The sequence below is a fragment of the Lolium perenne genome, chromosome 4 (assembly GCF_019359855.2).
Source record: "Lolium perenne isolate Kyuss_39 chromosome 4, Kyuss_2.0, whole genome shotgun sequence".
Classification (NCBI taxonomy): Eukaryota; Viridiplantae; Streptophyta; class Magnoliopsida; order Poales; family Poaceae; genus Lolium; species Lolium perenne.
In genome coordinates, this window is record NC_067247.2 from 129,416,306 (window position 1) to 129,488,394 (window position 72,089).

General features: G+C 43.0%; 1 protein-coding gene across 2 annotated transcripts; it reads left to right on the forward strand.

The window, feature by feature from the left end:
- Window positions 1-20,981: 20,981 nt before the first annotated feature.
- Window positions 20,982-25,037, forward strand: LOC127293886 (putative F-box/kelch-repeat protein At1g15680). Of its 2 annotated transcripts, none has more exons than XM_051323596.2 (4): window positions 20,982-21,240; window positions 21,332-22,222; window positions 22,738-22,804; window positions 24,245-25,037. In XM_051323596.2, the coding sequence occupies exons 2-4, from the start codon at window positions 21,344-21,346 to the stop codon at window positions 24,382-24,384; spliced, it is 1,086 nt and encodes a 361-aa protein (XP_051179556.1). In that variant the 5' UTR covers window positions 20,982-21,240; window positions 21,332-21,343; the 3' UTR covers window positions 24,385-25,037. The 2 variants fall into 2 exon arrangements, with proteins under 2 accessions (XP_051179556.1, XP_051179555.1); XM_051323595.2 differs by having other exon boundaries at window positions 21,332-22,523; window positions 24,245-24,382.
- The last annotated feature ends 47,052 nt before the right edge of the window (window positions 25,038-72,089 follow it).

A 72,089-nucleotide genomic window follows, 5' to 3' on the forward strand; every position in this document is an offset into this window, starting at 1 on the left:
TAAGGTTCCACCAGAAGACCAAACATATTTAAATGCCGACTCATTTGGAAATGAGTGATGCGTTGAGACGCAAATGAATTACAAAATACATACGTTTCTGAGCGTGTCAGATCCATTGACTAAAACCTCTCCCGGGAGCAATACATGATAAAGCACCAGAAGGCCAAGGTGTTATATCTTCACAAATGTAAACTAGATTATTGACTCTAGTGCAAGTGGGAGACTGAAGGAGATATGCCCTAGAGGCAATAATAAAGTGGTTATTATTTATATCTTTATGTTTATGATAAATGTTTATATATCATGCTATAATTGTATTAACCGAAACATTAGTACATGTGTGATATGTAGACAAACAAGAAGTCTCTAGTATGCCTCTTAAACTAGCTTGTTGATTAATGGATGATTAGTTTCATAATCATGAACATTGGATGTTATTAATAACAAGGTTATGTCATTGTATGAATGATATAATGGACACACCCAATTAAGCGTAGCATAAGATCTCGTCATTAAGTTATTTGCTATAAGCTTTCGATACATAGTTACCTAGTCCTTATGACCATGAGATCATGTAAATCACTTATACCGGAAAGGTACTTTGATTACACCAAACACCACTGCGTAAATGGGTGGCTATAAAGGTGGGATTAAGTATCCGGAAAGTATGAGTTGAGGCATATGGATCAACAGTGGGATTTGTCCATCCCGATGACGGATAGATATACTCTGGGCCCTCTCGGTGGAATGTCGTCTAAATGTCTTGCAAGCATATGAATGAGTTCATAAGAGACCACGTATCACTAAGATGAGTAAAGAGTACTTGTCAGGAGACGAGGTTGAACAAGGTATAGAGTGATACCGAAGATCAAACCTCGGACAAGTAAAATATCGCGAGACAAAGGGAATTGGTAATGTATGTGAATGGTTCATTCGATCACTAATGTCATCGTTGAATATGTGGGAGCCATTATGGATCTCCAGATCCCGCTATTGGTTATTGGTCGGAGTGAGTACTCAACCATGTCCGCATAGTTCACGAACCGTAGGGTGACACACTTAAAGTTGGATGTTGAAATGGTAGTACTTGAATATGGAATGGAGTTCGAATATTTGTTCGGAGTCCCGGATGAGATCCCGGACATCACGAGGAGTTAGGAATGGTCCGGAGAATAAGATTCATATATAGGATGTCATTTTATGTGAATTAAAATGTCGCGGAAGGTTCTATGGAAGGTTCTAGAAGGTTCTAGAAAAGTCCGGAAGAAACCACCAAGGAAGGAGGAGTCCACATGGGACTCCACCTCCATGGCCGGCCAACCCTAGTGGGGGAGGAGTCCCAAGTGGACTCCCCCTTAGGGGGCCGGCCACCCCCCCATATGGGAGGTGGAAACCCCACTTTTGGTGGGAGTCCTAGATGGGCTAGGTTTCCCCCTCTTATGGAAGGTTTTTGGTTCGGGTCTTATTCGAAGACTTGGACACCAACCCTTGGGGATCCACCTATATAATGAGGGGCCAAGGGAGGGGGCCGGCCAACCCCAAGACCACAGGCCGGCCACCCCCTCCCAAACCCTAGCCGCCCCCTCTCCTCCATATCTCCCGCGTAGCTTAGCGAAGCTCCGCCGGACTTCTTCACCGCCACCGACACCACGCCGTCGTGCTGTCGGATTCAAGAGGAGCTACTACTTCCGCTGCCCGCTGGAACGGGGAGGTGGACGTCGTCTTCATCAACAACCGAACGTGTGACCGAGTACGGAGGTGCTGCCCGTTCGTGGCGCCGGAACCGATCGTGATCAAGATATTCTACGCGCTTTTGCAAGCGGCAAGTGATCGTCTACCGCAGCAACAAGAGCCTCCTCTTGTAGGCTTTGGAATCTCTTCAAGGGTGAGACTCGATACCTCCTCGTTGCTACCGTCTTCTAGATTGCATCTTGGCTTGGATTGCGTGTTCGCGGTAGGAAAATTTTTGTTTTCTATGCAACGTTATCCTACACAAAAGATGTTGTGCAAGTTTCTCATTGCGAGCACGTACGACTATATACGGAAAACATGCCTACATAATTAATAAGCTTGATGTTCTTTCTTAATGCTTTGATTCCTATCAATTGCCCAACTGTAATTTGTTCACCCAACACTTGTCACTTATTGGAGAGTTACCACTAGTGTAGATCTGGAACCCGGTCCATCTCTAATCATAATATACTTGTTCTACATGTCATTGGAAGTAGTATCAACTATTTTCTGGTGCCATTGCTCTCATATTGCTATTCTGCATGTGTTATTCTTGTTACTCGCTCTCATATTACTGCTACTTTCACATCACCCCTGTTACTAGTGCTTTTCTCTGTGTGCGAAATTTGAATTGACAACTCAGTTGTTAAGGCTTATAAGTATTCTTTACCTCCCCTTGTGTCAAATCAATAAATTTGGGTTATACTACCCTCGAAGACTATCGCGATCCCCTATACTTGTGGGTCATCAAGACTTTTTTCTGGCGCCGTTGCCGGGGAGGCATAGCTCTACTCATAAGTTCACCTGGGGAGTACACTCTACCTCTCTCTCTGTTTTATTTTATTTTGTTTTGCTTAGTTTACTTTTGTCTAGTTTATTTGTGCTTAGTTTATTTCTGTCTAGTATTAGTTTGCGTAGTTTACTTTTGCTTAGTTTATTTTTGTCTTGTTTTATTTGTCTCATATACCCAAAAATCCATAAAAATTTGAAAAACCAAAAAATTAAAAACTGCTGTTATGGGAGAACCTACAACCTACTTGGAGCTTATAGAATGTTATAATAATTATAGAGAATCAAGAACTGGTAAAATAATGAGTGCTATGATAGAAAAATTAAATACAATGGCTAAAATCTTGCTTAGACGCCATGATATAAACTGTTGCTCTCAACAGGATAAACATCTTAAATTTCAATGTGGCTTTAGTGAGGAATTTTTAATTAAGAACTATATTCGGAATTGCTATATTCATTATGGGTTCGAAGAGGAAGAACAATTTGTCTTATTTATGGGAGCCTCCGAGATAGAATCCTTCATGGTTGAGAATTATGAAACTTGTGCTATTTGTAAGGACCTTAAAGATTATGTCTCTACTATCCTTAATTCTTGCATAGAATGCTACAGTAGGAATCCTTATATCCTTGATTATAAAGAGAGACACATTAATGCACAAGAATGCACTCACAATTTGCAGGGACCGGTGGAAGAAGAAATTGATGAACCTGAAAGCTCATTGGATGAAAAAGAGGAGGAAATTGATGAAATTGAAAGCTCATTGGATGAAAAGGAAGAGGAGAGCGACGAACAAAAGGAGGAAGAATGGATTAGCTACCCATGCCAACCTTCTAATGAGAGTAACTCTTTATCTCTTACACTATTTGATTGTCCTCCATGCTTACCGGAAGAAGTTGAATGTTATGTTCCTGTGGATTCTCTTGAAATAGTACCTATGAGTAATACTTGTGAGAATGATTATGCTACTGTTATTTATGATAATCCATGCTACTTTGATAAATCTTATGATAATGCTTTGTTTGTGCCTGATGTCGAAATGCATGGTACTAAAGAATTTTGCTTAGCAAATGTTTATGATAAAGCTCTAGATGATGGTCCTATGTTACTTGATACTATTAATTGTACTACTAATGAAAATGGGATTGGAGAGTCCTTGACTTTATCTATGTGTCCCATATCTCTTGAGATTGATCAACTACCTTGTTATATTATTAATAAAAGTAAGTTTGAAAGTTTTAATTCCACTATTCTTGAACTTGATAAAAATTATATGTTTGGAAATCATGAAAAGTATGCTGCATGTGATAGTTATATTGTTGAGTTTATTCATGAAGCTACTGAAAATTATTATGAGAGAGGAAAATATGGTAGTAGAAATTTTCATGGTACTAATACACCTCTCTATATGCTGAAATTGTTGAAGTTACACTTGTTCTATCTTCTTATACTTGTCACTTTGTTCTTCATGAATTTATTTGTGTACAAGATTCCTTTTCATAGGAAGCATGTTAGATTTAAATGTGTTTTGGATTTGCCTCTTGATGCTCTCTTTTGCTTCAAATACTATTTCTTGCGAGTGCATCATTAAAACTGCTGAGCCCATCTTAATGGCTATAAAGAAAGCAACTTCTTGGGAGATAACCCATGTGTTATTTTGCTACAGTACTTTATTTTATATTTGTGTCTTGGAAGTTGTTTACTACTGTAGCAACCTCTCCTTATCTTAGTTTTGTGTTTTGTTGTGCCAAGTGAAGCCTCTAATCGAAGGTTGATACTAGATTTGGATTTCTGCGCAGAAACAAATTTCTATCTGTCACGAATCTGGGCTGTTTTCTCTGTAGGAAAATCAGAAAAATATGCCAATTTACGTGAGTGTTCCTCAGATATGTACGCAACTTTCATTTATTTTGAGTTTTATGATTTGAGCAACGGAAGTATTTTATTAAAATTCGTCTTTACTGGCTGTTCTGTTTTGGCAGATTCTGTCTCTGTTTTTTGCATTGTCTCTTGTGGACTTTAAGCGAGCTTTTCTAGACATAGAGAGCTGTAGCTAATGTTTTATTGAGTTCTTGCAATGTGCCACTACAGGACCAAGGTGGATTCAAATTTTTTGAGTACTAACCCCTCTAATGAAGTTTATGAGAAGTTTGTTGTGAAGGAAGTTTTCAAGGGTCAAGAGAGGAGGATGATATATGATCAAGAAGAGTGAAAAGTCTAAGCTTGGAGATGCCCCCGTGGTTCATCCCTGCATATTTTAAGAAGATTCAAGCGTCTAAGCTTGGGGATGCCCAAGGCATCCCCTTCTTCATCAACTTATCAGGTTCCTCCCCTGAAACTATATTTTTATTCGGTCACATCATATGTGCTTTACTTGGAGCGTCTGTATGTTTTATTTTTGTTTGTGTTTGAATAAATTCGGATTCTAGCAATCCTTGTTTGGGAGAGAGACACGCTCCGCTTTTTCATATGAACACTCGTGTTCTTCGTTTTACTTTTAATGTTCAATGATAAAAGTTGGAAGCTACAATACTTATCTTTATTTGGTTGGAAAAGGAAAATGCCTCATATGTCTTGAATAATTTGATACTTGGCAATTGTTTTGAGCTCTCAAGTAGATCATAAGTTTTTGCATGTAGTTTAAACCTATTAGTGGAGAACTACTGTAGAGCTTGTTAAAATTGGTTTGCATAATTGATCTCTCTTAAGGTCTAGATATTTTCTGGTAAAAGTGTTTGAGCAACAAGGAAGACAGTGTAGAGTATTATAATGCTTGCAATATGTTTTTATGTAAGTTTTGCTGTACCGGTTCATACTTGTGTTTGCTTCAAACAACCTTGCTAGCCTAAGCCTTGTATGGAGAGGGAATACTTCTCATGCATCCAAAATCCTTGAGCCAACCACTATACCAATTGTGTCCACCATACCTACCTACTATGTGGTATTTCCTGCCATTCCAAAGTAAATTGCTTGAGTGCTACCTTTAAACAATTCAAAATGCTTCTCAATTTGTGTTTATGTTTCATAGCTCATGAGGAAGTATGTGGTGTTTAGCTTTCAACCTTGTCATTTACTTTTGACGGACTCTCACATGGACTAGTGGCACATCCGCTTATCCAATAATTTTGCAAAAAGAGCTGGCAATGGGATTCCCAGTCCCAAATTAATTAACTTAAATAGACACTCCTCCATGGTTTGTGATTGATGGACGGCACCCGAAGGATTCGGTTAGCCATGGCTTGTGTAAGCAAAGGTTGGGGGGAGTGTCATCATCATAATAAAAGTAAAATAAAAAATCACTCCTTCATGGTATGAGATTGTTGGCAGGCACCCGAGGATTCGGTTAGCCATGGTTTGTGTAAGAAAGGTTGGAAGGAGTGCCACATAAATATGCAAATAATTCATGGGAGCCGCTCTTGAAAGTCCGGTTGGCGAGGTAGTTGGTGTACCCATTACCATTCGTTGACAACAACAAACACCTCTCAATTTTTTTTTTATGCTCTCTATATGTTTTCAAAACCAAAGCTCTAGCACAAATATAGCAATCAATGCTTCCCTCTGCGAAGGGCCATTCTTTTACTTTATGTTGAGTCAGTTTACCTACTTCCTTCCATCTTAGAAGCAAACACTTGTGTCAACTGTGCATTGATTCTTACATACTTGCATATTTGCATTCATCATATTACTCTATGTTGACAATATCCATGAGATATACATGTTGAAAGTTGAAAGCAACCGCTGAAACTTAAATCTTCCTTTGTGTTGCTTCGATGCTTTTACTTTGAATTTATTGCTTTATGAGTTAACTCTTGTGCAAGACTTTTGATGCTTGTCTTGAAAGTACTATTCATGAAAAGTTTTGCTATATGTTATCTACTTGTTAGCAACTATAGATCATTGCCTTGAGTCACTTCATTCATTTCATATGCTTTGTAATAGAATGATCAAGGTTATGTAAGTAGCATGTCACTACAGAAATTATTCTTTTTATCGTTTACCTGCTCGGGACGAGCAGGAACTAAGCTTGGGGATGCTGATACGTCCCCGACGTATCCATAATTTCTGTCGTTCCATGCTTGTTTTAAGACAATACTTACATGTTTTGCTTGCACTTTATGATGATTTCATGCATTTTCCGGAACTAACCTATTAACGAGATGCCACAGTGCCAGTTCCTGTTTTCTGCTGTTTTTGGTTCCAGAAAGGCTGTTCGGGCAATATTCTCGGAATTGGACGAAATCAACGCCAAACCTCCTATTTTTCCCGGAAGGCTCCAGAACACCGAAGAAGAGTCGGAGAGGGGCCAGGGGGCCACCACACCACAAGGCGGCGCGGGCTAGACCCTGGCCGCGCCGGCCTAGGGTGTGGCGCCCCCAGGTACCCCCCCTGCGCCGCCTCTTCGCCTATATAATCCCTTTCGACCTAAAAACACCGTACCAATTGACGAAACTCCAGAAAGACTCCAGGGGCGCCACCGCCATCGCGAAACTCCAATTCGGGGGACAGAACTCTGTTCCGGCACCCTGCCGGAACGGGGAAGTGCCCCCGGAAGCCATCTCCATCAACGCCACCGCCTCCATCATGCTCCGTGAGTAGTTCCCCCATGGACTACGGGTTCTAGCAGTAGCTATGTCGGTATTCTCTCCTCCATGTACTTCAATACAATGGTCTCATGAGTTGCCTTACATGATTGAGATTCATCTGATGTAATTGGTGTTGTGTTTGTTGGGATCCGATGGATGATACATTATGATTAGTCTATCTATAAAGTTTGTGAAGTTATTGTTGCTGCAATCTTGTTATGCTTAATGCTTGTCACTAGGGCCCGAGTGGCATGATCTTAGATTTGAGCTCTATATTATTGCTTAGATTGTATCTACAAGTTGTATGCACATGTCGCTGTCCGGAACCAAAGGCCCCGAAGTGACAAGAATCGGGACAACCGGAGGGGATGGCGGTGATGTGAGGATCACATGTTTTCACGGTGTGTTAATGCTTTGCTCCGGTACTCTATTAAAAGGAGTACCTTAATATCCAGTAGTTTCCCTTGAGGCCCGGCTGCCACCGGCTGGTAGGATAAAAGATGTTGTGCAAGTTTCTCATTGCGAGCACGTACGACTATATACGGAAAACATGCCTACATAATTAATAAGCTTGATGTTCTTTCTTAATGCTTTGATTCCTATCAATTGCCCAACTGTAATTTGTTCACCCAACACTTGTCACTTATTGGAGAGTTACCACTAGTGTAGATCGCTGGGAACCCCGGTCCATCTCTAATCATAATATACTTGTTCTACATGTCATTGGAAGTAGTATCAACTATTTTCTGGTGCCATTGCTCTCATATTGCTATTATCACGCTGTGTTATCACATTACTACTGCTCTCATATTACTGCTACTTTCACATCACCCCTGTTACTAGTGCTTTTCCAGGTGCAGCTGAATTGACAACTCAGTTGTTAAGGCTTATAAGTATTCTTTACCTCCCCTTGTGTCGAATCAATAAAATTGGGTTATACTACCCTCGAAGACTATCGCGATCCCCTATACTTGTGGGTCATCACTCGCATCCATCAAACAGTTTCTCCAGCTCATTGTACATCTCTTTGTACGCCACCATGCTATCATTGACCGCGTCGCATTGGTTCATGACTTTCTGAGCTACCAATTGTGAGTCGCCGAATATCTTTAGTCGAGTTGCGCCGCAGGCTTTCGCCATCTTCATCCCATGTATAAGGGCTTCATATTCTGCTTCATTATTAGATGCGTTTGGGAACGTCATCCGCAGGACGTATTTCAATTTGTCGCCTTCAGGTGATATGAGTATTACCCCTGCTCCAGCTCCTTCTAACCTTTTGGACCCGTCGAAGTTCATAGTCCAGGTTCTCGATAAATCCGGAGGTCCTGTGTTTTGCAACTCCATCCACTCTGCGATGAAGTCTGGTAGAATTTGTGACTTTATTGCCTTTCTTTTTTCATACGTGATGTCCCGAGGAGAAAGTTCTATTCCCCAAAGGGAGACACGGCCTGTAGCTTCTGGATTATTGAGTATGTTGGATAAAGGCGCCTCATTCACCACTATTATCGGATGCGCCGAAAAATAGTGACGCAATTTTCTTGCGGTTGTGAATACTCCATATGCTAGCTTTTGGTACTGCGGGTACCTCTGTTTTGAAGGCGATAATACTTCGCTGATAAAATATACTGGCCTCTGCACTCCATGGAGTTTTCCTTCTTCTTCTCTTTCGACAACTAGTGCCGTGCTGACCACCTGAGGTGTAGCCGCAATATATAACAGGAGCGGTTCTTTCTCTTTTGGTGCTACTAGAATTGGTGGTGTCGAAATTTTCCGCTTGAGGTCCTCGAAGGCCCTATCTGCATCTTCGTTCCATTGGAACTTCTCTCCTTGTTTGATTAAGGCGTAGAATGGTAGCGCCTTTTCTCCCAGCCTGGCGACGAATCTGCTTAAAGCTGCGACTCGCCCAGTTAGCTGCTGTATTTCCTTCAACTTTGTTGGCCTCCTCATTGTTACGATAGCTTGGATTTTTTCAGGATTTGCTTCAATCCCCCTCGCTGAAACTAGGAACCTGAGAAGTTCTCCTGCAGGGACGCCGAAAGAACATTTCGTCGGGTTCAACTTGAGACAAAATTTGTCGAGGTTGTCGAAAGTTTCCTTCAAGTCCTCGATTAATGTTGCCCCCTTTTTTGATGTGATGACGACGTCGTCGATGTATACTTGTACATTTTTCCCAATCTGTGTTGCTAGGCACTTCTGCATCATCCGTTGATATGTTGCTCCCGCGTTTTTCAACCCGAAGGGCATTGTTTTGTAACAAAATACACCGTACGGTGTGATGAACGCTGTTTTAGCTTCGTCGTCTTCTTTTAATCTGATCTGATTGTAACCAGAATATGCGTCCAAGAAGGAAAGACGTTCACATCCTGCCGTGGAGTCGATAATCTGATCGATCCTTGGGAGGGGAAAGTGATCCTTTGGACATTGTTTATTGAGGCACGTAAAGTCAACACACATGCGAAGGACTTTCGTGTTTTTCTTCGGCACCATCACTGGGTTAGCTACCCAAGTGGCCTCAGTAGATATCTCTTTGATGAAACCAGCTTCTCTAAGTCGATCAATTTCTGACAGCATGGCTTTGCGGTTTGGTTCCGAAAAACGCCGCAAAGGTTGCTTGATTGGTCTCGCGATAGGATCCAAGTTTAGGTGGTGCTCGGCAAGTTCCACAGGTACTCGACATGTCAGCTGGACACCATGCGAAGATTTTCCAGTGCTCACGGAGGAACTCGACGAGCGCGCTTTCCTATGCGAGGTCCATGTTTGTTGCGATGGATGTTGTTTTCTTTGGATCTGTCGGGTGAATCTGCACTTCCTTAGAATCTTTTGCTGTATTAAAAGTTGATTCCTTGTTGGGCCTCCCTACGTCTGGCAGCACATCATAATCAGTCATGAGCCTTGACGCTTCGTACTCTGCCTGCATCCCGAAAGTTTCTGCTAGTCGATGAAAATCTTTGTCGCATTTATCGGCTAGCGCGAAGCTTCCTTTGACTGTGATCGGTCCCTTGGGTCCAGGTAACCTCCAAAGCAAGTACGTGTAATGTGGTACCGCCATAAACCTGGCATATGCTGGTCGCCCCAACAGAGCGTGATACTGCGACGGGAAATCCACAACTTCGAATTCCAGCCTCTCTATCCTGTAGTTTTCTCGGGTCCCAAACTGAACGTCGAGATTGATCTTCCCCAGTGGGTAACTTGGCTTCTCTGGTGTGATGCCGTGGAAATGTGTGTCGGTTGGTTTCAAATTTGCGAGGGAAATATTCATCTTCCTTAGCGTATCTGCGTACATAAGGTTTAGACTGCTGCCGCCATCTATGAATACTCGAGATACATCGAATCCCGCAATTACTGCTGGTAAGATCAGTCTTGATCGCCCTGGTCGAGGAACTTGCTTGTGGATGATCAGCTATTGTGAAGCCAATATCTTGCCACGACCAGTTAAGGTACTCGATCGTTGGTGGTGGCATCTTTTACGCCATAAACACCTGTCGCGAGATTACTTTCTGAGCTCTATTGGATGGCCTGCCTTTCTGAATCATCGAGACCGCTCCGTTAGAGTTAGGATCGACGTAGGGCGGTGGAGCAGGTGCTGCCGCTATTCTGAGATGATGTCGATTTTCGTCTGTAACCGCGGGAGGAGGTGGCAAGTGAATCTCACTCCTAGGTCCTTGAGGATTTCTGTGAGCTGCCTGAGCATTTGCGTGTCCTGCCCACCTTAACATTGCCTGGAAATTTCGGCAGTCCTTTTTCAAGTGTCCTGACTGTCTTTTTCCATTGCTATCGAGAAAGAAATGCATCTGACATGGCCCGTTCATCATCTCTTCGGGAGACACAAAAGGTCTCTGGAACCTTGGCCCGCTATTTTGCCTGTTATCTCTATTGTCGCCTTGCTGTGTATTACTTCTCTGGTAGTCATCTCTACTGTTTCCTCCATTGTTTCCCCGAAAGCCAGCCGATATTTGGCCAGGTGCATCGTAACTTGAAAATTGACGGGGGAATCGACGTCTATTTTGAAAATTTCGACTGCGATCTTCCTCTGGGGACCTATGTCGTTTGTTATGTACCGCATCTTTGCCATCTGCCCATCTGTTTGCTATCTCCATTAAAGCTGATACTGTTCTTGGGTTTATTCTCCCCAAGTCCTCCACGAAATCTCCTCGTCGAACTCCTGCAACAAATGCATCTATCGCTCTTTCGTCAGATATATTTTCTGCCGAGTTTTTGATGATGTTCCACCTTTGAATGTACTTCCTCATTGATTCATCATGCTTTTGTCGACATGACCTCAACTCCTCTAGTGTCGCAGGTTTTTTGCAGGTTGACCGGAAATTCTTGATAAACACGTCCTCGAAACTTTCCCAGCTGTCGATGGAACCTGGGGGAAGCTTTTTTATCCATGATCTGGCGGCTCCGCTCAGATGTATCTGGATTCTCTGCATGGCTGTTGCTCTGGTCCCGCCTATCAATTTTACTGTCTCGAGGTAATCTACAAGCCAATCCTCGGGGTCTTGCAAGCCATCGAATTTCTTGAAACTATCGGGTAGCTTGAATCCTGATGGAACTCGAGTTTTTCGGACCCGTCGTGTGAAACATGGAAGTCCACACATGTCCTCTTCAGCAAGGTCTGGTGAATGCCGATGTTCCCTTCTTTCTTGTCGCGCTCTATCGACTCTGGCCTGAGTTGCTGTATCCCTGGCTCCACTTGCTCTTGGTGGATCTTGCACTGCTACGGTAGGTCTCGGACTATTTTGCCTTGCAGTTCCTTCGGAAGGTGTGGCTGTGAACACTGCTCCCATGGCTCCACATCCTGCCATGGCCATGTTGTACAACGCTTCTCTTGGATCTCCGGGAGGTGGTCTGGATGCTAAGATGAAAGCTTGTGTCGCCATATACCCTGCTTCCGGTGTTTTTGGGATAATATTCCCCCTCGTGTCGATTGACATAAAATACATGTCGAGGTTTTGGATTAGAGTCTCTCTTTCAGCTTCCGGTATATTTTGCAGTCGAGATCTTGCTCTCCTTCGAGCTTCTCTGTGACTATCTCCCGAAGTTTCTGAGTGTCGACTTAATTCCGCTCGTCGCCTGCTTGATGCGGAAGCTGCCTCCCTTCTTCTGTTCAAAGCAGCTGTCTGTTTTTCCAACTCTCTTCCAGCTCGGGCAAGTCTATATTGATAAGCTTGCAGTTCTTCGACTGTAGCAGTTGTCTCCATTGGTTCAGAGCCATCCAAAGCTTTCGCAGCTCTATCCCAGGCTGCTTGTGGAAGTTGAACTCTAGCACGCGGTGTGGGCCTGACATATTTAGTGCCCAAACCTCTCCTTAGATCTGAGGGATCGACATAGGGGTTTCCCAAATCGTCGAAAGCCTCTGATGTTTCCTCTTGATCGCGACTTGCTTCTCCAATGGCGTAGACTTGGTGGTATTTTGGAGTTTTCACTTTGCTTGGTTTGGTGACACCATCATAGAGATTGGTGAAGACCTTTCCAATAGAGATGGATTTGTCGATGAAGTCGAAGCTATCGGTGTCGCTCGAATCATCGCTTATATAGGAGTCCGCCGATGACTCGAAGGACGTGTCGCTGAAGATTTTGGCGAGTCTTTCACTTGCCCTGCTGCCGATGAAGTGTGGCGACGAAATCTCCTTGTCGCTTGACTCGACGGATGATATTGAGTTTGAGAAATCAAGACCATCCGCCGATAATCCCGACGAGATCAGAACTTCGAGACGATACGATCCTTCTTTCTCGACGTGGAAGTGGAATTTTCCAAACGTCATCTTCATGGGCTCCTCCAGATACGCATATGCATCCAAACGGGAGGGCGGGTGAGGAATAAAATCAACGAGACCAGTTTCGATCTGTTTACCTCTGTCCATGATGTTGCTTGCTACTGATGAAGTCGACGGTTTTGAACGTGCCATCGAGATCAGCTCCTTGTCGCCTCTAGATCCCACAGACGGCGCCAATTGACAAGGTATTAACTTATCAATGCCTACGGATTGTAGACTAGGGTTTAGTTGGATGTAGAGGGCAAGTAGATCTCGAAGGTTTCAGCCGAAAAGTACTCGACGAATATGAAAACTAGGGTTTGAGAAAACAATGACTCGATCCTTTCTGTGTCCCTCGACTCCCCCTTATATAGGAGGCGGAGCCGAGGGATTCGTATTGTACAAGTTACAGAGTCCGGGAAGGTTTCTAACTCCTCCCGCAAGATTACAAATAATGCTTCCTATTACAACTCTAGCTTTCCTTAACAATATCTTGGGCTTCCGAATCTTCTTATTCTTCGGGTAATGGGCTTTCAGTAAACCCCGGGTACCATCATCGGCAGGCCCATTGGGGATGCCTATGTCACTGGGTGATAATTGATTAACTTTCCTTTTATTACAAGTTTTAGAGTGGTTGGCATTTTTAATAACCGTTCCCACCCCGATCTGACGGCTGTAAATAGACGGAACCAAACTGAAGGAACAAAAAATGTGGGACCGGAACCAAAATCCGTGAGACTGGAACTTCTAATATATTTTATGAAAAATATAAAAAACGAACGTCCTTTTGTATGGCCGAATCATCCGATAAAACTGCACAGATCTTAAATTCATTGCACGAACCTTAACGTCACCCCATAAGAGCACCTACTATTCTTTTCTACTAGTAGCTCACTGTACGGGCGGCCGGCCAGCACTAGGCGAGGGAGCTTTGGCGGCGGATCTCGTGCTAGCCGATGAAGGAGTGGCGTCCGGGATTGGGGGATCGGCCGCGGGGAATCTGCGTCTCTTCGTAGCACTTTCCAATCCTTCTAGTTTTGTAGCCACCGAAGCCAGATGTTCAGGAAACCAGGTCATCTACCACGCTTTTGTGTCCGGTTCACGTTGTTTGATGTCACCTGTAAATTAGATCGAAGATCGATCGATCTGTGTCGCCGCTGCCAGAGTGCTCAGAGACCTTAGGGATCAATCTATGACCTTTGACCGCTTGTACACCAAACCGACGCAGCCAGGCAGGCCAAGCCGGCACGCACCGGTGCTGGTGCTGTACGGAGGTTGAAAGCTAGTACTCAAGAACACATGCATGCACATGGGTCAGTGTTAACGATGGATATATGCATGTAGCTGATCGGCGTGGTGCTCAAAAAATAGCTAGCTCACTTGCAGTTACTGTTAATTTCAGTACTTCTGAACATTATGTTTCAGCCTATTTTATCATGTTTTTGGCCTGCATATGTTGATCTTAATACCCTTCTATGCTTTTCGCCCGGATCTGTCCAAACCATACAAAGATTCATGAAATGCTGTTACACCCCTTTGGTCCGCCTCAATGTTGGCTAGAGGGTGTTGGACGAAGATGTTCTAGAGGGTGTTGGACAAAGATAGGTCATCACCACGAACGAATCCGCATGTGTCTTTGCTCGAGTCAGGAAGAACTGTGTTCTTAGTGACATTTACTTCAGTTTTTAGTTATCAAAAGGATTGAACGGTTTAAAGTCTTTTTTTATCTTGCTAAATTTAATATCTTCTCATTTATAATTTGTGAGATGCAATGCAATGCAGCTTTTCTAGTTTCTCAGACAATAAAATGCAATGCATAACCTCAATTCCATTGCTTTGTTTCATCATTGAATTTAGGCAATACTAGGAATCGGAAGGTATACATTCTAGCAAGAAAAGGAAAGACGGATGCAATGCAACTTTCCCATTTCCAAACAATGAAATAAAATGCAATGCGAAATCTCACTTACACTGTGATGTTTCCTCATACGACATTCACACAACAAAATGATACATTCAACTAGCAGGAAACGGAAAGACAAATGAGTGAAGCACAAACGGAATATCTGTCACAACCCCTTGTTGGTCAGAGTATTCAGAGTACAAGCAAAACGTATTCAGAGTACTACTAGATCAGAGTACTATTAGATCAGTTATATGGCAGCAGCCACGAGCCACAACCCCTTTCACTTCTGAAAAGATGTCAATTGTCGGTTCCCTAATCTTTCATTCTTTCCCTGGAGGAGCTTGTCCAGTTCACCTCTTAATATCTGTCAAGTAAAAAAAAAAGACACATTTGGTTACATTTTTTTTGGGTTTAATGCAACAACACTATTTAAAATTTACATAATTATTTGGTATTTGCTCATCATTAGCCTACGCAAACCAGAGCATAAAACCTTTGTGTTGAATATGATAACCAGAAAATTTATATAATAGCCTACACAGGAGTCGATCCAACTTATATGATAAGCACAGTTCAGCTTACTGCTGTATGAACTGAGGCTCGTATGAACTGAGGCTCGTATGATAAGCAGAAAAGATTGAGGAGAATATTATACGTGAATCATTAACGATTTAAAAAAGATTGTATGTACAACTAGTCCTTACCTGATTATATACTACGATATAGAATGGTTAAGTTCATAGCTATAATGGTACAAGTCAAACAAAGCATCCGAGGCCAAGTATTTGGGAATGGTTCTCCCTTCGTATAAATCCTCTTTAGTTATTGGTTTCTAATTTTCTTTTTTGCCCAGATCTTAAGGTATATCTCGAGGAATCGGACAGAGAAATTTATGTTTTTAGGTTTTACAATAAAATATGTTGTTATTTCGTTCAAACCAATTATAAAACAAGTATATACTACCAGTTGTTTGGATTGTTCATTCTTTCTGGACAGACATAGGTGGAGTCACCGGTCAGGCAGTGCATCCAACTGAATTCCTACATTTGGCCCAAATTTCTTGATATGGCAGCATTGAAAAGTACTCTTCATTAGTAATCTACTAATCTTGAATTCCTAAGTCTGATACCTACTTTGCATCCTTCCTGCAGGCATGTGAGTTTATTGAAGAAAATATGCATGTTTTGTCCTTGAGAAAAAAAAAGGATTGAATTACTACTTCTATCCTCATTGTGTACCTAACCGTAGTGATCTTCCTGTTGCAAAATTAAAAGGAAACAAGTTCAAAAGTCCATCTACAAGAACAACACATGTACTTGACCGAACAAAGTGCAAACTCTGAATAAGATCGTCACTGAATAATGTATGTATTCAGGTTCTCTCATGATTACCATAGATAATTTGTTTCGTTAGTGAAGTGCTGAATAATGCAGCGTGTAGAAGATGGGATTTACTTACTTTAGTAAAGTGCTGCATACCAGAAGGCAGGCGGGCCGACGGGCGGCGAGTCGCGGCAGCGACGGAGAGGTCAGGGCCATGAGTCCCCGCGACGGGCCGACGGGGCGGAGACTCACGACGGGGGGAGGGGCGGCGGCGGCGTCGGCGGGGCGGCGGCTGCGTGGTGGCGGTGTTGGCTGCGGGGCGGCGGCGTCGGCGGGGCGGCTCCGTGGCGGCAGCGGGCGCTCATGGTTTTCTATCGAGATGTGCTCATCTCACAATCGTCCGATCTGATTCTGATTTTTTTTTTGTAACACTGATTAAAACGTCCATTGTGGAGCTCTTGTACGGTGTCATATCATTATAGAACTTACAGAAAATTAATCATAGATTTAATCAACGGTCACGAAAAATTACATTAAACGGAACCAAAATTCAATTAGACGGAACCAAAGTTCCATACCAATCACCGTAAAAGAGCTCTTGGTATAATGATCTAGAATTTTATGTTCTACAGTCCTTCTCAAGATATTTAAATGGATAAGGAACATATAAACACAAAATTATACATCTAAGTGCACAAACTAATCTTTGGATGATGAAACTATATTTGTCCTTTTGCAAAAGATAGTTAAAATATAAGTTTGTATAAGTGTCATGAGCTCTTATTTCTCCAAATGTTACCATAGTTTTGCAGCGGAGTTTGGTTTTGGTTACAATTGTTTATATAGTTTTCACAACAACGGGGTGTGTCAATTGTGAACACGGAACAATGTGTCAACATATTTTAACAAAATTGTTTTCATAGTTTATTATGTTGGCCTTTATAAAAGTGACTTCAATATAGTGTTATGGAGATTACATTTTTGAAGACCTTATTAATTTACAAAGTAAAAAAATTAGTATAAATAAATTGGAGCAAATGATAACTCTCTTGGGCCCACATAATAATAGGCAGGATCCTCTTTATTTTCGGAGACAAGGAGAAACCATACGATAGGTGCGAGGGCTGTAAATATTTCATTGGTTTCATCATGGGCAGTAAGGGCAACCTTTTTCAGACTGACCCACATAATATAGATCATGTGTAAAAAAGGTGCTATATTGATTTTATGACACCCAAGTCGTGCTGTTGTTGCACACTTCCATACTATGTGATCACTATAATTCTGATTACTGAGATGTTGGCTTTGTTATGTTGAATATTGTTAAGAGGGCATATGTACTAGTTGTAAACATGAATACATTGCAGAAGATGCACTCATATGCACAGTTGGAAAATGTGTTGATAAGTATTTACCAGAATCCCCCATAGATGTCTTGAAGGCAAGTCCAAAGCTAGCATCTCCTTTCTTTATTTTTCGATAAAAAGACGCTTTATTACTTAAAAGATTTAAAAATTACACCCAGCCTCTGTATAACTAGAATACACACAGCCGTTGAAGTAGCAAGTAGAATGACACAAAAAGTTGCATAAGCAAAAGAAGCAAAGACATCCAACTAGTCTACATTGGCTGCAATCCGACGGTTATGCATCTACCCATGTTGGGAAATAAACTCCATGACCGTATTCTCTAATTGTGTAGACACCTCCGTAAAGAGATCGCGGTCCTCCAATCGTTGATTTGGCGACCATGAACGGAGCATAGCCGTACTCGGGTAAATGACCTGCATGAGAGATGAATTTTTATCGTTAAAAACCTTGTCATTTCTACATAGCATCTCCTTTCTCAGCATCTACAATAGATAATTTTTACATGTCACAAGATGAAAGGATTGACACCATGAAAATAAAGTAAACCTATTAACATAATATTCTATTTATTCACAATGTAATTGTTTCTAAGCCAATCTTGAGATCACACCAAAACCTCCGCCACTTGTGCTAAACACTAACTTTGATCCGTTTGTGGCCTCGCTGGTACTGGAAAATTGATTAGTTAGACGGAGAGGACCCACTTTGATTCGTTCCTGATCTCATGTGTACTGAACAATCGACCAACCATCTCAATTGGCCGATGTATGTTCATATGTTGCTCATGTGCGAATATGTATGCCATTTAACTTCAGCACACAATTTCAATTTATTGGCATTTCGTGTTTTGGTTATGGTGTTAATCCATGCCTCAGGATTCTAATATTGTGTTCCCCGTAATACATTTTGTAGATTCAAAGTAAGAATGACTGCCAAAGTCTACAATTTGGTATTTCTGTCGGCAACCTTGAATGTTTCTTGGCTTGTATAAAAAGATATAAATTTGTTGTATTGTTTGATGATTGGCGGAGCTTCAGCCCGGCATGCCTGGGCGGCTGCCCAGGCTCCAACGCCAAAAGATCTTGAATTACTTAGCTTAATGGCTAGATTAAGTAAGCATTTATTAGGGCCGATTAAACTGTAGATGGCCACGCACTAATCCTGCCTAGGCTCCACGTCTGGGCTTGCTCCGCCACTTATGCTCATTAGGTTGTTATGTTATTCTCCTCCTTTGTGTACTATGTGATATTCAGGCTCTGGACTAACAAAACAGAGTGGTCTTGATTTCATGAAATAGCTTCAAAATCTTGAGGTACAATTAATGACTAGTATTTCTCTTTCAATATATTCTGAAGTTATTTTTTGTATGCAGTGATGAATGGAAACTCGATGGATCCCTTGGAGAGTGGGATGTCTTTGTGTCCTATATAAGCAAATGATTGTGATGATGTTGAATCCATTGCGGTAGTGAGTTCTACCATAGGTAACTTTAGCGCACCAATGAGCACCAGATATTCCATTTTGTGCACATCTCAGAACTTCAATCAATGTTAAATCTCTCATGTAAGTGTGACTATTGATTTTTATTTGATATTATAATCACATTCCGGGTTACCTCAAGGACCCCAGAATCTGACGAGGCCGCAAAAACATTGTAATCATGGATTTCAAGGATTTGGGTTCGGTTGAGCACTTGTACAAGTCGTATGTCTCCAATGTTATTCTCTTACAGGAAGGGTAGAGTAGAACTATTGGACATGATAAAGTGTAGAAGAGGTTCTTTTGCTGTCACCGTTTCCCCCATCGCCCTCTTCCCTACAACCTACCTCGGCACCAGAAAGTATCTTGCATTTTACTGTATACTTGCATCAATATTCTCTTCTCAATTAGATTGTGTATTTTCTAACGGCAGACGTAGTTATTATCTCCAGAATTCTAAAGCTCCACTAGTTTCATATTTTCCTTGCTGTGGTATAACTTAGTGATCTGATAACCTTTCTCGCAGATGAGAAATCTCATTACGTGACAATGGACCCCATCACATCCCCGAAGAAACTTGCATGTGAAAGCGAGCATTGAGAAGAAAATTGACAACGTCGTCGAGGAGGCAATGGTGTTCGCTGACGCGAGCCAGCTCTCTCCACAGAGAAAGCTGCTGGAGACTGTGTTCACCGATCCCGAGGGCTTTGGCATCCGTCCCGATCAGTTTTCTTTTTCTCAGCCGACATTTCTGAAATCTCGGCGAAAACTAGAACTTTTTATCGAACAAGATATACCGGTATTTATATAATTTTCTTGAATTTATTTTTTTTAAACAATTTTTGGACAAATTGAAGACAAATCTAGGACAACATTATGACTGGTATTTTTGCTATTTCGAAAAACTGGTAATACCGCTGCCCACTGGTATTTGTTTGCAACCGAGAAAGGAAAAAAACCTTGGTCCTGATGTTAGGTACAGGTGCGAGGACCCCAAGTTGGTGCATGTCTAAAGCACGATCTAGGAAGCTCTAAATAATTCTACATATAGACTGGTTTGTAGTAATTTGTACAACATTACATTGGAAGGAATGTGAAAACATATATTGGTTGGAATTGGAGCTGTTTCACTGGGTTGTTCCAGTTGCTTTGTCCAGTCTCAGCTCATAAGAAAAGACGACACCCCTGGTCACATGTTTGAAGATAAGTACAAAGAGGTATCAAACTTATGGATCGAAACCATCAAGTGCGCAAGCCAGATAAATGCACTGGATCTTTCTGGCTGGAGACCCCTAGATCTTGTAACTATGTGATGCACTGGATAAATGCACTGGATCTTGCACTGGATCTTTCTGGCCAGGAATCGTTGATTTTTTTCCCATTGATCTCGGTTGTTGGTCGAAGAAAATCCTACTAGATTTGCACTTACCAAACTCACTGCATCATTGGTTTTTGTGTCAATTTAATAAATCATAGAAGAATATTAAATAAGAAAGCCAATATGCTACTACCAACCATAGGTAAAAACAACACCTTTTTTTTCTATTTTTCAGCTTGCTGATTTTGTAATTCACCATCAGTCAAATTTTCTGTCCATTGCCAATTGGCAGTAGCTACAGGTCTGTAATGTGAAGAAATAATTTTTTTCCTTATTCTTTTCTTCAGTCTTCTTTTCTGTAATGTGGGAATATGTATCTACTCATTATTGAACATGTTTTTTTTTTCCTTTCAGTTTAGCATTCTCAGTCTTCCAATTCATTTCTGTTCTCCACATAATTTCTTCGACGTTCTTCATTTCTCATTTTCAGCCTTCAGTGCTCTGATCGTTCTTTCAGTGTTTCGTTGCTTCAGTCTTCCGTTGCTTCTTTTTGTGCCTTGATCCAGCCTTTACGGCAGGGCTCGACACCTACAAGGCCGGGGTTACTGAGAGCAACCTGTATTCCAGCATTAGGACATGGCGCTTTACCTTAGTCAGCATCAGTTCTGAAGACCGTTTCCAAAACCATATAGCTGTGAGGGGCAGCCAGAAGGTTTGCTCACCAAGTGGAAAAGATCGTGGTACCAACATGGCAATTCATCAAAAGAGAAGCAATATGGAGAGAAGCAATATGGAGACGAAGCAAAGTCACCTCTCCACCCGTGTGGTTCTCCCATTGACTTCACGCCCTCCCATCCTCCGACCTCCGACCTCCGACGTTAGGTTCCGCTCCGAGTCTGACCTCCGCCTACCTCCTCCGCCCTAGATCCTCCCGGCGACCGACAGCGGCCTCCCACGCGGCCCTCGAAGCCTGGAAGAAACGGTGAGCTCCCCTACTTTCTATCGCTTCCCCAATTTCAGTTTGGTACACGTATCCTGAGTCCTGACGATTCTCGGCTGGTCTTCTCTTTTAGGAAACGTAGCTCATGATGCTGCGCCTGCTGCGCGGTCGAGCCAAAGCTCAGACTGGCAGCAGCCACCATTCCTCGCCGCCGGCGCCAGCACCAGCGCCGAAGACGCCGCTGGACGACGAGGACCTCCTGCAGGAGATCCTCCTCCGCCTCCCTCCGAAGCCATCGTCCCTCCCGCGCGCCTCCCTCGTTTGCAAGGGATGGCGCAGCATCCTCTCCGACCCTGAGTTCCTCGAACGCTTCCGCAAACACCACCAGAAACCGCCTCTGCTGGGCTTCTTCGCAGGCCATGTCCATGCAACACCCGTCTTCACTCCCATCCTCGACTCGCCCGACCGCATCCCTGCCTCCCGCTTCCCCGTGCCGCAGAGCCACAGCCGCAACGACGAGTGGCGCTTCATGGGCTGCCGCCACGGCCTCGCCGTGCTGCTCGAGGTGTCCCGTCGCGAGGCCGTGGTGTGGCATCCCCTCACCGGCCAGCAGCGCCATGTCAGTTTTCCACCGGGGATGCACACCGACGATTGGAATCGCTGGCATGCCGCGGTGCAGTGCGCCGATGCCGCGGGCGGGCATGTGCACGGCGACTGCTTCTCCAGCCCGTTCAAACTGGTGCTGATCCTGGTCGCCCAACGCGCGCGAGCGTTCGCCTGCCTCTATGAATCAGCTTCCGGTGCCTGGGGAGATATTGCGTCGACGGCGACCAGGGATACTATTTGTTATACGGAGCCCAGTGTCCTCATTGGGGATGCATTTTGCTGGTTGCTTGGTGAAGCTGATATCCTTGCGTTTGATATTCAAAGGCAGAGCCTTGGTGTCATTGAGAAGCCAGATATGAAGCGCTACTTCGATTCTTCTGTTCGACTCTTCCGGACAGAGGATAATGGACCTGGCCTGGTATGTTTGTCAAAACTGACCATCCAACTATGGGAGAGGAAATCCTACTGTGATGGGGATGTCGGATGGGTGATGCTGCAGAAAACTATTAAACTGAAGGGGCTATTTCCTCGCAGAATGCCAAGTTATGACAAATTCGTACGTCTTAGTGGGTATGACGAGGACACAAATTTGATAGTTCTAACTACGGATACTGGCAATTTCACGCTCCAACTTGACTCGGCCAAGATCAGACATATTATTAAAAGAGATTACATTTGTCATAACACCTTTTATCCATATACAAATTTCTATACCGCAGGTAATACATATCTATCTTACCCGGCCATTCACAAACTGCTAACTACCAAATAGTATAATTTTTTAATAGAGAGAGGATATACACCTGGAAGCCTAATTGAATTTCCGGCAACAACTGGAGAAAAAAGAATATAGTGAAACTTTATTTCATATTTGACTTATAGTAATTGAACTTCTTATTTTTGATTGATGTATTGGGATTCTCTTTCATGTAGGGAGGGGAGTTGGGTGGAAATGGGTGGACCAGAAACTTTGAACATATGAGATCAGCTAATGCACTATGTAAGTGTAACAGTTTGAGATAAATTTATCTTTTTGCTATGTGTATAGTTTTTTTTTTGCTTAGTTACTCAATTTGTAAGATGATTTATGATCTACTGTTTTACGCTTTCTAGTGTATGCATTCGATTAATTTGTAGAAAACCCTGTTTCAGCACAATGGAGAGCCAGTCCATTGGGAACGTCGAGCTCCGATATGTGCAAAGCTAAGAGATCAGCTATTAGATTGATGCACTAGCCAAGTTTTCAAAAGTACGAACTGTTGGAAAGGGCTAGGCTATATATTTTAACAACCCCCTCACATCTAGGCTGGATAAATGGAAATACACTAGACGTGGGTAATCAGGGTCCAACCTATTTGGAGTAAATTCAATAGTGCAATGGGTAGGTCCCGAGACCTTGTATCTCTGATACCATATTAGATTGATGCACCAGCCAAGTTTCCAAAAATCCAAACAATTGGAAAGAGCTAGGCTATATATTATATATTTTAACATTAGCATGTGGTGTTAACAGGACAAGCCATGTTACTGTATCAGGCAATACAATTTTTTCTGTTACAGGACTGACAGTATGTCTAGGTTTGAGTGTCTGACTGCTCGAACGCCAAGTAGTGTAACATTGCCAGCCCACTTGCTGTTCTCTCTCCCTCAAATTTTCCATGGAGATTCACTGCGTTGTTTCTCTTTTTCTTTGCTCGGCTCCAGAGTCAAGTACCATTAGGAATCTTGTAGTTGGATTAACGTTAGTTAACCAATGACACTGGGATGTTTTTCTGGGTACGTCTTAGAAGTGGCATCTGGTGGTAGGCGGGGTGTAGATTTGTGGTTCCATGGTTCTCTCCTAATTATCATTCTAATTTATGAATTGACCAGCGCTTACATTTCCAAAAAAAAAAAATGGCTTTGAGTTCCATACGAGATGTTTCTTCTTTGTACTCTGTTCGCTTCTATATGCACATGGTACACAAAGCAATCCAGGAATTTGAGTTTTTCCTCCGATGGAGTCACTGCTCTTATAGTTTCTACTGCGAGCACGTGTACTTATGTAGTAGCAAAAACTCTTGAGAACAAGTGAAATATAATGGTTGAAGTTGTGCAGTAACAAACTAACCGTTCTCTGTTTGTGATGTTAGTTTTGCCCAATAAAACTTGGATGATTCTGCTATATATGGATTTTTCTGTATTGACCTTTGCGCAATGGTTAATTAAAGTTAATGTCTATTGTTGGAATCATACAAATTCTGTCTGTTCTGTGAGAGAATACTACAAATTGACTTGACCGAGATTATATCTGCAGCCATCTATAGCTAAATTCAGGTTGATGCGGTGCGGAACTGGCTTTTCGGTATAGGTTCTTCCCAGGGGCGGAGCTAGCTATATGGCGAGGTTTGGCGGCCGCCATACCTAAATTTTGATGCTAATACTATGTACATATATGCAGATATGCTTCAGGTTTGTCTTCTGCTGAATACTGACTGCTTCCATCGATGGGAATCAGCGCATCGGTGCTGTTTAGCGAGCCGGAAAAGATCGAACCGGTGGTTTCCCCCCGTGTTGGGCCTGGGGATCAGTTGGGCCTGATCGGTAGATCACTTGGGCTGTGCCTGTACGCTCATTGGCATCGAGAGTCAAAAACTGATCGACACACGATATCACAACACCGAAAACCGAAACACGATCCTGCCGCCGACTCACAAACCGATCGCGATTGTGCGGAGCGGAAGCAATCAAAACCGCGGCCGCCGGCCAATGCGACGAGGCCGTGACCGGCGACTGGGCGAAGAAGGATCTGGCGCGGAAGAAAAACACCAAATACGTAATGCAAGGTACTGTATTTGATTTCGGAACTCAATATGGACTTCGAATTCTGAAACCAATCTGACTAAAATAAACTCCAGTACAAAATCTGCTATAGTGCTCTGAATGATTAGTTGATTGATTTTACCCTGGCTGTCTCCGTGATTTTCTTATACATATATAAAAAGACTTTTTTGGCAAAGTATGTGACGGTAGCAGCTCAAACTTAGCTCCTCATCCCAAGGCAGAGAGTGAAGAGGAAAAACATACATGTTCATGATCTGATAGTTGGTCAAGAGAAAGAGGATCTCAATGAAGAGTGAAACTCAGATCACATTTAGTGAGGTATTTTCAGTACAACAATTTATTTTAACATTGCGAAATTATATTGTACATGTTGAACAAAGTAATATTTATCTAGTGGAGTTTTGCATTTTCTCATTTATCGACTCCGCCACACCTAAAATATTTTCCTGCCTCCGCCAATGGTTCTTCCATTGTGTGTGGTGTGTTGGCCTGTGATACGGTCGAAGTCCTGTACCTGTATGCAGTATGTAGGTTGTGAGGTTGCCCCATGTGTGGTGTGGCCTGTGAAGTGGACTTCCACGTTTTAACTTGCATCATGCCTAGACAGTGATTTATGTGTTTGTTTGAGTTAACAACTGGCTGTGTGCTGCGAAGTCCGTATCTGCAACTGATGTTTTCGTAGTTGTTCATGAGAGTGCGACACTTGGTAATTTTTCGCCTGAATGTGTGCATTACTTGGCTCCGTTTACATGCATGCACCGGACCTTTCAATGTACAGCGTATTTAACTCGAGGAAGTTCTTGATTTGGTTTTACAAGTCTAGTTCTGGGCCTGCTACTAGTTTTTTTGCTTGTCCCGAATGTACACTGATTTTTTTTTCCCGAAATGGGCAGCCTGACCTCTGCATCAATCGATGCATACGGTTTTTAATTGCATTATTTAGAGAGTAAACAATTAAACATAGTTACATATTACTACAAATCACGGATCACACAGAAATTTCTTACTCACTCTGTTCCATAATTCTTGCTGTTACAGAAATGAGACGAGCATGCTAAGCCTTTTCAGTCTATATACTGACTTGATAAGCTTGCAATAGTGACCAGACGTATTAGAATCAACAAAACCAGGAGGTTGACGCATATATACCTCCTCATCCATAAAACTATAAAAAAATGCATTTTGAATGTCAAGCTGATAAAGATGCCATCCGTGAGAAAGACCCGTAGAAAGCAATAACCGATGGTAGCTGGCTTAATCACATGACTGAAAGTCTCATCATTGTCTAGATCATAGCGCTGCTTACACCGTTTAGCAACAAGAAGCACCTTGTACCTTTCAATGGAACCATCCGCGGGAAGCTTCACCTTCAAAACCCACCGTAAATCAATTAAATTAACACCATAAAATAGGGGGTACCAGTTACCGAGTGTCATTAGCCTGGGGAGCAGAAAAATCGGCCTCCATAGCATCATGCCAGTGAGGAGTGCAGAGAGCTTCTTTGTAATCACGAGGTTCATGTGTGTGTTTTAGCGATGCATGATCCACTAGAACACAGGTCCAGGCTGCCGTCAGTGCGCTGTTTAGGCTGACGTATGCCAAGGCTCTGACGGGTAATAAGACCAGCTGGAGGAGGTGGTGGAGGTGGCGTGATCAACTTGGGCGACGATAATGCATGAGCTGGCGACGGTGTCGTAGTAGGGGAGACGGACGATGTTGATGTCGGGGAGACCGACCGACTTGTCCACGAATCAAGGGACAACAACGGATCCGGGCAGTTGTCATCGGCAAGGGGCGCTACCAAGGAAGGACGCTAAAGTGCATCAGGATCATAACGATGTGGGGGCACGTCAGGTGCGCATGGAGGAGAGGATCTTGGCGCGGGGCGGGAGCCCGAGGTGGAGCCGACCTGCAGCTCAGTTGGATGCACGCAGCCGAGGAAGGGCGAGCCGAGGCGCTGCATGGCTACATGCAGCCCGAGGCAACACCATGCAACGACATCATCTAATCGACATAAATAGGCGGTGAGAGTAGGATTAAAACCTTCAAGCGACTTCCGAGTCCGATATCTGCACCATGGTCAGCAAGCAAAGACGAGGCATGTGCAACATTCATAAAGTGGTCAGCTGAAAGTAAAGAAAATTCTGAGGCAGACGGTAAAGCTGGAGAGTTCGGCATGTTGACAAAGGGGAACACATTCTCGTCAAATATGATGTCCCTAGAAACGTAGACACTATTAGACGGAACATGAAGAAATTTGTATCGCTTATGAAGAGTTAACCAAAAAACACAAACTTCTTCAAACACAAATTAAGGTTATGATTATTAGAGGGCCAAAGGTGTGGCCATCAACCACACCCGAAGAACTTAAAAAAGGTGTAGGCAGGTGTTTCATTAAGAAGCCTGAGATAAGGAGTTATATATAAATGGGAAGACAGGCCACTAGGAAGCATGGTAATAAGGAAACAAGCTGTATCAAAGGCATCATTCCAATAGCATAATGGGACGGACAAATGTGCAAGAAGGGTAAGACCGTTTTCAACAATGTGATGGTGCTTACGCTCGTCAGTGCCATTTTGTTGGTATTTGTGAGGACAAGATATACGATGTGAGACACCCAGCTTATGAAACAAGGGATAGAGTTTTTCATACACACCACCCCAATTGCGATTTAATTAGGAGGCATTCAACATGTTTTTGGAATTGGAGAAACATATCATAGACATCAAAATTATGCTTAAATAAATAAATCCAAGTGAAACTACTCTAAGCATCAACAAAAATCACATAAAAACGACGTCGACTAGCACACAGTTTGGGCAGAGCCCCACACATCTGAACAAATTAGTTAACAGTATAACTAGCCTACCTAGGAGCCTCCACAACGATTTGAGAACCTGAACCGTCGGATCGGATCATCTAACGGTGTAGACCAGCCAGTAATCCCGAAGTTTGCGTTACGGAAGATTTCCTCGATCAATCGCGTTTAAAAGGCCGTTTAAAAGGCCCGTTTTCATTGCAGGGCTGCTACTCCCTGAATTGACTTAGGCCGCTCCAGGTTTGTTGGGCCCAAAACGCTCAAACGGGCCTAGGTGAGGTGCGGACCGTGTGGTGAAAGGGGGCTGACATTACCGTGGTGCGAGCATATGGACGGTCGGCCTCTTCGTCTTGCGCCGCCGCGGCTGTCGCCGCCATCACCGATATAGAGACTTCAATCTGGCGCCTTTCCCTCTCCTAAGAGTGGAGGCGTTGCCCCAGTCTCCGCAGGCGATGGAGAGACGGCGGCTGGCTGTTGAAGCGGGTAGCGGCGGGCGAGCGGCGACGACGGCGGACGAGCGATGGCAAGGCGAAATCGACTGTCAAGGTGTGGTATTGGCCCGAAAAAATGGTAGATCCTGGATGTTGTATGAGTGAGGTTGTACTAAGACTAGGTATAAATCCTAACCCTGCCTTTTCTCCATCCTTTATTTTAAGCCCCGAGCCTTTTGATGATCGCTGTAGTTCTCTTATTTTTCAGCATGATGGTCGCTCTGCTCTTCTCCAACCCAGTAGAGTTTCTATCATGGGTTTCAAGGGAAGGAGACTGAAACAAGTACGAAGGATCGTGGAGAAAAATAAAGAATTGAGGTGCTTTCTATGTGCGAGCTCCTAATTCTATGTGTGACCTTTCTCAAATCCTGCCCTAGGCAGTGAAACCTAGGATGTTTCGCACGAAGGTTAAGAAGGGAATTTGCATCATATTGCTGTTGGGGTACTAATACTACTACCTAAAAGTAAACTTGTATGATATGCCTCGTTGTTTTCTAGGAAAATATGCCTCGTTGTTTTCCAGGAAGAATGGAATGTTGAACAAGCGTTGGGAAAGAAACATACACAATCTTTGCAAGTCCTCAGCACAGCCTAGCAAGGTGGATTAATCTTTTTCATTGCATGATGTATGTTCTTATGTTTTTATTTGACCTGTCCATCCTACACTCTAAAAATTTCTTGTTATACTTTCCAAAATAAGTGCAGTTTGTACCATATTACTTGAATTCATAGGACACATCTATAGGCCGTACAATTTCCTTTTTTTTTATTGTGTGTAAGGTGATAGATAGAAATGTTTCTTTCTGCAAAATTATTTTGCAACAGTGTTGTTGCTTGATTAATTTGCTATTCTAGACATTCTAGATTTATTTTGAACCGAAGAGTGTTGACCATTTCCTGAGTGCCAACATTCATCATAGAAATGACAAGAGAAATTCCACAAGCAATCCGAGGGAGCGGATGAAAACAAAAGAACAAAATGTTAGTGAACAATTGGTATTTTTTATACCTGTAGAATGCTACAGCTCCATCTGATTCTGCCATTCCCGCCATTGGCTATAATGAAGTTGCTGGTATTGCAGTGTCTTGAAATAATCACTGACATTCTATTCTATACTTTAGTATTTGGAGTATCGGTTGTTTTTAATCCATTTGTTTTTGAAGAATGTTCTTATTATAGTAGAATGGTCATCTTGTGGTTGTGTGTATGCTCTAATTGTGGAATGAGTGAATTCAGAAACAGAAGCAGATGAGAATGTGGGAACTGGCTTATCGCAACTAATGTGGAAATGCCCCTAAAATCACAATATGTCACGGGGTAATTTTATTCTGCATCTCTTCATGACCTTGAATATCACCTTTAGCAACAAGTTTTGTGTAAGCTTGCATGTATATCAGTTTTATGGCACCGGTCAAGTGATTTCTAAGAAGGTGAATGTGCTGATAGCTGCTTGCCTCATGATTTTTTCTTTACAGATAAATCAATACATTTTCATCGATATCACTATATTTTTCACGCTCTACAAGAAACTTATATCTTCAATGCTTTTTTAGTCTGGACGCATTGAAATAATGACGATGGATCTGAGCCTTCTCCCTCCTGTAACTGCCGCTATTAGTGGAGGTGTGTTACGCTTTGTTTACCTTCGTTCCTCCATATATATTGCGTCTTGTCTGAGCCTTCTCCCTCCTGTAACTGCCTCTCGACTCCCCTTCTGTGAAAGCCATGAGCACAGCCGCTGCCTCCAATCCCGTCGGCAAGATGCCCGGCTTATTCTTCATGTAACACTGACATCGATAGGTAATGATTTGCTTACTAATCCAGTTTTACTGACCAAGTTCATGCCTTAATAAAACAGGTTATGCACGAGAAGTGGCAGTCAGGTTTCACGTCAGATACAATGCTACACATGTTGTTGTTTGCACGCACACATGTAAACTTACACATTCTTATTTCAATTCTATCTTATCAAATTGCATATGTACTGTTTGTACAGATCCAACAAAGGCTAATGGATTAATTTTAGCTGCTTCAAGGTATTCTTGATTGTGGGACTTTTTGAGAAACTTGGATAGTTTGTAATTTGCACGAAAACTGAATTTTGTATGATTCTAAGAAGAGTCTCTCGTGGATTATTATTTAAAATATATTGTATTTTGTACCTAAGTTTCAAGAAACTGATTTTAATACGATGTTAACAATATTTCTAATGGATTAATATTGAAAAAGTATTTATCTAAGGATAGAGAAACTGAATTTAGGTAGTGCTCACAGACCATTACTTGAATAAAATATTTAAAACTAAACATAAGGTAATTTACAAGCAATCACAAATATTTTCTATTTCAATTTTAATCCCACTTTCCTTCTCTAGGTTATTTTTGTACTTTGCTTTTCTTAGTACAAAGTACCAGGAGATATGTGACAAGACACCAATATATATGGTCGGCAGGTGCTACTATGACAGTCACTTAATAGTACAGAATACTAGGAGATGTATGATTCAAGTTCAACTGATTGTTTCTGGAAGGCATGCAACCAGCTCCCCTAATATCTATTTTTTGCCGCATCATAATATTATTGGAAGGACTTGTCATGGTACTTCTTGTAAGTACATATATATGCAGCTCCGTGGAGGCTGAATTGTTATAGTACTTCGTGATCCGTATCTATGAGCTTTGTTGAACGTTGAACTTATTATATCACCGACACTACAGTTCTCTCGTTTGTTTACGTAAGTGGCTATTTGTTATAGTACTACATCATCCTTATATGTCTAGAGTATCATTAATCAAAATTGTTCCAGTTATTGATATGTACGGCAACTTTTTATCATCTGCATAGGCAAAGGTTAACTGCAAATGTACAAACAGTTAAAATTGAAGATTGTCTATGCAGCATGCACGGGCTGTATGTACATACTAATAATAAGTAAAAGACAACTACTTAGGGAAAAATACCACCCAGAAAGCTTTGCAAATGCCCTGATTTACCTACTGCCCTAAGGTATGCTCCAGTTCTACTGCTGCCCTAAGGCACGCCCTGTTCTACCTACCACCGTAAGGTTTGAACAACTTCTATTGGACATATGATTTTTATTGACTTACTAGGGACGGGCGTGGCAACGCGTGCCATTATGTTCTAGTAATCTCTAAGAGCAATTTTATTACACGAGTATATAAGGAGAAGGGTAACTGATGAATCTTCCCTTGCTGACAAGCATCACAAACAGACTCAATTTTATTGGACTCATGTGTAGATGGTAACTCATGACTACGAAGAACATGCTAAACGACTTGTAATTCTGGATGTCATAGACAACGGTGCCACATATCATGTGACGCATTGACACCTGAAAGGGCTTAATTGATGACATGCGTTTTAATCTCATATAGACACCCACAACAACTACCTCTAAAGATGGGTGTTCTTGTGTCCAGGCCCTTTACAAAAAGATCATGATGATGAAATTCAATAAAGATATTATTGTTATGGGAAAGTTTACTCATAGACAACAAATTATGGGTAGCTTCATGGACATGAATGACATTATTTAGAGTTAGAGACCTAGAAGACGGCGTGGATAAAATAGTCTGGCCAATATTATGAATGTGCATATCTGCTCCATTAGCTATGTGAACGTGGTTAGTGCACGATGTGATAAGCCTCAACCGTAGTGAGCTTGTCGAGCTCATGAGTGATGTGGTGCGTACCGCCAGAGTCCGCGCACCACGCCGGGTCTGCCATCTGAAGGGCACCCTCAGAAGCGGACATCACCATAACAATTTGCTTCTCCATATTACTCCCATAATTACCAATGCCTAGGAAATCGTGGTTGAACCGCTTGTGGCACATAGATGCCAAAGGCGCGGAATCTCGCATAGCTGGCAGACGACAGATCTAGGCCCAATGTTGGTTTTGGGCGTGGTGGATTGAGGTGCTGTCTTCGCCGATGGTGAGATGGACAACACTGGAGGCTAGGGTCCACCACGAGTAGCTCCATACGCGGCGACAGGTGCAGCAGGCGCATTCAAGTGTGCAGAAGGATAGTGCGAAGAGCCGCCTGAGCGGTGCTGAGCCAACGTTCTATTCTGTAATGTGAGTTGCGAGAACAAGTCGCGAATCAGTATAGGAGTGGTACAATTAGTCACCACTTCATAGAGGGCATCATACTCTTCATCAAGACCGACAAGTATGTATGAGCCAAACTCCACATCACACAAAGGCTCGTCAATGCTTGTAAGGGAATTTGAGAGTGCCTTCATCAAATGGAAATAGGCATTAATCGTCTTGTTTCTTCTGCTCAGCCATCTCCTGTCGAATATCATATGACTTGGCAATAGAGGTAGCGGCGAAAGCTCCACTCATAGTCTCACAAGCTTCATGAGAAGTGCCTGAAAACATGATTATTCCAAGAACGCCTTCAGTCATCGAGGAGACAAACCCTGAGAGAATAGCGCGATCCTGTTGATTCCAGTGTTGATGCGCCGGGTTAGGCGCATGATGCATGCCACCGGCGTGAGGGACAGTATACCAGAATAGGTAATTTTCGCTCATCAGTCTGATGGTGATCGACGAGGCACTGGTGAAGACAAGGGGCACACCATGAGGTAGAAAGAATCCTTGTTGAAACCCATGCTGGATCGTAGGCGTCGGCCTAGGTGTTGGCGTAGAGCCGTACGACGGTGTCGAAGTAGAGCCATAGGATAAGGCCGACCCTGCAGATGGTGAGCCAAACCCTGTCATAGGTATTGTCAAGGGCGGCGCCGTCGGTGATGATCGGTACCCTAGCATATGTGCCATCGGGTACCCATGGTATCCGGGATAGTCAGTCATGGGCGAAAATGCCATCGCAGGTTGAAGACCAACACCGTGACCTAGGGAGGCCGCGACTAGGGCAGACTCAGTTTAGAACGCTGCTAGAGAAAACGATCCCATCGTCGTCGAGTTGTGTAGGGAAGGCGATGCAGACGCTAACATGGAGGAGTCGACAATCGTCATCGCGCCCGGGAGCGATGGAGGTAACCGGCATCGTGGCCAGCGACGAGGTCACCGGCACGGTCACAGACCCTATTCCATTGGGGTGGAGGCCATTGCGACAAGGGCGGAGGCGCAAGAAGGTGCACCGGCGGCGCCAAAAGCGAAGGGAGGCGGCGGCCGACTAGGTCAGAAATGCTGCTCTCATACCATGAAAACGTAAAGGGAAAAGTGTATGGGCCATCCCGACGTGCCTTGTCGGGTAGGAATCTTCTCATTATATATGTATAAGGTATTACAAGAGTTGGATATGTATACGATACAGTATACGTAACATATTCTAACATCAAGCAGTTTGGAACAAAAATGACATACACGGCAATGGAGCTACACCACGGGAAAACTACACGTTGCCGTGTGAAGAATCGCACGGCAAAGGACCCTGTACGCCCGGCAAAAGCCTTGCCGTGCGTGGACGCACGGCAAAGAACGGCCGGCAAAGGTTCCGACGGCAACATGCACGTTGCCGTGCGCATCGCCAATTTACACGGCAAAGGCCTTTGCCGTGCGGCAGGTGCTTTGTCGTGCGCTGTGGTGTTTGCCGTGCGCGGTGACGTTGCCGTGCGGCATGCTCTTTGCCGTGCACGACGACGTTGCCGTGCGGCAACTCTGTGTCGTGCCGCTGGCTTTGACGTGCGCCCGCATGCCAGCCCGCACGCTAAAGACCCCTCCAACACACCCCCAGGAGCTCCCAGGAGCACAAGTGAGCGCCACGTGGCTCCTTTGCCGTGCGTGTGCACATGGCAAAGTGACCAAAAGTCCTTTGCCGTGTGCATACACATGACAAAGGCCCCTGTTTTTTTCAAATTTTTTTTGCTGTTTTTTGAATATTCCCTGCATTTCAAAAATAACATTTGACAATAGAGCATATACAACATATAATCTTCAACATATCATCACCAAACACATCGACAACACCACAAAAACATGCATACAATGCATTACATAGAGTCCATCCACACAAGTTAAATAACAATGTCCATTATTACAATCCATTACAAGTGCATACAATCCATTACAACAACGACAAGTGCACGACGACGAGTTCATAGAATCGATGCCATAAACCTTGTCCTCCTCCATTGCTTCCCATGCCATCATCGTCATTGTCTTGTCCTCTTCCTACAAGGTTGATGAAATTAGCATTTGCATTTGCATATTGACATGGAATTGAACAAGTAGTAGAATTTGCATGTTGACATGGAATTGAACAAGCATGGATCCATGGCTACACTTGAACAAGTACAAGAAGCTGGTTGGGGACAAGTGTAGGAGGACTCACCGGGGATCAGGTTCCGGATGATGTTCGTGTTGTTCACGGTGTAAGGTGTGGTCACCGGGCTCTGAGTGGACGGTGGCAGCATCCACGGCAAGGAGTAAGGAGGAAGAGGAAGACTCCCCGGTGGAGAAGACACATTGGTCTGGCTCATCAGCCAGTTCATCTGTGCCTGGTGCTGCTGGATCATCTGCTGCATCATCTGTGTCTGGTGCTACTGGTAGTCCAGAATCTGCTGGTCCATCTGCGCCCTTTGCTCCTGGGCCTCCTGCTCCTTTGCTGCCATCTCAGCCTATGTTGTGTTACCGCGATGTCATTAACATTTCAATGGAAAGCATGTAAAGGAAAGGTAGAGGCCCGAGGAATAACATACCCGTAACCGCTCGACAGCTACATCCGAAGCCCGTGGCCGGGTCTCTACCTGAGGCTGGCCGCTCTTACGACCACGACGGATCTGGAGGAGAGAGGGAATAGTTGCTGGGTCGACGCACCCTTCACCAAGCCATAGGCGGCCATGCTTCATGCCTTCTCCCGCAAGCACCGCAACCTCAGGGTCAAAGTCCTCGGCCTCTTCATTGGCGCCCTCGCCGTACTTCTGCTTGAACTTCGAGGCATACGACGTACACTGGGTCTCGGATTGTGGGCTAACCCATATGGACCCCGTCTCAGGATGCGGTGTCTTCCTTCGCTTCATCTTTTTGAGCAAGCTAAAGACGTTTGGCTTCGCTCCTGTCCCGACTTCCTGCAAAAGAGAACATGTAATTAAGTGATGTGGCACACCCTTGCGGAGTTAACAATATATAACATGAATTGAAAGAATGAAGGAACAATTTGCTCGAAAGGGGCCCTCTTAAAAATGTCAATTTGGGCCGAGAGAGACAGAACCTAGCTCCTGCTCACGTACAACCAAACGCGGTCTCATCCTGTCCCACGCGATCCCTTTCTACCAGCCGCACGCGACATGGCCCCACATGACGCGGCCCCACACGTCAGCACGGAACTGTCAACTAAACGGGAATCCTCCCGTTCGAGCTCCTTCTGCGGGTTTCAGACAAGGGCTTGGGGAAAACTGAGGAAAATCTAAGCGGCTAGTGACATGGGTATACCCTTCGGTACCCATTATTAGTATACCTGGCTTGGCTATGCCCAATATGAAGAAGGCCCAACAAGGCAACCCGAAGAAGTATTCGACTAGGACTCTTGTAAAATACTAGGCTGGTTGCATATATAAAGCTAGCTAGGGCACTCGACAGAGAGGAGGCTAACAGATAGACAATAGATAGACAACATAGCTCCGCCTATGGCGGCACCCTATAAACAGACATATGATCATATACTGGATTGCTAGTAGCACGTAGGGATCCTCCACCGAGGGGACCCGAAGCTGGGTACGTCGTGTGCCTAATCTCGCTCCCGGAATCTCCATCGTCGCTCTCTCCCGAAACCCAAGTCTACAATACGTAGGCATTGGCGAGGTGTTCCCTCGTCAATTGGAGCCGTCTGTGGAAATCACGACGCTGGATTTTGTTATCTGGGCGGGATCCCTGAAATTCGTCGGACAACATCGCCACAAACCGTCAATTCACGCAGCAGCTCTTTCAAAACAGCTAAGTGCTTCTACCGTCTCGCAAATATTAGATCTAACAAGAGTACTAGATATTCTAGATAATATAAGCTGCGTTGTATTTGTTGATTGCTAATGATGTCTACGCATGCTTCTATTCCTGTAGACAGTGTTGGGCCTCCAAGAGCAGAGGTTCGTAGAACAGCAGCAAGTTTCCCTTAAGTGAATCACCCAAGGTTTATCGAACTCAGGGAGGTAGAGGTCAAAGATATCCCTCTCAAGCAACCCTGCAATTAAGATACAAGAAGTCCCTTGTGTCCCCAACACACCTAATACACTTGTCTGATGTATAGGTGCACTAGTTCGGCGAAGAGATAGTGAAATACAAGTAATATGGATGATTATAAGTAGTAATTGCAATCTGAATAAAAATGGCAGCAAGCGAACATGTAGCAAAACTTGTTGGAAACGGTATTTCAATGCTTAGAAACAAGGCCTAGGGATCATACTTTCACTAGTGGACACTCTCAACAATGATCACATAATTGAATAAATAAATGCTACTCTCAAACACTCGCTTGTTGGATAACAAACACCATTCATTGTGTAGGGCTGCAAAAGCACACCTCAAGCCGGAGTAAACAAGCTCCACAACGTCATAAAGGAATCACACACGATGCGCACACTGTCACCATCACACCGTGGAGAGTGACTCCGGAGTTCATATTAAAGTAACCTCTAGAGTGCATAATAGACAAGAGTAACATCTACATATTCAACTAGATTACAAAGCTCATGATCACATAAAGATCACACCATGGGAGAGAGAGATGAACCACATAGCTACCGGTAGAGCCCTCAGCCTCGGGGGAGAACTACTCCCTCCTCATCATGGGAGACAGCAACAGCAATGAAGATGGCGATGGAGTCGATGGAGATGGCTCCGGGGGCAATTCCCCATCCCGTCAGGGTGCCGAAACAGAGACTTATGTCCCCCGAATTAGGGTTTTTGGTGACGGCGGAGCTACGGAATTCTTCTGGAGAAATCATCGATCGTGCTAGGGTTTTCGGAGATGAAGGAATAAATAGGCGAAGGGCAGCGTCGGGGGAGCCAGGGGGCTCCCTCACCACACCTTGGCGCGGCAGTGGGGCCCCCGCGCCGCCCTATGGTGTGGGCCCCCTGCTGGCCTTCCTCGACTCTTCTTCGGCTTTCTGGAACACTCCGTGGAAAATAGGGCCGTGGGCTTTTGTTTCGTCCAATTCCGAGAATATTTGTAAACCAACTTTTCTGAAATAAAAAACAGCAGAAAACAGGAACTGGCACTGTGGCATCTTGTTAATAGGTTAGTCCCAGAAAATGCATAAAAACATTATAAAGTGTGAATAAAACATGTAGGTATTGTCATAAAACTAGCATGGAACATAAGAAATTATAGATACGTTGGAGACGTATCAAGCATCCCCAAGCTTAGTTCCTACTCGCCCTCGAGTAGGTAAACGATAACAAGAATAATTTCTGAAGTGACATGCTACCAACATAATCTTGATCAATACTATTGTAAAGCATATGAGATGAATGAAGTGACTCAAAGCAATGGTCTATAGTTTGCTAACAAATAGATAATGACTAAACAATAGAATCATATAGCAAAAACTTTTCATGAATAGCACTTTCAAGACAAGCATCAAAAAGTCATGCATAAGAGTTAACTCATAAAGCAATAGATTCTTAATAAAAGGTTTTGAAGCAACACAAAGGAATATTTAAGTTTCAGCAATTGTTTTCAACTTTCAACATGTATATCTCATGGATAATTGTCAACACAAAGTAATATGATGAGTGCAATAAGTAAGCATGTAAGAATCAATGCACACAGTTGACACAAGTGTTTGCTTCTAAGATAGAAAGAAGTAGGTAAACTGACCCTAGTGTGGCGTCGCCTCGTCGCCCCACTTCGTATCTCCCTCGGTCTTCTGGAAGCTTCGTGGAAAAATAAGACCCTGGGCGTTGATTTCGTCCAATTCCGAGAATATTTCCTTTGTAGGATTTCTGAAACCAAAAACAGCAGAAAACAGCAACTGGCTCTTCGGCATCTCATCAATAGGTTAGTGCCGGAAAATGCATAATAATGACATATAATGTGTATAAAACATGTGAGTATCATCAATAAAGTAGCATGGAACATAAGAAATTATAGATACGTTTGAGACGTATCAAGCATCCTCAAGCTTAGTTCCTACTCGCCCTCGAGTAGGTAAACGATAACAAAAATAATTTCTGAAGTGACATGCTATCATAATCTTGATCAATACTATTGTAAAGCATATGAGATGAATGCAGCGATTCGAAGCAATGGTGAAGATAATGAGTAAACAAATGAATCATATAGCAAATACTTTTCATGAATAATACTTTCAAGACAAGCATCAATAGGACTTGCATAAGAGTTACTCATAAAGCAATAAATTCAAAGTAGAAAGCTTTGAAGCAACACAAAGGAAGATATAAGTTTCAACAGTTGCTTTCAACTTTAACATGTTTATCTCATGGATAATTATCAACACAAAGTAATATAACAAGTGCAATAGGTAAACATGTAAGAATCAATGCACACAGTTGATACAAGTGTTTGCTTCTAGGATAGAAATAATAGGTGAACTGACTCAACAATAAAGTAAAAGATAGGCCCTTCGCAGAGGGAAGCATGGATTACTATATTTGTGCTAGAGCTTTTTATTTTGAAAACAAGAAACAATTTTGTCAACGGTAGTAATAAATCATATGTGTTATGTATAAGATATCCTATAAGTTGCAAGCCTCATGCATAGTTTACCAATAGTGCTCGCACCTTGTCCTAATTAGCTTGGATTAACATGGATTATCATTGCATAGCATATGTTTCAACCAAGTGTCACAAAGGGGCACCTCTATGCCGCCTGTACAAAGGTCTAAGGAGAAAGCTCGCATTGGATTTCTCGCTTTTGATTATTCTCAACTTAGACATCCATACCGGGACAACATAGACAGCAGATAATGGACTCCTCTTTAATGCATAAGCATTCAACAACAGTTAATATTCTCATAAGAGATTGAGGATTAATTGTCCAAACTGAAACTTCCACCATGGATCATGGCTTTAGTTAGCGGCCCAATATTCTTCTCTAACAATATGCATACTCAAACCATTTGATCATGAAAATCGCCCTTACTTCAAACAAGACGAACATGCATAGCAACTCACATGATATTCAACAAAGGTAAAAGTTGATGGCGTCCCCAGAAAACATGGTTACCACTCAACAAGCAACTTATTAAGAAATAAGATACATAGCTACATATTCTTCACCACAATAGTTTTTAAGGCTATTTATCCCATGAGCTATATATTGCAAATACAAAGGATAGAATTTTTAAAGGTAGCACTCAAGTAATTTACTTTGGAATGGCAGAGAAATACCATGTAGTAGGTAGGTATGGTGGACACAAATGGCATATTTTTTGGCTCAAGGATTTGGATGCACGAGAAGAATTCCGCTCAATACAAGGCTAGGCTAGCAAGGTTGTTTGAAGCAAACTCAAGTATAAAACGGTGCAGCAAGACTCACATATGAACATATTGTAAGTATTATAAGACTTTACATCGTCTCCTTGTTGTTCAAACACCTTAACCAGAAAATATCTAGACTCTAGAGATCAATCATGCAAACCAAATTTTAACAAGCTCTATGTAGTTCTTCATTAATGGGTGCAAAGTACATGATGCAAGAGCTTAAACATGATCTATATGAGCACAACAATTGCCAAGTATCAAATTATTCAAGACATTATACCAATTACCACATGCAGCATTTTCCGTTTCCAACCATATAACAATGAATGAAGTAGTTCAACTTTCGCAATGAACATTAAGAATAAAGCTAAGAACATATGTGTTCATACGAAACAGCGGAGCGTGTCTCTCTCCCAAACAAATAATGCTAGGATCCGAATTTATTCAAACAAAAAAAAACAAAAACAAAAACAAACAGACGCTCCAAGTAAAGCACATAAGATGTGACGGAATAAAAATATAGTTTCACTAGAGGTGACCTGATAAGTTGTCGATGAAGAAGGGATGCCTTGGGCATCCCCAAGCTTGGATGCTTGAGTCTTCTTAAAATATGCAGGGATGAACCACGGGGGCATCCCCAAGCTTAGACTTTTCAATCTTCTTGATCATATTGTATCATCCTCCTCTCTTGACCCTTGAAAACTTCCTCCACACCAAACTCAAAACAATCTCATTAGAGGGTTAGTGCATAATTGAAAATTCATATATTCAGAGGCGACATAATCATTCTTAACACTTCTGGACATTGCACAAAGCTACTGAAAGTTAATGGAACAAAGAAATCCATCAAACATAGCAAAATACGCAATGCGAAATAAAAGGCAGAATCTGTCAAAACAGAACAGTCCGTAAAGACGAATTTTTTAGAGGCACCAGAATTGCTCAGATGAAAATGCCCAAATTGAATGAAAGTTGCGTACATATCTGAGGATCACGCACGTAAATTGGCAGATTTTTATAAATTTTCTACAGCAGGGGCGGCTCAATTTCGTGACAGCAATAAATCTGTTCCTGCACAGTAATCCAAATCTAGTATTGACTTTGCTATCAAAGACTTTACTTGGCACAACAATGTAATAAAATAAAGATAAGGAGAGGTTGCTACAGTAGTAACAACTTCCAAGACTCAAATATAAAATAAAGTGCAGAAGTAAAATAATGGGTTGTCTCCCATAAGCGCTTTTCTTTAACGCCTTTCAGCTAGGCGCGGAAAGTGTGAATCAAGTATTATCAAGAGACGAAGCATCAACATCATAATTTGTTCTAATAATAGAATCATAAGGTAACTTCATTCTCTTTCTAGGGAATTGTTCCATACCTTTCTTGAGGGGAAATTGATACTTAATATTACCTTCCTTCATATCAATGGTAGCACCAACAGTTCGAAGAAAAGGTCTTCCCAATATAATGGGACAAGATGCATTGCATTCAATATTCAAGACAACAAAATCAACGGGGACAAGGTTATTGTTAACCATAATGCGAACATTATCAATCCTCCCCAAAGATTTCTTTATAGCATTATCAGCAAGATTAACATCCAAATAACAATTTTTCAATGGTGGCAAGTCAAGCATATCATAGATTTTCTTAGGCATAACAGAAATACTTGCACCAAGATCACATAAAGCATTACAATCAAAATCATTGACCCTTATCTTAATGATGGGCTCCCAACCATCTTCTAACTTCCTAGGAATAGAAGTTTCAAGTTTTAGTTTCTCCTCTCTAGCTTTTATGAGAGCATTTGTAATATGTTTCGTAAAGGCCAAATTTATAGCACTAGCATTGGGACTTTTAGCAAGTTTTTGTAAGAACTTTATAACTTCAGAGATGTGACAATCATCAAAATCTAAACCATTATGATCTACAGCAATGGGATCATTGTCCCCAACATTTTAAAAAATTTCAGCAGTTTTATCACAAGTAGTTTCAGCAGTTTTAGCAGTTTCAGGTAATTTTGCACGCTTTGCACTAGGAGTAGAAACATTGCCAACACCAATTATTTTAACATTGATAGTAGGGGGTGTAGCAACATGTGAAGCATTAACATTACTAGTGGTGGTGATAGTCCAAACTTTAGCTACATTATTCTCTTTAGCTAGTTTTTCGTTTTCTTCTCTTTCCCACCTAGCATGCAATTCAGCCATCAATCTAATATTCTCATTAATTCGAACTTGGATGGCGTTTGCTGTAGTAACAATTTTATTATCATTATCCTTATTAGGCATAACTTTCAATTTTAAAAGATCAACATCAGAGGCAAGTCTATCAACCTTAGAAGCAAGGATATCAATTTTATCAAACTTTTCCTCAACAGATTTGTTAAAAGCAGTTTGTGTACTAATAAATTCTTTAAGCATTGCTTCAAGACCAGGGGGTACACTCCTATTATTGTAAGAATTCCCATAAGAATTACCATAACTATTACCATTAGCAGAAGGATATGGCCTATAGTTGTTGCCAGAATTATTCCTATAAGCATCGTTGTTGAAATTATTACTTTTGAAGTTCACATCAACATGTTCTTCTTGGGCAACCAATGAAGCTAAAGGAACATTATTAGGATCAACATTAGATCTACCATTCACAAGCATAGACATAATAGCATCAATCTTATCACTCAAGGAGGAGGTTTCTTCAACAGAATTTACCTTCTTACCTTGTGGAGCTCTTTCCGTGTGCCATTCTGAGTAATTTGTCATCATATCATCAAGAAGCTTTGTTGCCGCCCCCAAAGTAATGGACATAAAGGTACCTCTAGCAGCTGAATCCAATAGGTTCCGCGAAGAAAAATTCAGTCCTGCATAAAAGGTTTGGATGATCATCCAAGTAGTTAGTCCATGGGTAGGGCAATTCTTCACCAAAGATTTCATTCTCTCCCATGCTTGAGCAACATGTTCATTATCTAATTGCTTAAAATTCATTATGCTACTTCTCAAAGATATAATTTTAGCGGGAAGATAGTATCTACCAATAAAATCATCCTTACATTTAGTCCATGAATCAATACTATTTCTAGGCAGAGATATCAACCAATCTTTAGCTCTTCCTCTTAAGGAGAAAGGAAACAATTTTAATTTTATAATGTCACCATCTACATCCTTATACTTTTGCATTTCACAAAGTTCAACAAAATTATTAAGATGGGCAGCAACATCATCAGAACTAACACCAGAAAATTGCTCTCTCATAACAAGATTTAGTAAAGCAGGTTTAATTTCAAAGAATTCTGCTGTAGTAGCAGGTGGAGCAATAGGTGTGCATAAGAAATCATTATTATTTGTGCTAGTGAAGTCACACAACTTAGTATTTTCAACAGTACCCATTTTAGCAGTAGTAAATAAAGCAAACTAAATAAAGTAAATGCAAGTAACTAATTTTTTGTGTTTTTAATATGGAGAACAAGACAGTAAATAAAGTAAAGCTAGCAACTAATTTTTTTGTGTTTTTGATATAAAGAGCAAACAAAGCAGTAAATAAAGTAAAACAAAGCAAGACAAAAACAAAGTAAAGAGATTGGATGTGGGAGACTCCCCTTGTAGCGTGTCTTGATCTCCCCGGCAACGGCGCCAGAAAATATCTTGTTGGCGTGTATTTGACACACGTCTGTTGGGAACCCCAAGAGGAAGGTGTGATGCGTACAGCAGCAAGTTTTCCCTCAGTAAGAAACCAAGGTTATCGAACCAGTAGGAGTCAAGGGCCACGTGAAGGTTGTTGGTGACGGAGTGTAGTGCGGCGCAACACCAGGGATTCTGGCGCCAACGTGGAACCTGCACAACACAATCACAATACTTTGCCCCAACTTAACAGTGAGGTTGTCAATCTCACCGGCTTGCTGTAAACAAAGGATTAGATGTATAGTGTGGATGATGATGTTTGTTTGCGAAGAACAGTAAAGAACAATTGCAGTAGATTGTATTTCAGATGTAAAGAATGGACCGGGGTCCACAGTTCACTAGTGGTGTCTCTCCCATAAGATAAATAGCATGTTGGGTGAACAAATTACAGTTGGGCAATTGACAAATAAAGAAGGCATAACAATGCACATACATATATCATGATGAGTACTATGAGATTTAATCAGGGCATTACGACAAAGTACATAGACCGATATCCAGCATGCATCTTTGCCTAAAAAGTCCACCTTCAGGTTATCATCCGAACCCCTTCCAGTATTAAGTTGCAACAACAGACAATTGCATTAAGTATGGTGTGTAATGTAATCAACACAAATATCCTTAGACAAAGCATTGATGTTTTATCCCTAGTGGCAACAGCACATCCACAACCTTAGAGGTTGCTGTCACTCCCCCAGATTCAATGGAGGCATGAACCCACTATCGAGTATAAATACTCCCTCTTGGAGTTACAAGTGTCAACTTGGCCAGAGCCTCTACTAGCAACGGAGAGCATGCAAGAACATAACCAACATATATGATAGATTGATAATCAACTTGACATAGTATTCAATATTCATCGGATCCCAACAAACACAACATGTAGCATTACAGATAGATGATCTTGATCATGATAGGCAGCTCACAAGATCTAACATGATAGCACAATGAGGAGAAGACAACCATCTAGCTACTGCTATGGACCCATAGTCCAGGGGTAAACTACTCACACATCGATCCGGAGGTGATCATGGTGATGAAGAGACCTCCGGGAGATGATTCCCCTCTCCGGCAGGGTGCCGGAGGCGATCTCCTGAATCCCCCGAGATGGGATTGGCGGCGGCGTCTCTGGAAGGTTTTCCGTATCGTGGCTCTCGGTACTAGGGTTTTCGCGATGAAGGCTTTAAGTAGGCGGAAGGGCAGAGTCGGGGGCGTCACGAGGGGCCCACACGCTAGGGCCGCGCGGCCAGGGCCTGGGCCGCGCCGCCCTAGTGTGGCATCGCCTCGTCGCCCCACTTCGTATCTCCCTCGGTCTTCTGGAAGCTTCGTGGAAAAATAAGACCCTGGGCGTTGATTTCGTCCAATTCCGAGAATATTTCCTTTGTAGGATTTCTGAAACCAAAAACAGCAGAAAACTGCAACTGACTCTTCGGCATCTCGTCAATAGGTTAGTGCCGGAAAATGCATAATAATGACATATAATGTGTATAAAACATGTGAGTATCATCAATAAAGTAGCATGGAACATAAGAAATTATAGATACGTTTGAGACGTATCAACTACATGATGCAAGAGCTTAAACATGATCTACTTGAGAACTCAAAACAATTGCCAAGCATCAAATTATTCAAGACAATATACCAACTACCACATGAAGCATTTTCTGTTTCCAACCAAATAGCAATAAGTGCTGCGGCTTTCAGCTTTTGCCATGAACATGAAAAATAAAACGAAGAACACCAGTGTTCAAATGAAAAAGCGGAGCATGTCTCTCTCCCACACAAGCATGTTAGGATCCGATTTATTCAGAGAATGAAAATAACAAAACGAAAATAAAAGCACACAGACGCTCCAAATAAAGCACATAAGATGTGACGAAATTAAAATATAGTTTCACTAGAGGTGACCTGATAAGTTGTTGACGAAGAAGGGGATGCCTTGGGCATCCCCAAGCTTAGAATTTTCACTCTTCTTGATCATATAATATCATCCTCCTCTCTTGATCCTTGAAAACTTCCTTCACACCAAACTCAAAGCAATCACATTAAAGGGTTAGTGCATAATCAAAAATTCACATGTTCAGCAAAGACACAATCATTCCCAACACTTCTGGACATTACCCAAGGTTACTGAACTTTAATGGAGCAAAGAAACTCACTCAAACACAGTAAAAGCGGCAATGCGAAATAAAAGGCAGAATCTGTCAAAAAAGAACAGTCCGCAAAGACGAATTTTTTCGAGGCACTTAACATGCTCAGATGGAAAAGCTCCAACTGAATGAAAGTTGCGTACATATCTGAGGATTACTCATGAATTTTTTCAGGATTTTACGATTTTTCTACATAGAGAAAATCTCAAATTCGTGACAGCTAAAAATCTGTTTCTGCGCAGAAATCAAAATCTAGTATCAACTTTCTATCAAAGACTTTACTTGGCACAACAATGCAAGAAAATAAAGATACAAAGATATTGCTACAGTATTAGGCAGTACCTTGACTCAAAAATAAAACAAAAATTGCAGAAATAAAATAATGGGTTGTCTTCCAAGAGCGCTTTTCTTAAAAGCCTTTTAGCTAGGCATGATAATTTTCATGATGCTCTTATAAAGATGAGAGTTGAATATAAGAGAGCATAAAAAAGCAAATACCAAACACATTTAAGTCTAACCCACTTTCTATGCAAACGAATCTTGTAAGAAAACAAATTATTGAAGCATGAAGCTACTATCATAGAAAGACAAAGCAAGTGCAACTTCAAAATTTTCAACAAAAAGAGAGGTGACTTAATATTATTGAGATATATAAAACCATGTCTCCCTCTCTCATAATAATTTTCAGTGGTATCATTGATAAACTCAACAATATAGCTATTGCATAAAGCATTCTTATCATGATCCACATGCATAAAAGTATCATTACTCTCCACACAAGCATAATCAATTTTATTAGTAATAGTGGGAGTAAAACTATCACATCCATCATTATAATCATCATAAATTGGAGGCATAGAATAATCATAATGAATTTTATCCTCAATAGTAGATGGACTGAAAATATCACAATCACCATAACGAACTTGAATATGATAAACAAGCTGTATATTAGAGAGATGGTTTTGGGTAATCCCTCCATAACTATGACAAGTTTCATGAGGATGACTGTAATTATAACCTATGTCATAGTATTCTTTATAATAATTGTCAAAGAATGGAGGCATAGTGTCATCATAAGAAATAGAATAGTTATCTTCCAAAGTGTGTTCATCTGTAAACATACCATCATTGTTACTAGAAGGAGATGTATCAAACATATAATCATCAGTAGCAAAAAGATTTTCAAACACCTCATCCCCAAGCTTACAGCTTTCTATATCATCATGGGAAGAAACATGGATAGTACTAATACTATGGCAATTATTAACATCATTATTTTCAGAATTAGTGTCCCAGAGATCTTCAATATCAAAAGAAGTACGTGTGCTTTTCCCAATCATGATCACTAATATAAATAACAGGCATAGGTTCATCATCAAGTTCAGAATCATCGAATTCAGAATTATAAGTATCAATTGTAATAGGAGCAACAAGTTTGGGAGAAGATACCGTTTCCTCTCTCCTTTTACTCCTCTTCTTCTTCTTCTTCGTTCCCTTCTTCTTCTTCTTTTCCCCTTTAGGAGGGAGAGGCTTGAAAGGAAGCTTCTCCACATAACCTGGTTTATTATTAGAAACAATAGAAGAAACTTGGGAGGATACCTCTCTTTCATTAATAAGAACAAAACACATATTAGTCCTGTCATATTTTGGTAAAGTCCCATCCTTTATAACACTTTGTATGTAGGTGTTGGCATGGGAATTATTAACACAATAGAGATAACATCCATGCAACACACTATTCATATCAAGATCACTCATATCTAACAAAGAAATTTTTCTTGATAACTCTTCACACCCCAAAAATAAAGTAAGTTCATCATGCTGATTAGAAGTGATCATGTAACCACAATATAGACTTGAAGTACTCATTAAATTCGAAATACTATCATCATGACCAGAACATTAAAATGACCCACTTCATAGCAAAGTTCACAAATAAAAGGATGGAGGTCACAAACTTTTTCACCAAGATCTTTTAGAGCCTTGTACCACATTCTAGTTTTTCATTCCTATGATGGATACAATATTCATCTTAGATTTGATTAATTCCACAAGGTCTATTCCACAAAAATTAACATGCTTATAAGAAATAGTATTTTCAGAAGTTTTGGCACGTTTATTGCAATCATTAACAACAATTTCATTTTCCATGCAAGTGTCTTTGAAAGGTTCATGATACACGTCCCAATTTTCTTTAGGAACATTAATATGAGAAGCAAAGGTTCTACAACAATCAACAATAATTTGAGAATCAAGACCATAATTATCACTAAGCTTTTGAAAACCAGCAATTTCAATGAAAGACTTAATGCATTCATATTCATAGTTTATACCTGATTCTTTACCTTTGTCGTTCTCCCAATCTTCAGTATTGCTTTGAATTCTTTCAAGAAGATCCCATCTAGCTTCAACCTTCTTACTTGTGAAAGAACCCTTTGAACATGCATCTACATAATCCTTATAATGACTTGAAAGCCTTGCATAAAAATTGGTAACAATTATTTCCTCAGAAAGCTCATGGTTAGGACATTTGAGTATTAATGTTTTTAGTCTTCCGCAAGCTTGAGCAATGCTTTCTCCATCATGAGGGTAAAAATTATAAATGCGATTCCTATCTAGATGCACTTCATGAAGAGGATAAAATTTAGAGTAAAAGAGAGATTCAAGCTGTTTCCAATTCGATGGTTGTTCATCCAGCAGCCTATACCATTCCTTTGCTTTGTCCTTAAGTGACAATGGAAATAGTTTCCTCATAACATTTTCTCTTGATAAACCTGCAATCTCAAATAACTCACAAAGTTCTGTAAGTTTAGACAAGTGAACACTTGGATGGACTGATCCATCCCCTACATACTGATCGTTCATAACCCTTTCAACAATTTTCATAGGTATTTTAAAAGGAATACTTTCAACAGGTGGATTTGGAATATCACAAGCATCATTCGAATTACCACATATTGGAGACAAAGCATTATCAAGGCAAAATACTTCTTCCAAAGCTGAGGAGCAAAAAAGATTATTTTTATATAAACTAGCTTCCCCAAGCTTGGGTTTTTCCATAGCATTAAAAATAATGGTGTCCAAAAAATTTATACTAATAACATTACTACCACTATTATGCAGATAAACTTCCATAGGTTTTTTAATTTTCTCTTCAAAAGCATCATGTAGTAATTCAATATAAATTTCATAAAGATCTCTAATTTTTTTGTTGTTTTCCATTAAGCCTAACTAGTGAAATAAAAACAAGAAACAAAAAGATATAATTGCAGAATCTAAAGGAAATAGCTTCGAGCACTCACACACCGGCAACAGTGCTAGGAAATAGCTTAGTAGTCGGATGATGTGAATACTTTTTACCTTACCTCCCCGGCAACGGCGCCAGAAAATAGCTTGATGTCTACGCACGCTTCTATTCCTGTAGACAGTGTTGGGCCTCCAAGAGCATAGGTTCGTAGAACAACAGCAAGTTTCCCTTAAGTGAATCACCCAAGGTTTATCGAACTCAGGGAGGTAGAGGTCAAAGATATCCCTCTCAAGCAACCCTGCAATTAAGATACAAGAAGTCCCTTGTGTCCCCAACACACCTAATACACTTGTCAGATGTATAGGTGCACTAGTTCGGCGAAGAGATAGTGAAATACAAGTAATATGGATGATTATAAGTAGTAATTGCAATCTTAAATAAAAATGGCAGCAAGCGAACATGTAGCAAAACTTGTTGGAAACGGTGTTTCAATGCTTAGAAACAAGGCCTAGGGATCATACTTTCACTAGTGGACACTCTCAACAATGATCACATAATTGAATAAATAAATGCTACTCTCAAACACTCTCTTGTTGGATAACAAACACCATTCATTGTGTAGGGCTGCAAAAGCACACCTCAAGCCGGAGTAAACAAGCTCCACAACGTCACGATGCACACACTGTCACCATCACACCGTGGAGAGTGACTCCGGAGTTCATATTAAAGTAACCTCTAGAGTGCATAATAGACAAGAGTAACATCTACATATTCAACTAGATTACAAAGCTCATGATCACATAAAGATCACACCATGGGAGAGAGAGATGAACCACATAGCTACCGGTAGAGCCCTCAGCCTCGGGGGAGAACTACTCCCTCCTCATCATGGGAGACAGCAACAACGATGAAGATGGCGATGGAGTCGATGGAGATGGCTCCGGGGGCAATTCCCCGTCCCGACAGGGTGCCGGAACAGAGACTTCTGTCCCCTGAATTAGGATTTTTTTGGTGGCGTGATACGTCTCCAACGTATCTATAATTTCTTATGTTCCATGCTACTTTTATGATGATACTCACATGTTTTATACACACTTTATGTCATTATTATGCATTTTCCAGAACTAACCTATTAACGAGATGCCGAAGAGCCAGTTCATGTTTTCTGCTGTTTTTGGTTTCAGAAATCCTACAAAGGAAATATACTCGGAATTGGACGAAATCAACGCCCAGTATCTTATTTTTCCCGGAAGCTTCCAGAGCATCGAAGAGGGACCAGAGGGGAGCCCTGGGGGCCCCACCCCACCTGGCGGCGCGACCAAGGGGGGGCGCCCCCCTATGGTGGGGCCACCTCCTGGCTCCTCCGAGGCTGCCCTTCCGCCTATATAAAGTCTCCGTCGCGAAAACCCTAAAGGAATAAGCCACGATACGAGAAAAGTTCCAGAGCCGCCGCCATCGCGAAGCCAAGATTCGGGGGACAGAAGTCTCTGTTCCGGCACGCCACCGGGACGGGGAATTGCCCCCGGAAGCCATCTCCATCGACACCACCGCCATCTTCATCGCCTCTGCTGTCTCCTATGATGAGGAGGGAGTAGTTCTCCCCCGACGCTGAGGGCTCTACCGTAGCTATGTGGTTCATCTCTCTCTTTGTGATCTAGTTGAATGTCATCTATGTGCTACTCTAGTGATGTTATTAAAGTAGTCTATTCCTCCTTCATGATGTAATGTTGACAGTGTGTGCATCATGTAGTACTTGGTATAAGCTATGATTGTGATCTCTTGTAGATTATGAAGTTAACTATTACTATGATAGTATTGATGTGATCTATTCCCCCTTTCATAGCCTGACGGTGACAGTGTGCATGCTATGTTAGTACTCGGTGTAATTGCAATGGTCTATCATGCACTCTAAGGTTACTTAAATATGAACACCGAATGTTGTGGAGCTTGTTAACTCCAGCTTGAGGGAGCTCTTGTAGCCCTACACAATGAATGGTGTTTGTTATCCAACAAGAGAGTGTAGAGTAGTTTCAGTTATGTGATCAATGCTGAGAGTGTCCACTAGTGAAAGTATGATCCCTAGGCCTTGTTTTACGAATATCGAAACTCCGTTTATTTACTGTTCCACTGCATGTTTACTCGCTGCCATATTTTATTCAGATTGTTATTACCACTCATATTCATCCATATCACTTGCATTTTACTATCTCTTCGCCGAACTAGTCCACCTATACATCTGACAAGTGTATTAGGTGTGTTGGGGACACAAGAGACTTCTTGTATCGTAATTGCAGGGTTGTTGAGAGGGATATCTTTGACCTCTACCTCCCTGAGTTCGCTAAACCTTGGGTGATTCACTTAAGGGAAACTTGCTGCTGTTCTACAAACCTCTGCTCTTGGAGGCCCAACACTGTCTACAGGAATAGAAGCGTGCGTAGACATCAAGCTATTTTCTGGCGCCGTTGCCGGGGAGGTAAGGTAAAAGGTATTCACATCCTCCGACTACTAAGCTATTTCCTAGCACTGTTGCCGGTGTGTGAGTGCTCGAAGCTATTTCCTTTAGATCCTGCAATTGCATCTTTTTGTTTCTTGTTCACTAGTTAGGCATAATGGAAAATAACAGTGAGCTTTTTAATCTATTTCCTGAGTTAAGACATAAATTGTGTGATGCGAAAATTAAAAAACCTATGGAACCTTATTTGCATGCTAGTAGCAATGTTATTAGTATGAACACCATTGTTGATAATGCTATAGGAGAATTTAAGCTTGGGGAAGCTGGTTTTGATGAGCATGATATTTTTAGTCCCCCAAGCATGGAGGAGAAAATTTACTTTGATGATACTTTACCTCCTATATATGATGATTACAATGATGACTATCATCCACCTACTATTGAGGAGAAAATTAATTATGATTATACTATGCCTCCTATATTTGATGATTATGGTGATAATGATAGCTACTTCGTTGAATTTGCTCCCACTACAATTAATAAAATTGATTATGCTTATGTGGAGAGTAATGATACTTTTATGCATGTGAATAAGAATGCTTTATGTGATAGTTATATTGTTGAGTTTGTTCATGATGCTACTGGAAATTATTATGAGAGAGGAAAATATGGTTGTAGAAATTTTCATGGTACTAAAACACCTCTCTATATGCTGAAAATTTTGAAGTTGCTTGTGTTTTATCTTCCTATGCTTGTCACTTTGTTCTACATAAATTTATTTGTGTACAAGACTCCTTTTCATAGGAAGTGGGTTAGACTTAAAAGTATTTCTTACTTGCTTTTTGATGCTCTCTTTTGCTTCAACTCTTATTTCTTGCGAGTGCATCATTAAAATTGCTGAGCCCATCTTAATGGCTATAAAGAAAGCACTTCTTGGGAGATAACCCATGTTTTTATTTTGCTACTATTTTGTTGTGTCTTGGAAGTTGTTACTACTGTAGCAACCTCTCCTTATCTTTATTTTATTGCATTGTTGTGCCAAGTAAAGTCTTTGATAGTAAGGTTGATACTAGAATTGGATTACTGCGCAGAAACAGATTTCTTGCTGTCACGAAATTGAGCAGCCCTGTCTGTAGGTAACCCAGAAAAATCTGCCAATTTACGTGCGTGATCCTCAGATATGTACGCAACTTTCATTCAATTTGAGCATTTTCATCTGAGCAAGTTAAGTGCCCCTGAAAAATTCGTCTTTACGGACTGTTCTGTTTTGACAGATTCTGCCTTTTATTTCGCATTGCCTTTTTTGCTATGTTGGATGGATTTCTTTGTTCCATTAACTTTCAGTAGCTTTGGGTAATGTCCAGAAGTGTTAAGAATGATTGCGTCACCTCTGAATATGTGAATTTTTGATTATGCAGTAACCCTCTAATGAGTTTGTTTTGAGTTTGGTGTGGAGGAAGTTTTCAAGGGTCAAGAGAGGAGGATGATACAATATGATCAAGAAGAGTGAAAAGTCTAAGCTTGGGGATGCCCCCGTGGTTCATCCCTGCATATTTTAAGAAGACTCAAGCATCTAAGCTTGGGGATGCCCAAGGCATCCCCTTCTTCATCGACAACTTATCAGGTCACCTCTAGTGAAACTATATTTTTATTCCGTCACATCTTATGTGCTTTACTTGGAGCGTCTGTATGTTTTTATTTTTGTTTTTGTTTGAATAAAATCGGATCCTAGCATTCTTTGTTTGGGAGAGAGACACGCTCCGCTGTTTCGTATGAACACATGTGTTCTTAGCTTTATTCTTAATGTTCATGGCGAAGGTTGAAACTGCTTCGTTCATTGTTATATGGTTGGAAACAGAAAATGCTTCATGTGGTAATTGGTATAATGTCTTGAATAATTTGATACTTGGCAATTGTTGTGCTCATATAGATCATGTTTAAGCTATTGCATCATGTACTTTGCACCTATTAATGAAGAACTACATAGAGCTTGTTAAAATTTGGTTTGCATGATTGGTCTCTCTAGAGTCTAATAATGCTTGCAATATGTTCTTATGTAAGTTTTGCTGTACCGTTTTATACTTGAGTTTGCTTCAAACAACCTTGCTAGCCTAAACCTTGTATTGAGAGGGATTACTTCTCGTGCATCCAAATCCTTGAGCCAAAAACCATGCCATTTATGTCCACCATACCTGCCTACTACATGGTATTTCTCTGCCATTCCAAAGTAAATTACTTGAGTGCTACCTTTAAAATTTCATTCCTTTTCTTTGCAATATATAGCTCATGGGAAAATAGCCTTAAAAACTATTGTGGTGAAGAATATGTAGCTATGTATCTTATTTCTTATAAGTTGCTTGTTGAGCGGTAACCATGTTTCTGGGGACGCCATCAACTATTACACCTTTGTTGAATATCATGTGAGTTGCTATGCATGTTCGTCTTGTCTGAAGTAAGGGTGATTTATCATGATCAAATGGTTTGAGTATGCATATTGTTAGAGAAGAACATTGGGCCGCTAACTAAAGCCATGATCCATGGTGGAAGTTTCAGTTTGGACAACAATCCTCAATCTCTTATGAGAATATTATCTGATGTTGAATGCTTATGCATTAAAGAGGAGTCCATTATCTGTTGTCTATGTTGTCCCGGTATGGATGTCTAAGTTGAGAATAATCAAAAGCGAGAAATCTAATGCGAGCTTTCTCCTTAGACCTTTGTACAGGCGGCATAGAGGTACCCCTTTGTGACACTTAGTTGAAACATATGTTATGCAATGATAATCCATGTAAATCCAAGCTAATTAGGACAAGGTGCGGGCACTATTGGTATACTATGCATGAGGCTTGCAACTTATAAGATGTCTTATACATAACACATATGATTTATTACTACCGTTGACAAAATTGTTTCTATGTTTTCAAAATGAAAAGCTCTAGCACAAAAATAGTAATCCATGCTTCCCTCTGCGAAGGGCCTTTCTTTTACTTAATGTTGAGTCAGTTTACCTACTTCTTTCTATCTTAGAAGCAAACACTTGTGTCAACTGTGTGCATTGATTCTTACATGTTTACCTATTGCACTTGTTATATTGCTTTATGTTACAACTATCCATGAGATATACATGTTACAAGTTGAAAGCAATTGCTGAAACTTAATCATCATTTGTGTTGCTTCAATGCCTTTACTTTGAATTTATTGCTTTATGAGTTAACTCTTATGCAAGACTTATTGATGCTTGTCTTGAAAGTACTATTCATGAAAAGTCTTTGTTATATGGTTCAGTTGTTTACTCATTGTCTTTACCATTGCTTTGAATCACTTCATTCATCTCATATGCTTTACAATAGTATTGATCAAGATTATGATAGCATGTCACTTAAGAAATTATCTTTATTATCGTTTACCTACTCGAGGGCGAGTAGGAACTAAGCTTGGGGATGCTTGATACGTCTCCAACGTATCTATAATTTCTTATGTTCCATGCTAATTTTATGATGATACTCACATGTTTTATACACACTTTATGTCATTATTATGCATTTTCCGGAACTAACCTATTAACGAGATGCCGAAGAGCCAGTTCCTGTTTTCTGCTGTTTTTGGTTTCAGAAATCCTACAAAGGAAATATTCTCGGAATTGGACGAAATCAACGCCCAGTATCTGTTATCGCCAGAATTTGACCGCATTGGAGTTGGGCCGAGATTGAGATGGGCTTGAAGAATGTACACGTGGAGAATCTCTGAAGCGGCCTTGCACGAGAGTTTGGGCTAAATTGCCCGTGTATCTGTATATTATTAGTAGATCGTATTTAGAATTAAAAGATAGAGTTTAGCTCGTACACGGTTAGGTGTACTTCCGAATTAGAAAGTCCCTTGGACTATAAATATGTATCTAGGGTTTCTGAAATAGAGGACAATCACGTTCACAAAAAACACAAACCAGGCGCATCGCCACCCCTTATTTCGAGGGTTTCTTCCGGGTAAGCATCATGCTGCCTAGATCGCATCTTGCGATCTAGGCAGTACACGTTTATTCGATTACCTTGTGTTACTCGTGCTGAAGCATTGTTGATGACGAGTAGCACTATTTATCGTAGATGTTTTGGGGCTTGCATTGATGCTTTTCTTATGCATATTTGCTTAGCAATGCCGTCCCTCGATATCTAGCTGTCCTTAACCTTGCTTGTTCGTTACTTAGTAGATCCAATCTGTTATAGTTGCTCCTTGTTTCAAGGATTAGTTTAATATCTGCATGATTAGGCCTTATGCTGGGGTTGGACGATCCGGTAGTGCGTGAGGTGTTGTTTCACCGTTCCTATAAGGGATGTTCCGGGAATTGACTTAACGTTGGTTTTTAGGCCTCTTTTAGGAATAGTTTCCATCATCTTTCGTATCTGCTAGGCCCAACTACGCGTAGGATGTTCCGATTATGCGGTGAAAACCCTAAACTGTCGTAGATTGGTTTAGCTTTGTTTTGATCAAGCAGGATCCCCATGTCATCGTAAATCCAACGTGAACCATGGGGCGATCGGCTCCTTGAGCCGATCCACAGGGCAACCTGAGAGCCGATCGGGCTCGTATTTAATGTTTACGTGTCTACCATGCAGGAGACTAGTTGAAGCAATCCAACACCTTCCTGATCAGGTATAGGTCAGGTGGCACGCCCTTGCAACCGCCAGGACGTGTGCTGGGACTTTGCGGGACGACGCGAGGCACCAGGGCCCACTTAGCAGTCTTGGGAGTCTCCCGGCTCTTCGTGTTGCTTAACCACTGCTCGCCGGTGGGTTTTGGCAGGCTACACATTCTGGCACGCCCGGTGGGACACTTTCTACAACAACCACGTCAACATCGGCAGCCAAGATGTCGGACGAACTGATCAAGTACGAGGATCTACCTGCAGAGCATAAGAAGAAATACGATGAGCTGAAGGCCATCTTTGAAGCCGATCTCATCGGCTCTTTTGAGAAGACCCGTTCGCACGGCATCAGGTTCAAAGGATTCACACCTGAAGGCGCGTTCGAGGGATTAGATCTGTCTCTCCCTTCGGAGGAACGTACCAGAGCCCTGCGCCAAGAAATTAACTATGCTGTGGCTCATTCTCTACATCGGCATTCTGAGAGCCTGGTGAATACGCTTGAGCAAGTTGCGCTTCGTGTGGTGCAAGAAATCATGAAACATCAGTATTCTCCGTCAGGACCTGCTTTAGGGACTCACCAGGGAGAGATACCATTCCACTCCAGGCCACCACTGCCATTCGCAATGGCAGCTCCACAGCAACAAGGTTCACCGGCATACGTTGTCTACAAGGTTGGAGGTGATCCTGGTGACTACCAATTCTTGTATGAGCCGCCCAAGGAAATCCCACATGGATACGTGTGCACATACGTGCCGGACTGCAACAACTGGACGCGCGCGATCCAAACTTCAGCAGTAGGAATTGCCGGAGCAGGAGCGATTGTTACGGCAGGAGGGATTGCTGGAACAGCAGGGAGTTTTGGAGCAGATGCTGAGAAACAGGCTTGGCTAACTAAATATGCCACTGCAACGAGTCATGAAAGCTCAACCCCTACAGCCCCTACGGTGGATCAGATTAGCGCAATCTTGAGAGACCAGTTCGGTATCCTGCCGAAGAAGAAAACAATCGGCTATTCCAAGCCGTATCCCAATGAGTATGACCTGATCCCGCTGCCACCTAATTACCGGCTCCCTGACTTCACAAAATTCAGTGGATCAGAAGGATCTAGCTCCATCGAGCACGTGAGCCGATACTTGGCACAGCTGGGCATGGTTTCCGCATCAGAACCGCTACGTGTGAGGTTCTTTGCCCAATCTCTCACTGGTCCAGCCTTTGGGTGGTACACCTCGCTACCCCCAGATTCAGTTCGGACATGGAAGCAGCTGGAAGAGCAGTTTCACATACAATATCATTCAGAAGCTACCGAAGCGGGCATTGCCGATCTGACGCAGGTTCGGCAAAGGCGAGGAGAGACGGTGTCTGAATACATTCAACATTTCAGAACTGTCAAGAACCGATGTTATTCGGTTCATTTATCTGAGAAAGAAGCAGTCGAGCTAGCCGTGGCAGGCCTCGCAGCGCCACTCAAGGATCTGACGTTCCAAGTGGAGTACAATTCGTTGGCGCACATGGTCCAGAGACTAACTTCGTATGAACAGCGCCACCCAGAATTGTACCAAGACAAGTTCAAGCGCACGATAGGCCTGGTCGACGCTGAGGAGGAAGACCTTGCGGAAGATCAGGAAGTCGCCGTGGCTGAATGGACTCAGACGGCAGTTCCCGTGTCCTGCAAATGGGTGAAACAACCAGGGCCTCCAAAAGGGTTTGACTTTGATTTAAGCAAAACTGAGCAGATTTTTGATTTGCTGCTGAAGGAGAAACAGCTGAAGTTACCCGAAGGCCACAAAATTCCTACGTCACAAGAGATGAACGGTAGGCCATACTGCAAATGGCATCACACGTTCACCCACGCCACCAACGACTGCAAGGTGTTGCGCGCACAGATTCAAATGGCGATAGAGTCAGGCCGATTAATCTTCGGACAATTTGCCATGAAAGTAGACACACATCCGTTTCCTGGCGTCAACATGGTGGATCTCAGTCACTCCCTAAGATGCGAGCCAGGTTTCTCTTTTGGTGTCAACATGGCAGGGCTTGGGACCCGCCATGGCAGAGATAAAGCGACGATCACTCCGTGGCAAGGAGAAAGAGGAGGCCGATCCACGCGACCGGCCCCAACATGATAACAGACGGTACCTGACAGAAAAAGAAGTGAGAAGCGTGCGGTATCAACGACCACTCTCCGCGCATCTCCTTAACAAATATGAGCAGCAGTATGACCGACGTCGGCGCTACGACGTGGATGACGAAAGATATCGTCGGGCTGATGCAGATGACAGGAGGTATCGTCGATATGATAGAGACGATGAAGGGTACGAGCGTCACGCTAGAGGGAAGTCAAGAGAGCAAGAAGACATGGATAGGCATTGGAACTGTCCTTTCTTTAAACACTGCTGGGACTCAGGAATGAGCCGATTGCCTACAATCGAGAACTGCCCAGAATGTAGACCGCAGAGGAAGGGAACAAATGAAGTTCCAGTGTTCAAGCATCTCGGGCCTCTCCCACCTCAGGACAAACGAGCTGAGTCGTCTCAAGATGAAGACTTCGAGGAGTCAGATGAAGAAGAGGATAGGTACCACCGGCCAAGGTGGTGCCCTGATGGACTCAGCCATTCGCAGAAGCGTAGGGTGCAGCGGCTACGAAACCTGGAGGAAGCCGAAGCACAGTACCTGTACACGTCGAGGAAGGCACGGCCCGATCTGGCCGTGAAAATTCAGCAAACGCTGGAGACAGAGATGCGCCCGCCAAAGAAAGTGTGGCGCCCTAAACGGACAAAAGCCGATGCAGAGGCATCGGCTGATACAAACATGGTGTTCATACTCCCGTCGGAATTTTGTGCCCCAAACGACGAGGAAGTATCGGTGGCTCAATTCGACTGCGGTCCACGGCCAGTGATCTTTGAGAAGCCACGAGAGAGGAGCTACAGGCATTTGAAAGCCCTATACCTGAGAGGTTATATCAATGGGTAGCCTGTCAGCAAGATGTTGGTTGACACGGAGCGGCAGTCAACATAATGCCGTATTCCATGCTACGACGTCTAGGACACTCCAATGACGATCTGGTCAAGACCAACGTCACATTAAGCGATTTCAACGGCCAAGCATCAGAAGCAAAAGGTGTTCTGAATGTAGATCTGACCGTAGGCCGAAAAACCATACCTACCTCGTTCTTCATCGTCGACAGCAAAAGCAATTACGTTGTCCTGCTAGGAAGGGATTGGATTCACGCCAACTGTTGCATCCCATCCACAATGCACCAATGCATCATACAGTGGGATGGAGATGAAGTGGAGGTTGTTCAGGCAAATGACTCAATCACGATCTCACTAGCTGCCATGAATATTTGGGATGCAGACGACCAAGAGCCGCTCTCTGGAATCAGTTTGGATGGCTGTGAGCGCATCGAAGCTTCAAAAAACGGGGTGAGGCTGGTCTTATCCACCGGCCTAACAGAGTAGCAAGATCCAAATCAGTAGACGTAAGTGGCAAGGCCGATCCCTGAGATCGGCCCCAAAAAATGAAAAGTATTAATCTCACCTCAAGCGCGTCACGTAACCATAGTGAAGCACCAAGAAGTTGTAAACCCTCATTGAGCATTGCAATGAAAAAGGATGCCGATTCTAGCGATCGGCCAAAATTATCCTCAACATGTACTTTGTCTGTGTTCAGCATTGATCTAGCAGGCGATGGAAAGCTAGGGTATGGGTTTACATCAGCTGATGAGCTGGAAGAGATTGACATTGGTCCTGGGGATAAGCCACGACCAACATTTATCAGCAAAAAGTTAGATCCACATCTCAGGGGCCTGATGATAGCCTTGTTAAAAGAGTACCCAGATTGTTTTGCATGGGATTATACGGAGATGCCTGGGTTAGACAGGAGCATCATTGAGCATCGGCTTCCCCTGAAAAAAGGATTTCGGCCGTTCCAGCAGCGAGCACGACAGATGAAGGCCGAAATCTTGGTGGAAGTCAAGAAGGAGATCCAGAAGATGTTGGACGCCGGGTTCATCAGGACATGCAGGTACGCTGAATGGATTTCCAATGTCGTACCTGTGGAGAAAAAGGATGGCCGATGGCGCGTCGCCATAGATTTTCGGAACCTCAACAGTGCCACTCCAAAGGATGAATATCCAATGCCAGTAGCGGAGACATTGATCAATGCAGCTGCTGGTCATAAAATTTTAAGTTTCATGGATGGCAATGCCGGCTACAACCAAATTTTTATGGCTCCAGAAGATATACACAAGACTGCATTCAGAGTGCCAGGCTCGGTGGGCTTGTTTGAATATGTAGTCATGACTTTTGGACTGAAGAATGCTGGCGCAACATACCAAAGAGCTATGAATTACATCTTTCATGATTTAATCGGCAAATTGGTGGAAATTTACATCGATGACGTGGTGGTCAAGTCTGTTTCAACGGATGGACACTTGGAGGATTTGCGACACGTCCTGGGCCGAACTAGGAAGTTCGGACTAAGAATGAATCCAAAGAAGTGTGCCTTTGGTGTGACGGCCGGTCAGTTCCTGGGTTTCTTAGTTCATGAACGTGGAATTGAGATCGGCCTGAAAAGTCAAGAGGCAGTGCGAACGATGAAGCCACCCACCACGAAGAAGGAGCTCCAATGTCTCATCGGCAAAATTAATTTCGTCAGAAGGTTTATCTCCAACTTGTTAGGACGAATCGAGCCGTTCATGGGATTGGTTAAAATCAAGTCTGATGAGGAGTTTCGCTGGGGGGCAGAGCAACAATAGGCATTTGACGATATTAAGGAGTACCTAACGAAGCCACCTGTGTTAGTTCTGCCGCAGCAAGACAGGCCGTTCTACATTTACTTATCAGTGGCTGACACCTCCATCGCATCAGTGGTGGTGCAGGTTTATGATGGTCTGGAAAAAGTGGTTTTCTACCTCAGCAGAAGGATGTTGGATGCAGAAACAAGGTACCCTGAAATTGAGAAGTTGTGCCTCTGTCTATTTTTCACCTGCACCAAGATCCAGCACATCTTGCTGTCAGCAGAAATCATCGTCATATGCAAATCGGATGTCATCAAGCACATGTTGTCGGCTCCTGTACTGAAAGGCCGACTCGGCAAATGGATGTTTGCGTTATCGGAATTTGATATCCGGTATCAACCTGCGAAAGCAGTCAAGGGACAAGCGTTGGCCGATCTTATCGCTGAACGAATAAACACGGACGTAGCCGCACTATCTGTGCATGCATGGGCCATGTTCTTCGATGGATCGGTCTGTGAGGATGGTTGCGGCATCGGAGTGCTACTCGTGTCGCCTCGGGGGGGCAACATTTTCCTTCTCCATCAGGATAGCTACCCCTTGCACCAACAATGTTGCTGAGTATGAAGCGATGTGCAAGGGAATGGAGTTACTATTGGACGCTGGGGCGGAAGCGGTTGAGATTTTTGGAGACTCCAAATTGGTGATTTCTCAACTCACGGAAGAGTACAAGTGTGAGAGCGAGTCGCTCTTTCCATTATGGATACAATGCCGTGAGCTGATGACACGGTTCAGATATATAAACTTCCATTGGATCCCAAGGTCGCAAAATACCGAGGTGAACGATCTCGCACAAACGGCGTCAGGATACAAGGACGTAGCCGATGGAGCCGATTTTCAGGTGCAGTTCATGGAACCAGATGATTGGAGAGCCGATATCTTCAATTACTTGAAAGATTCGGCTCGGGGGGCACCTAAACGGATAAGATATAGGGCCATGAAGTATGTACTGATTGGCGATGACATGTTCTACAGGACATTGGAAGGATTACTTCTCAAATGTTTGGGACCAGCCGAGTCCAATCGGCTCTTGCATGAGGTGCATGAAGGTGCCTGTGGAACTCACCAATCGGCTCATAAGATGAAGTGGCTGATCAGGCGATCGGGATTTTATTGGCCCACCATGCTTGAAGATTGTTTCCAGTATTATAAAGGGTGTCAAGCATGTCAGAAGTTTGGGAGCATTCAGATGGTACCCGCATCAGCAATGAATCCTATCATCAAACCTTGGCCATTCCGAGGTTGGGGCATGGATATGATCGGCAAAATTCCACCTGCATCGAGCAAAGGCCATGAATGGGTTCTGGCCATTACAGATTACTTCACTAAATGGGTGGAGGCCGTCCCTATAAAGTCAGTAGCATCGAAAGATGTTATCAGTTTCGTGTTGGAACATGTCATTCATAGATTCGGGATTCCCCAGACTATCACGACCGATGGAGGTTCGGTCTTCGTTTCCAAGGAGTTTAGAAAATTCTGCGAGGATATGGGAATCAAGCTGATCCGATCGTCTCCATACTATGCGCAAGCAAATGGGCAGGCTGAAGCATCCAACAAAAGTCTGATCAAGCTGATTAAGAGGAAAATCGACGAGCATCCTAGACGTTGGCACGAGGTATTGTCAGAAGCACTGTGGGCTTATCGCATGTCGTGTCACGGAGCAATAAAAACCTCGCCATACCAGCTGGTCTATGGACAAGAAGCTGTGTTACCCTGGGAAATCAAGGCTGGGTCGAGACGGATAACATTTCAGAATGATTTAACTGCTGAAGAATATGCAGCCCTAATGAGCGACAGCATTGAGGATGCAACGAAACTCAGCCTATGGTCACTTGAGAAAATCAAGGAGAATAAAGATAAGGTGGCTCGCGCATATAATAAGAAGGTGAAGCCAAAGGAGTTCCAGGTTGGTGATCTGGTATGGGAAGCTGTATTGCCGTTGGGGACTAAGGACAAAGTGTATGGTAAATGGTCTCCAAATTGGCACGGCCCATACAAAGTCGATCAAGTTTTAAAGGGGAATGCATACATGCTTGAGCAATTGGATGGTGTGAAGTTCCCAGTGGCCGTCAATGGCCAGCATCTCAAGAAGTATTTCCCAAGCATGTGGGATGATGGGCAGTGAGGTATGGGGTCCGATTTTAAATCGGCCAGTAAAAAAAATTGTGTACATACAAATCACAGCCGATGCACAGACATCGACTTGACAAAATATGCGAAGACAACAGTATACTAGTACAGCCGATGCACGGACATCGACTTCAGAATAATAAAAGCCGATGCATTGCTATCGACTCTAGAGGAACAAGCTCAGTTGAGCAGGATAACAGATCGGTTTCAGACCAGAGATCATGATATCTGAGATGAATCTCCCAGTGGATTTGCTGAGGATTTGAGCCTGCACGATTGATATTTAAGGTTCGTGTGGCCGTGAGTGGGATCTGTTCGAGCGGCGATTTGGGGATCTGAATTTGAGCAAGGTTTGCAGGTTACCGTTTGAGGGGGTGACTAAATGGGCCTATCTCGTAATTTATCGTGAGGGACCGATGCGTTGCCATCGGCTCATTGAGCATTGACCAAGTTGACAATCGGCAAAGTCAGTATGAGGGGAAATCGGCTAAATTAGCATAAAGGAAATCGGCAAAATCAAATTAAAGGAAATTCTTCATTGATAACAGGATTCCTTACATAAAGAGCTGATTGCTCTCAAAAGGAAGTACCAGGGGATACATTGCCCCATCTACTACTACTGATCCTATGCTAAGGGTCCTATCTATGGGCCATCGCTGCCCTCGTCGTCGCCGTCGTCGCCGCTGTCGGCGCTACTCCCGGCTGGCTCGTCGTCGCTGCTGCCGCGGCCTCCGGCAGGGCCCTCGTTGTCCTCGTCCTCCTCGTCAGCGTCGTCATCGCTATCGAAGTCGCTGAGGTTCCCCGGCCAGGGGCAGAAGCGCTTGGCCGGCGGCTCATCGGAGGAGGTGTCGTCCTCCTCCTCCTCCTCCTCCTCCTCCTCCTCGAAGGAGGTGAAGTCGTCCCAGGAGAAGCGATCGTCATCGCTCTCCTCCTCCGTTTCCCCGTCGGCAAGGAAGCGGAGGTCACTTTCCCCGTCGGTCGAGGACTTGTCGTCCTCAGACCAGACGGAGAAGTCGTGACTGGACTCGTCCCCGTCTTCTATGGCGTGGCGAATGTAGGCCTCGTGGGCCTCCTCCGGGTCCCACTCCGGCGTCGGCTCGCGGGAGGGGGAGGACTGGGAGGAAAGACCCGACGAGGCAGAGGAGGAAGAAGACATGGTGGCAGAGGAGGGCTTTTGGAGTGCTAATGCGAAGGGGATGAAGAAGTGAACTGCAGGATGCGGTTAAAATAGAGGCGATATAGTGGAGATGATTCAATGCTGCAGCGGTTCCGAGGATGTGGTGCCAAAACCGTCAAATCATGCGGAGAAGTTGAGAAGGCAAGGTATCATGATGAAGGGATACCGTGGCGGTTCTGTTCTGCCCTGATTTGACACGACGAAGAAAGGGAAAAACAGAGTGGTTTTGGAATTACTATTGCCAAAACCAGGGGGGCATGTGTTATCGCCAGAATTTGACCGCATTGGAGTTGGGCCGAGATTGAGATGGGCTTGAAGAATATACACGTGGAGAATCTCTGAAGCGGCCTTGCACGAGAGTTTGGGCTAAATTGCCCGTGTATCTGTATATTATTAGTAGATCGTATTTAGAATTAAAAGATAGAGTTTAGCTCGTACACGGTTAGGTGTACTTCCGAATTAGAAAGTCCCTTGGACTATAAATATGTATCTAGGGTTTCTGAAATAGAGGACAATCACGTTCACAAAAAACACAAACCAGGCGCATCGCCACCCCTTATTTCGAGGGTTTCTTCCGGGTAAGCATCATGCTGCCTAGATCGCATCTTGCGATCTAGGCAGTACACGTTTATTCGATTACCTTGTGTTACTCGTGCTGAAGCGTTGTTGATGGCGAGTAGCACTATTTATCGTAGATGTTTTGGGGCTTGCATTGATGCTTTTCTTATGCATATTTGCTTAGCAATACCGTCCCTCGATATCTAGCTGTCCTTACACCTGAATAGGTGTAAGGGCAGCACCTTGCTTGTTCGTTACTTAGTAGATCCAATCTGTTATAGTTGCTCCTTGTTTCAAGGATTAGTTTAATATCTGCATGATTAGGCCTTATGCTGGGGTTGGACGATCCGGTAGTGCGTGAGGTGTTGTTTCACCGTTCCTATAAGGGATGTTCCGGGAATTGACTTAACGTTGGTTTTTAGGCCTCTTTTAGGAATAGTTTCCATCATCTTTCGTATCTGCTAGGCCCAACTACGCGTAGGATGTTCCGATTATGCGGTGAAAACCCTAAACTGTCGTAGATTGGTTTAGCTTTGTTTTGATCAAGCAGGATCCCCATGTCATCGTAAATCCAACGTGAACCATGGGGCGATCGGCTCCTTGAGCCGATCCATAGGGCAACCTGAGAGCCGATCGGGCTCGTATTTAATGTTTACGTGTCTACCATGCAGGAGACTAGTTGAAGAAATCCAACACCTTCCTGATCAGGTATAGGTCAGGTGGCACGCCCTTGCAACCGCCAGGACGTGTGCTGGGACTTTGCGGGACGACGCGAGGCACCAGGGCCCACTTAGCAGTCTTGGGAGTCTCCCGGCTCTTCGTGTTGCTTAACCACTGCTCGCCGGTGGGTTTTGGCCGGCAACACATTCTACGCCCGGTGGGACACTTTCTACAACAACCACGTCAACATCGGCAGCCAAGATGTCGGACGAACTGATCAAGTACGAGGATCTACCTGCAGAGCATAAGAAGAAATACGATGAGCTGAAGGCCATCTTTGAAGCCGATCTCATCGGCTCTTTTGAGAAGACCCGTTCGCACGGCATCAGGTTCAAAGGATTCACACCTGAAGGCGCGTTCGAGGGATTAGATCTGTCTCTCCCTTTGGAGGAACGTACCAGAGCCCTGCGCCAAGAAATTAACTATGCTGTGGCTCATTCTCTACATCGGCATTCTGAGAGCCTGGTGAATACGCTTGAGCAAGTTGCGCTTGATCGCCGCTGCTGTCTCCTATGATGAGGAGGGAGTAGTTCTCCCCCGAGGCTGAGGGCTCTACCGTAGCTATGTGGTTCATCTCTCTCTTTGTGATCTAGTTGAATATCATCTATGTGCTACTCTAGTGATGTTATTAAAGTAGTCTATTCCTCCTTCATGATGTAATGTTGACAGTGTGTGAATCATGTGCTACTTGGTATGAGCTATGATTGTGATCTCTTGTAGATTATGAAGTTAACTATTACTATGATAGTATTGATGCGATCTATTCCCCCTTTCATAGCCTGACGGTGATAGTGTGCATGCTATGTTAGTACTCGGTGTAATTGCAATGGTCTATCATGCACTCTAAGGTTACTTAAATATGAACACTGAATGTTGTGGAGCTTGTTAACTCCGGCTTGAGGGAGCTCTTGTAGCCCTACACAATGAATGGTGTTTGTTATTCAACAAGAGAGTGTAGAGTAGTTTCAGTTATGTGATCAATGCTGAGAGTGTCCACTAGTGAAAGTATGATCCCTAGGCCTTGTTTCCGAATATCGAAACTCCGTTTATTTACTGTTCCACTGCATGTTTACTCGCTGCCATATTTTATTCAGATTGTTATTACCACTCATATTCATCCATATCACTTGCATTTTACTATCTCTTCGCCGAACTAGTGCACCTATAAATCTGACAAGTGTATTAGGTGTGTTGGGGACACAAGAGACTTCTTGTATCGTAATTGCAGGGTTGCTTGAGAGGGATATCTTTGACCTCTACCTCCCTGAGTTCGATAAACCTTGGGTGATTGACTTAAGGGAAACTTGCTGCTGTTCTACAAACCTCTGCTCTTGAAGGCCCAACACTTTCTACAGGAATAGAAGCGTGCGTAGACATCATGGCGGCGGAGCTACGGAACTCTTCTAGAGAAATCGTCGATCGTGCTAGGGTTTTCGGAGACAAAGGAATAAATAGGCGAAGGGGCAGCGTCGGGGGAGCCATGGGGCTCCCTCACCACACCTTGGCGCGGCAGTGGGGCCCCCCGCGCCACCCTATGGTGTGGGCCCCCTGCTGGCCTTACTCGACTCTTCTTCGGCTTTCTGGAACACTCCGTGGAAAATAGGGCCGTGGGCTTTTGTTTCGTCCAATTCCGACAATATTTGTATACCAACTTTTCTGAAATCAAAAATAGCAGAAAACAGGAACTGACACTGTGGCATCTTGTTAATATGTTAGTCCCAGAAAATGCATAAAAACATTATAAAGTGTGAATAAAACATGTAGGTATTGTCATAAAACTAGCATGGAACATAAGAAATTATAGATACGTTGGAGACGTATCAGCTATCTTTAAAGAATTGTCGCCATCATAGAAAGTACATAGGCATGAAGGTCAAGGAAAGTCCATCCAAGGCACGACACACGAGCAGGAAATCATTCATGCCTGAAATCGATCAAGTCAGATGCTGGATTGGGGTAAAGCTGCAGCGGTACTGTCTACACGCTGCGTTGGGCAGCTGATCGTGCATACGTGCTCTTAGCAAATTGGCAGCATCAGCGCCAGCTTCGTCAAAAGCGCCTGTTGTTTGGGATAGCACACGCCTGCACCCGATGTTCTAGAATACTGGGCACCCGGTTGCCTCATTGGAGACGCGGACATGATTACTTGAGTCCGCACGAGATCCTCTGCAGCATCTACAAGGTTCGTGCCGCGTTTCTTCCGCGCCCCATCCGACACAAACACCACCACAAATACCACCATGTGGTATATTTTTAGTTAATTACTAATTCGGAAAATCTATTTGGAAAAATATATTTTCTGCTCGTATTATTATTTCCGCGCAGGGTTTTTGCGCCGTAATATAATTGCAGATCGGGAATAAGTTTCGACTACTTCGTTGTGTTGACCCGTTCGCCATCATGCGTCTTTTCTTGTGGCCGCGCAATTACTTCGACTGCGTCATCTTCATCGACCACGCGGGCTAGAATCCGCGCGACTACATCAACCATGCCGGCCAGGAGCTGCGCGACTATATCAGCTACTCTCAGCTGGACGCCGCGCACCTACATCGACTGTCCGTTCCACAACCTGCTTCAGCTACGACCCCATCGTACCAGATATAAAGCTAAGTGTTAATCTTCGGAGACTCAATTATTATTTACTTTCGCCACGCTTAAATACTCGGGGGCTGTGCCATTACAATATTACAACAAGTACACCCGACACTCGAGACTGTGCCATTACTTCGTTACCATAAATATACTCGCCTACTTGGTGAATATCTTTTCTTTGGCTCTGGATATATTTTCTTTGGCTCAGTGGAATTATTTTCTCCGGCTCAGTGGAATTATTTTCTTTGGCTTAGTGGATTTATTTTCTTCGGCTCAGTGGATTTATTTTTCTTCGGCTCATTGGATTTGTCTTCTTCGAATTCATCTATATGGATATTACTAGTTTACTCTTATACAATACTACCCGAGGTGTTTCTGGGTCAATGGATTCATCTTCTATGGTTATCACTGGATTTATTTTCTTCGGCGGATTCATCTTCTATGGTTATTACTGGATTCTTCGGGACAATGGATTCATCCTCTGTGATATCGGCGGATTCATCTTCAATATATGATCATATGTGATGGTGTAATCTTTAATATGGATTCATCTCAAGTACTTCATCTCGGATTCATGTTCAGTATTTCATCCTTAATGGCCTTCTTTCAGCGTCACGGTTAACGCTCGGGGGCTCGACAAAGACTTTACCCTGAGTAACAACTGTGACACAACGTCTAAACGACAATAATGACGTCACCCCAGCAGCGCTCGGGGGCTCGGCTATTTTCATCAACAATATGTCGGCATCTACTTTCGTTATTTGGTGGTTTTTACTTTAGTTCGACTTCTTCTCGGTACTCGAAGACTTCATTGCATCGATTCCGTCATGCCCAACAAGCTAAGTTTTCCTTTGTTTTACCCAAAGTTGATTATCGTTTACTTTTGCCGCACCCGACACTCGGGGGCTGCGCCATACTTCTTCACTCTACATCTCAGGTTGAGAAGAAAAGAACTACGCCAACGAAATCTTCTTCAGGGAGGAACCCGGCGAAATCTTCTTCAAAGAGGAACCCGAAGAATTTTCCTCATGGATGACCCGAAGAAATTTTACTCAAGGAGGAACCCGAAGAAATTCTCCTCAAGGAGGAACCCGAAGAATTTTCCTCAAGGATGACCCGAAGAAATTTTACTCAAGGAGAAACTCGACGAAAATCTCTTCAAGGAGGAACCCGAAAAAAAAAGAGAATGGCAAAATCTTCGAGTCCATATACTCGTCATTTATTCCAGTCGCATATTCGATCAAAAGCATACTTCAAGAAAGTCGATAAAGAAAGTTGAGCCTACACCCAAGTGCAAACACTCAGCTGTAGCCTCGGGGGCTACTCCCATCGGGAGCGCTGGTCGCGCACCCGAAAAAATGAAATCAATATAGCAAGTCAATACAGAAGGAGCTTCAAGATCCTATTCGACAAAAGATAGCAACCCGGAAAAACGGTTCAACCCGAAGAAATAGAGCATTCCATTAGCCGAACAAAAGGTACTCGACAATATATTCTCAGAGCGCCTCAGTCGCGAATTAATCTCTGAATGCCGCAATACTTTGCGAAGGTAAGTCCCCAGGATCCGTCCTGCGCGGCGTGGCACCGCCTCTGACGGCGCTTTGCTACTTTTTTCCGTATCAACAGATACGAAGAAAAATCGTAACGGACGCGTTAGGTACCCGATAAAACATGACTGGAATTCGGCATCTGGTAATACCTTAAGTGGCACATGTCGAATTACGTCAATATCTCGAATTCGTGTCCGGGGACGCGAGTTTGAAGTAGGTTTATACGGATTGCCACAAGTGCATTAACTGGTACCCGAGTTTTTGGATGAACCAGCCCTATTTACCAATAACCTTGTGCAATATAGAAGTCGAGAAAAATATAGTGTTTCCGTGCACTCAAAATATATGAAAAACAAAGAAATGAAGTCTGGAGATTTCACCCAATTTCATCCTATTCTGTGACTCAAATAAATATAGCAAAGTTGTTTACCCAAAGTTTCGGCTTCATGAAAAAAAATGTATATCAAAATAAGACAAGATAGCAAAATAGTTTTATTCGACCCGAGTTTTTGTGTTCTTGTCTTGCAGGTAAATATATAAAGATTTGTAGACTCAACTCGACTCTGCGACTCGAGTGGAGCCTACTCCCATCGGGAGCGCATGGATTTCATTAAGTCCTCCAACATGAGTCGATAAAAAGAGGAGCTGCGCCTAGAAATATAGTCAAAGTTCTTCATCGAGTAGTACCACTTGAGTCTATGCCCAAGTGCAAGCACTTACCCATAGACTCGGGGGCTACTCCCATCGGGAGCGCTGACGCGCACCCGATAGAAAAGTAATTTCGAGAATCATCGACATGGACCTCGCTTTGTATTTTTTCGACTTCGGAGATGGTTATGCTTGGAGTCTCTACGCAAGTCTTCGACTTCCCTAAACACTCGGGGGCTACTGACATGGGTATACCCTTCGGGTACTCATTATTAGTATACCTGGCTTGGCTCGGCCCAATATGGAGAAGGCCCAACAAGGCAACCCGAAGAAGTAGTCGACTAGGACTCTTGTAAAACCCTAGGCTGGTTGCATATATAAAGCTAGCCAGGGCACTCGATAGAGAGGAGGCTAACAGATAGGCAATAGATAGACAACATAGCTCCGCCTATGGCGGCACCCTGTAAACAGACATATGATCATATACTGGATTGCTAGCAGCACGTAGGGATCCTCCACCGGGGGACCCGAAGCTGGGTACGTCGTGTGCCTAATCTCGCTCCCGGAATCTCCATCGTCGCTCTCTCCCGAAACCCAAGTCTACAATACGTAGGCATTGGCGAGGTGTTCCCTCGTCAGCTAGGGAAAACTGACTACAACTAAGGACCCGAGGGCACGAAAATAGAAATCTCTATAATTTAATATGCTTGAGATTATACACCATATTAATTTTGAGGTTAAGCTACTAGACTACTATACACCACAGTTCATCCTTGGTGTTTTTACACCACAACATTTTTATATTGCCACATGCATATATTTACCCACATGGTTCATGAACTTTACAGGGCATAGTAAAGTCACTCTTTAGTTCGTTCTCAAGAGAAGGGTACGAGCACTCCAAACTGGTACTACCTCCATTGCAAAATAAGTGTAGCAACTTTGGCTGATATAGATGTATCTAGATATATTTTAGTACGTAGATACATCTACAATACTATATTTACACAAAGTTGCGACACTTATTTTGAAACGGAGGGATAATTTATTAGCTCCAAATATTAAGCCATTGAAACTCATCTGATACAAGCAAAACGGTACATGAAGCTCAAAAAGGTAGTGCAGTAAATAAATTGCACTATGTGTCCACAAGAATTAACGATGATGGCCAGCCATCTGCCAAATGCAATTACAACTAATAAAGCGCAGATAGAAGATGAAATATATGCATGTTCACACTGGCTAACCGGAGTAGATATAAACCTCAACCCGCTCCAGTTGAGTATCATGGTGATTGTCCCAGTTTCTCGATAAATCAAGTAGTAGTTGGGGACGTTGAGTGATGGATCTCACAATAATTTACAAGCCGGGATGAGACCATGGGATTAGGAGACATTGAGAAGTCACCTCAAGAGCTCTGTATTCCAACATTAACAACCTTGTTCACCGTTGGGGTAGCTTGTTAGGTTTAATCTTGATCATGTATCCGCATTACTTATTCGTTTGCATGTAGTTGTAGATCCAGTGTGCTCCAACTGAGCGCGTACGGCGAGATGCCTAGGTCTGTGTGATGCAGGTGCAGCGTGATGCTATTGTGCCGTGAGAAGCGGCAGGCGCGTGAAGAGTTGTGGCTGATCCGTTGAGCCATGGTCACCGAGTGAATCGGTCTAGGAAGTTTAGCTGCGTGTGAAGTCTGGCAAGTAGGTTCGTGAGTGCGTGCATGTGCGTGCATGTGCAAGTGGTTGCCGTGTGTTAAGTGGCCAGAGTGCGTGCGTGGAGCTAGTGCGTGTGTGGGAGTGTGTCTACTTAAGTAGAGTGTAATTAAGCATGTTCCATTCGATAGAGAGTGAAATAGAGAGAAGAAAAGCTCGGCTGCGCGAGGTCAAAAACTCTCTGTCTTTGAGTTAATGTGAGCTAGTCGGGGACGTTGAGCGATGGATCTCACAATAATTTACAAGCCGGGGTGAGACCATGGGATTAGGAGACATCAAGAAGTCAACTTAAGAGCTCTGTATTCAAACATTAACAAATGTGTTCATTGTTGGGGCAGTTGAACATGCATCTACGGACAATGCTTTTGCATGGTTGTCCACCTGAACTCGTTGCAGAACACTATCCATGGATCATGTTCTCATGTAACCACGCCCAGTTCCTGACGGGCAACACCATAAAAGCGCGTGTTGCTGCGCTAGTCCATCTAGAGAAAGTACAAGAAGGTTCATTTGGAAACATCTTGACAAAAAATATGTGTTCAATCCAAATTTGTGGTACTTTGGATGGAAGATCATAATAAATAACTCATTCACAAATAGCCAAGAACAAGCACTCAAACTCAGTAAGACAATTCAATGTTTAGAAAGCCTCACACAAGTTAGGCGCATTT

Excerpts from the sequence above, each read along its gene's own strand:
- LOC127293886 (XM_051323595.2), top strand. The coding sequence starts at position 21,344 with ATGATGCTGCGCCTGCTGCGCGGTCGAGCCAAAGCTCAGACTGGCAGC. Across the intron at positions 22,524-22,737 it reads TACAAATTTCTATACCGCAG|GGAGGGGAGTTGGGTGGAAA; the intron begins GTAATACATATC and ends TCTTTCATGTAG.